This window comes from Coenobita brevimanus, chromosome 30, assembly GCF_032717465.1.
Source record: "Coenobita brevimanus isolate Jiangsu-jjx chromosome 30, ASM3271746v2, whole genome shotgun sequence".
In the NCBI taxonomy this organism is placed as follows: Eukaryota; Metazoa; Arthropoda; class Malacostraca; order Decapoda; family Coenobitidae; genus Coenobita; species Coenobita brevimanus.
Genome location: NC_136983.1, coordinates 21,110,028 through 21,182,116, shown reverse-complemented (window position 1 = coordinate 21,182,116; position 72,089 = coordinate 21,110,028).

Below are 72,089 nucleotides of genomic sequence, written 5' to 3'. Positions count from 1 at the left end.
TGCTGGAGGACTTCAAGAGGTGTATTTATAAAGATGTAAGCCTATATCTTGATGAGAAAAGAATAGATAATTTGTCTGATGCTGCAGTTTTAGCTGATGAGTATGTTCTCACTCACAGGAGATATTCTAGAGAAAAAGGGAAAGCTGAGAGTAAGTACGTTGCCTCTACTCAGAGTACAGGTAACAGGAAAGAGAATAAAGATGATGTTTCTCAGGAAGTAAATACCAGCTTCACCTCTAGATTTCAGAAAAGTAAATGTACTTATTGTAGTAAGCCCTGTCATACTACGGAGAAATGTTTCAGGAGACAGCGTGATGTGAACAAAAAGGAGTCTTTAAATATTCAGTCAATTGGTCTAGTGTCCACTCTTGAGAGTTCCCAGAATTCTTTAACTGAGTTAACTGAACCTGCTTTGAGGGGTAACTTAATTTCTCATGATGGAGCTCCTCTTTTGAGCAGTAACGTGGGTGACACTCTCAAGAGTTCATGTGCTAATTTCCTGTCTGATGGTTTTGTCAGTCCTCTGGACAATAATGACAGGAAATCAGTTAAAATATATCGTGATACAGGTGCTTGCCAATCCCTTATGCTGACCAGTGTTCTAGGCTCTAATGTTAATTCCTCTGATGAAACTGTAATCTTACAAGGTATAGGGAATAATTACTTCTCTGTCCCTCTGTGCAGAGTGAATTTAGAGTCTGGTTTTGTTAATGGTTCCGTTATGGTTGGGTTGGTTGAGACACTCCCAATGTCAGGTGTAACTTTCTTACTTGGAAATGATATTGGTGGAAGTCAAGTGTGTCCAGCTCCTCAGTTGTCTAGTGAGCCAGTGGCTGCGTCCCAGGATTGTGGTGTCCCTGATGTGTTCCCTGCATGTGCAGTCACTAGGGCTAAGTCTAAAGTTACTGGTGATTTAGAGGATAATGATGATGATGATGTTATCCTAGCTGACACTTTTCTTGCTAATTTGGACCACTCACCAGATGATGAAGTACCCCGTAGTGTTGATAATTTGTCTCGTCAAGAGTTGGTTGAGTTGCAGGTTGCTGACCCTGAGTTGAAAGGTCTAGCTAACTCTGCTTACAGTGAAGAAGAGTCAGCCGGTGCTTCTACTTGTTATTATGTAAAGTCAGGAGTACTTATGAGGAAGTGGAGACCCCCAACAGCATCAGCCGACTGTGAATGGGAGGTTGTACATCAAGTTGTCATCCCTCGTGTTTGTAGGCAGGATATCATTAGAGTGGCTCATGATTCCAGTTTGGCAGGACACCTTGGAGTGAGGAAGACTCTGGCACGCATTTTGAAACACTTCTACTGGCCAGGTATCTTCAGGGATGTTTCCTGGTATTGTAAGTCTTGTCACACCTGTCAAGTTGTGAGGAAGTGTAATCAGACCAAAAAGGTTGCACCTCTAGTTCCCATTCCTCCTTTTGAGGCGTCTTTCACCCGTGTGTTGGTGGATATTGTGGGCCCTCTTCCTAAGACTTCTTCAGGATTTTCTTATGTGTTGACCATGATTGATATGGCTACTCGTTATCCTGAAGCCATTCCACTTAGAAATATCTCAGCAAAGAACGTGGTTAAGGAAATGCTAGGGTTCTTCACAAAGTTTGGTCTGCCCAAGGAGGTACAGTCAGACCGGGGAAGTAATTTCATGTCAAACGTTTTCAAGCAGTCTCTGAAAGAGTTGGGCATCACCTAGATCACGTCTTCAGCTTACCATCCCCAGACCCAAGGAGCGTTGGACAGATATCATCAAACACTCAAATCGATGCTCAAGAAATACTGTTTGGAACATCAGAAAGACTGGGATAAAGGTCTTCCATTCCTTGTATTTGCTGCAAGAGAATCTCCAAATAAATCACTGGGCTTCTCACCTTTTGAACTACTGTTTGATCATGAAGTAAGAGGACCCCTTAAGTTACTCAAGGAATGCTGGCTGACGGAGGAAGATGACGTCAACCTGCTGGAGTATGTGATGAAGTTCAAAGAACGGCTGTCCACTGCTTTACAGCTGGCGAGAGAGAATTTAGGAGCTGCTCAGGAGATGAAGACTTGGTATGATAAGAAGTCCAGGTTACGCCACTTTCAGCCAGGAGATCAAGTTTTGATTCTGCTACCAGTTCATGGGCAACCTCTTCAAGCCAAGTTTAGTGGCCCTTATTTCGTGGAGAAGAAACTCAGTGATGTCAACTATGTCATCGCCACACCAGATCGTAGAAAGAGCAAGCAACTATGTCACATCAACATGCTAAAGTTATATCACAGGCGGGACGAAAATAATCCAGTCTGCACTGTAGCTGTTCCACCCGAGTCTGCAAGTGAAGCTCTCACATGCAGTATGAGCCTGAGTGATAGTTTGGGGAAGAATCCTGATATCATGAATGATCTCCAGACTAAGCTTTCTCATCTGCCTCCCAAGGAAAGGCAGGAGTTTTCGGCATTACTGCAGGAGTACCCGCAAGTGTTCCGTGCCACTCCAGGAAGAACCACTGTGTTGATGCATGATGTCGATGTTGGAGACGCAAAGCCAATTAAACTGCCTCCTTACCGTGTGAACCCAGTGAAAGTTCCTCTCATCGAGAAGGAGCTTGGCTACCTGTTGGACCACATGATGATTGAGCCCTGTCAGAGCGAGTGGAGTTCTCCTGTCACTCTGGTCCCTAAGCCAGGTGGGTCACAGCGGCTTTGCATCGACTACAGACGTGTTAATCAGATCACCAAAACAGACACTTACCCTCTCCCTCGTGTGGAAGATTGCATAGACAAGATCGGAAAGGCTAGGTACATAAGTAAGTTTGATTTGTTAAAGGGCTACTGGCAAGTACCTATGACTGAACGTGCTAGGGAGATCTCATGTTTTGTAACATTAGGAAAGACTTTTGCATGTTCTGAAATGCCATATACAGATTGTTTTAGAGTAATAAGAAATTTCCTTTGTATATTTCTTTTTTCTTTGTGGGGAGGTGTTACATAGCCTATGATTTCATCATCCTTTGTGTAATTTTAATGCACAGTTGCTGCATGTTTGATCACGAGCGTGTTCTGCCTCATTTCCCCCCTTCTACCGTTACAGTAAAGTCGTTCTCTCTGTTATTCAGTGCGGGATTGTCAACTCTTTGTCCCCATGGCTTCATTTGCGCGTCCTTCTTACAAGTTGTATCAAGCTCTGCTGGCCCCTATATAATGAGCTCAGTCTCTGCATCATTGCCACTTAGATCTGCTCCTCATTTTGTTCACATCTCTGTCCTCCCCTGTACAGATATTATTATTGTGAGTGCTCAAGAAATCTCCAAACATCTAGCAGCTGTGTGTAATTTGAGTATAACTGTTTTATTTTTTCTTGTACTGTGTAGCATAAGGTTAATTCTTAGGCCTAGTGAGGTTTTTGATTAATGTTGGGTTTTATGTCAGTCATTTTTGATAATAGTTTGTATCTGTAATAATTTATCTTGCATTAACTGAGCATTACCTGGTGTATTTTCATTTTATCAGGGCTGACTTAGATAAATTTACTCTTGCTAATTTCGTGTTAATAGAGGCTATTGCAGTTAACTATATATTAAACCTGTTTATTTGCCATTACATTATCCTTATGAGTTCTGAATGTTTTGTTGTTAGTTTGAGCATTAAACTTTAACTTGTAATTTTACCTAACTCTTTTGTTTTGAACCTGGAACTTTACGGGACAGTAGTGACTCTTAGCATTCTCACTTAAAGTGTACGTTATCTTTCTCTGTTCCGTAACAATATATATATATATATATATATATATATATATATATATATATATATATATATATATATATATATATATATATATATATATATATATATATCATCTACAATGCACAGAGATTATGTTAGCTAAACAGAATGTGAAATCAGATATTTTGGGTCCCATAAAAATGATAACTGGTTCAGATTACTGTGTAAAATTCCTACAGAGGACTTCCAAGAAGAATAAAGTACAGTTGTTCAAGAGTTGTCCAGGAGATAACCTTATTATAGGTCAATTGCCTTTTCCAAAGCAAGCCAAAGAAGAGGCCAACCTGGTAGACTTAGTCTTTGTTACCCCCACACAGTCATTGATGGTAGCTAGATTAGGTGCAGAATTAGAACCTACTCAGATGAATGACTTGGATGAAATTATTGAACCTGTACACAGATTATGGGACTTTGAGAGTGTAGGAACACACTCTGAAGAACCAACTCCTGAAGATAAAATGACTTTGGATTTGCATAACCAGTCTGTGGAATTTAGAGATGGACAGTATTGAGTAGGGTTATCTTTGAAATTAAACCATTCGGAGTTATCAACAAATAACCAAGCAGCTAAGGCTCAGTTAAATTCCCCTCTAAGAAAGTTGAGAGACAAACCAGAACATCTAACCATATATTATACCATTATAAAAGACCAATTGATGAATAAATTTATAGAAGAGGTAGAATTCCCTGTTAACCCTAAGGAAGGACATTATTTACCACATTATGCTGTAAGCAAGGATTCAGTGACAACACCCATAAGGATAGTTTTCAACTGCAGTAATAAAACGTCCAAAGAATTAGCTAGCTTGAACGATTGCCTATACTCTGGACCTACACTAACTGAGAAGTTAGGAAATGTATTACTAAGATTAGAGTGAACCCTTATGCTTATACAGCAGACATTAGTAAGGCTTTTCTGAGAATAGGATTGAGAGAGGAGGATAGGAAATTTACACATTCCTCTGGCCTCAAGACCCTCAAAATGAAGATAATCCATTGAAAACTTACTGTTTCCGATCGGTCCTCGTTGGCTCTTGTGCTAGTACTTTCCTACTTTGCAACACTTTGAAGCATCATTTTGGAAATGCCAAATGCCCAGAAAGAGGGCAGGCTTTTTACGTGGATAATTTGCAAGGTGTTGCTGATACAGAGACGGAAGAATTGAAGGATTATGAAGAAGCCAATAACGAATGTGAGAAGGCAAATTTGCCGTTACAGAGCTGGAGTACAAATTCACCCCTTTTGAGGAATAAAATACAAGAGGACTATCCAAAAATTGATATTCCTAAAACTCAAAATGTTTTGGGTCTTAACTGGGATACAAAGGCTGATGAAATAAGTTTAAAGCCGATTAAGTTCTATGATGTCACTCTCATCAAGAGGTCCTTGTTAAGTCAGGTCTTCATGTTATTTGACCCATTAGGATTGGTCAGTCCTATAGTTATTAGGGGCAAATGTTTAGTGCAGGCCGCTTGGCGAGACACTGAACAGGGTGAGACATATGTGGAACAATGGGAACAAATTAGAAAGGAATTTGAAAAAACATCAAGCATATGTATTCCCAGGAAAATAAACAGTAATGAGAAGTCACATTTACATATATTTTGTGATGCTTCTCAAAGGACATATGGAGCAGTAGTTTATTGTGCAAAAGGAGAAGATAGTAAGATCATTATATCCAAAGCCAGAGTTGTGTCAATTAAAGGAAGAACCCTACCTCAAATGGAATTGGCTTGCATAGAAGTAGGAACTAAATTGGCCAGATACATAACCACTACTCTTGATACTCAGTTTGAGGATATTTATATATGGACTGACAGTGAGATTTGTCTTTACTGAATAGAAAAGGAAGACAGTAAAATTCCTTTCGTCTGCAGTAGAGTGAAGACTATTAAAGAACTGTCTTCCAAATTTAAATTTATGCATGTATCCTCCAAGCAAAACCCGTAGATCTGCACTCTAGAAGTTCGACAGTAAAGAGACTGATCAAAGATAATTTGTGATTTAAGGGTCCTAAATGGTTACTCACTAAAGATTGGCCTGAGCAGAAACAGAATAATATTGCTGAAGTTTATATAGTAAACTTGGATCCTGTAGTACCTGAGCCAGATGTAACTGACATTAGTAGATTTTCATCAACAAGACAACTTCCTAAAACTACTGAATTAGTTGTTAAATTTTTAAATATGAGAGTGGGATTTGAGGAATTTGATCCCATGGAATATTGGCTGAAAAAGCTTCAAAGAAAATATTACGGGGAGATTTTTGACCTTTTATTCCAAGGCACTAGCAGCAATAATCAGCTGATAAGAGACTTAGGATTATTCTTAGGCGAAAAGGGTCTAATTTTTTTTTTTTTTTTAATGCGGGGAAGAAGGAACCAAAGGCCATGAGCCCGCAGTAACAGTTCCCTCCAAGAGAAAAACAAAATACAATATAGAGCCAAATTCAAGATCCGATCATTTTGAGATGCCTGGACACACTGCGTTTGAAAGACTGGAGATCATAGGCAGCAGGAAATACAGACAGAGGGAGACAGTTCCAGAGCTGACCTGTTGCATAAATGAAAGACTGGGAGTAACGGTTAACTTTTGCATTAGAGAGTTGGACAGAAAAAGGATGAGAGTTTGCTGCCAGACGGGTGCTACCCGCCCGTCGTAGAAGTGGAGGAATGCAAGCAGACAGTTCAGAGGAGCAGTGACCATTAAAGTAGCGATAGAAAAGAGATAAAGATGCAACAGTGCGGCGAAGAGACAGAGGTTGAAGGGAGTCAGTAAGAGGAGGAGAGTTAATGAGACGAAAAGCCTTTGACTCCACCCTATTGAGAAGAGCTGTATGTGGGGAGCCTCCCCACACATGAGAGTTGTACTCCACACAAGGGCGGATAAAACCCCTGCATAGAGTCAGCAATTGCGCAGGGGTAAAGAAAGAGCGGAGTCGGCTTAGCACATCCAATCTCTTGGAAGCAGATTTTACAAGAGATGTAATATGATCTTTCCAAGATAAGTCCCGTGTAAATGAAACCCCAGGTATGTCCAAGGATGATGCAAGATTAAGCTGAATATTATTAAACATTAGTGGGTATACGTGTGGAAGATTTTGTCGGGTTGATAGGTATAAGAACTGAGTCTTAGATGCATTAAAAACAACAAGATTATTTTTACCCCAGTCAGAGATACGAGCCAAGTCAGACATTAGGTGTGCCATAGCCTCATCCCTTGTTTGTTGAAGTAACTGTTGAGATGGGCGTTGCGGGAACCGAATGGAAAGGTGAAGGGTGGAGTCATCAGCGTATGAGTGGATAGGGTTAGATGCACAGCTTAGAAGATCATTGATGAATAAAAGGAAGAGAGTTGGTGATAGGACAGAGCCCTGAGGAACACCACTGTTGATAGATCTAGGAGAAGAACGATGGCCGTCTACAACAGCGGCTATAGAATGACCAGAAAGGAAGCTAGCGATGAAGGCACAGATAGAAGGACAAAAACTGTAGGAGGGCAGTTTGGAAATTAAAGATTTATGCCAGACTCGATCGAAAGCCTTTGAGATGTCAAGTGCAATGGCAAAGCTTTCGCCAAAGTCCCGAAAGGAGGTTGACCAGGAGTCTGAAAGGTAGGTGAGAAGATCGCCAGTGGAGCGTCCCTGACGGAACCCATACTGACGATTGGAAAGAAGGTTGTGATAGGAAAGATGCCTTAAAATTTTTCTATTAAGAATTGACTCGAAAACTTTTGAAATACAGGACGTTAAAGCAATTAGACGATAGTTGGAGGGTTGGGAGTGGTCACCCTTCTTTGGGACTCGCTGAATGAGAGCAAACTTCCAGCAAGAAGGAACGGTACAAGTTGACAGACAAAGGCGAAAGAGTTTGCCTAGGCAGGGTGTAAGCACAGAAGCACAGTTCTTGAGAACAACAGGAGGGACCCCATCAGGCCCATATGCCTTGTTAGTACTGAGGCCAGTGATGGCAGAAAATACATCAACTGAAGAAATTTTAATGTCAGCCATGAGGAAGTCAGAGGGGGGAAGTGATGGAGGAACAGCACCGGAATCGTCTAAGGTAGAATTGGAGGAAAAAATCTGTGCGAAGAGATCTGCTTTGTCAGTAGAAGAAATAGCTACAGAACCATCAGAGTAGAAAAGAGGAGGGAAGGATGATGAGGTAAAGTTGTTAGAAAGATTTTTGGCAAGATGCCAGAAGGAGCGGGAAGAATTCGAGTCGGAGAGTTGAGAGCATTTAGTATGGATGAAATTATTTTTAGTAGAGCGAAGAACAGACTTAGCACGATTCCGGGCAGAAACGTAAAGATGATGTGATTCAGGGGTGGGTTGGCTCCGGTACCTTTTGTAGGCCTTCTCCTTGTTGCGGACAGCATTAGAACAAGCGTGATTACACCAAGGCTTTCTTGCATTAGTCAAAGGATATGAGAAAGGAATGTATGCTTCCATGCCCGAGAGAATAACCTCCATAATGCGCAAGGCACACTCAGATGGCTCACGGCCATGGAAGCAATAATCATTCCAGGGAAAATCAAAGAAGTACTGCCTGAGGGCCTCCCAGTCTGTGGCTCCAAAATGCCACAGACGACGTTTCCCTGGAGGGTCCACAGGTTGTACCGGAGTGATAGGACAGGTTAAGGTAATGAGGTTGTGATCGGAGGAGCCCAACAGAGAGAAAAGATTAACAGAGTAAGCAGAAGGATTAGTTGTGAGGAAGAGGTCAAGTATGTTGGAGCTCTCTCCAAGGCGGTCAGGGATACGGGTAGGGTGCTGTACAAACTGCTCTAGGTCATTAAGGATAGAAAAGATGTAGGCTTGTTCACCAGGTGGATCCGTGAAAGGAGAGGAGAGCCAAAGGTGGTGGTGAACATTGAAATCTCCAAGAATGGAGATTTCAGAGAAAGGAGAAATGGATAGAATGTGTTCCATCGTAGAAGTAAGATAGTCGAAGAATTTTTGATAGTAGAATGAGGGGATAAGTAAACAGCACAGATATATTTAGTCAGAGAATGACAGGAAAGCCGAAGCCAGAGTGTGGAGAATTCAGAAGAATCAAGTTCAGGAACACGAGAGCAAGATAAGTCGTTGCGTATGTATACACAACAGCCACCTTTGGCTTTGAAATGAGTATAGAGAAGGTAGGAGGATACAGAAAAGGGTTTGCTGTCAGTTGCCTCAGACAGCTGAGTCTCCGTTAGAAAAAGGTGAGGTTTAGAGAAGGAGAGGTGGTGCTCAACAGAGCGAAAGTTAGAGGAAAGGCCGCGAGTGTTGCAGAAATGAAGAAGAAGAGAGTCAGACCGTGGTTCCAGGCACCTTGAGTCGTCACCGGGAGATGGGCAGATGGTAGGGGCATTTATGGTCCCCCCCCCCCCTGGGGACTCCGAGGCTTGATAAGACGACGCCATTTTTGGTAAATTTTGAATAGGAAGTGTAGTGTGTACTGTGCATGTAGTTTGGTGAAGATAGTTAGAGAAATTTGTACTGGAGAGCATGCTGGCCTACTCTCTGTGTAACTGAGACACTGAAAAAGTTCAGCAAAGGGGGATGGTCAGGAACTAGTCCTGAGGGGTGATGAAACGGGAGCTCCAGCACTCCCTGTCATCAGATGCCGTGGCAGAATAGTAAAGGCTGATTTGCCTCTCCAAACTAGACATGTTATGTTGTTACCCAGGAATTATTATTTTGTACAGTTAACTTTTTTTTTTTTTTTAATGTGAGGAAGAAGGAACCAAAGGCAATGAGCCCACAAAACTGTTCCTTCCAAGAGAAAAACAAAATACAAGAGAGAGCCAAATTCAAGATTCATTCATTTCGAGATGCCAGGACACACTGCGTTTGAAAGACTGGAGATCATAGGAAGCAGGAAATACAGACAGAGGGAGACAGTTCCAGAGTTGCCCTGTTGCATAAATGAAGGACTGGGAGTAACGATTAACTTTTGCATTAGAGAGTTGGACAGAAAAGGGGTGAGAGTTTGCTGCTAGACGGGTGCCACGTGCCCGTCATAAAAGTGGAGGAATGCATGCAGACAGTTCAGAGGAACAGTGACCATTGAAGTAGCGATAGAAAAGAGATAAAGATGCAACATTGCGGTGAAGTGACAGAGGTTGAAGGAAGTCAGTAAGTGGGGGAGAGTTAATGAGATGAAAAGCCTTTGACTCCACCCTATTGAGAAGAGCTGTATGTGGGGAGCCTCCCCACACATGAGAGTTGTACTCCACACAGGGGCGAATAAAACCCCTGTATAGAGTCAACAATTGTGCAGGGGCAAAGAAGGAACGGAGTCGGCTTAGCATACCCAATCGCTTGGAAGCAGATTTTACAAGACATGTAATATGATCTTTCCAAGACAAGTCCCGAGCAAATGAAACCCCAAGCATGTTCAACGATGATGCAGGATTAGGTTGCGTATTATTAAACATAAGTGGGTATACCTGTGGAAGATTTTGTCGGGTTGATAGGTGCAAAAACTGAGTCTTTGATGCATTAAAAGCAACCAGATTATTTTTACTCCAGTCAGAGATACGAGCCAAGTCAGACATTAGGTGTGCCATAGTCTCATCCCTTGCCAGTTAGTAATTCTGAGATGGACGTTGTGGGAATCGAATGGAAAGGTGAAGGGTGGAGTCATCAGCGTATGAGTGGATAGGGTTAGATGTACAGCTTAGAAGGTCATTGACGAATAAAAGGAAGAGAGTTGGTGATAGGACAGAGCCCTGAAGAACACCACAATTAATAGATCTAGGAGAAGGATAGTCGTCTACAACAGCTGCTATAGAACGACCAGAAAGGAAGCTAGAGATGAAGGCACAGATAGAAGGATAGAAACCGTAAGAGGGCAGTTTGGAAATTAAAGATTTATGCCAGACTCGATAGAAAACCTTTGAGATGTCAAGTGCAATGGCAAAGCTTTCGCCAATGTCCCGAAAGGAGGATGACCAGGAGTCTGAAAGGTAGGTGAGAAGATGGAGAACGCCTGTGGAGCGTCCCTGAAGGAACCCATACTGACGATTAGAAAGAAGGTTGTGATAGGAAAGATGATTTAAAATTTTTCTATTAAGAATAGACTCAAAAACTTTTGAGATACAGGATGTTAAAGCAATTGGACGATAGTTAGAGGGTTGGGAATGGTCACCCTTCTTTGGGACTGGCTGAATGAGAGCAAACTTCCAGTTAGAAGGAAAGGTACAAGTTGACAGACAAAGCCGAAAGAGTTTGCCTAGACCGGGTGTAAGCACAGAAGCACAGTTCTTGAGAACAACAGGAGGGACTGCATCAGGCCCATATGCTTTATTAGTGCTGAGGCCAGCAATGGCGGAAAATACATCAGCTGAAGAAATTTTAATGTTAGCCATGAGGAAGTCCGAGGGGGGCAGTGATGGAGGAATAGCACCGGAATCATCTAAGGTGGAATTGGAGGAGAAAGTCTGAGTGAAGAGATCTGCTTTATCAGTAAAAGAAATAGCTACAGAGCCATCAGAGTAGAAAAGAGGAGGGAAGGATGATGAGGTAAAGTTGTTAGAATGGTTTTTGGGAAGGTGCCATAAGGAGCGGGAAGAGTTCGAGTTAGAGAGTTGAGAGCATTTTGTACGGATGAAATTATTTTTAGCAGAGCGAAGAACAGACTTAGCACGATTCCGGGCAGAAACGTATGAAAGATGTGATTCAGGGGTGGGTTGGCTGCGGTACCTTTTATAAGCCCTCTCCTTGTTGTGGACAGCATTAGAACAAGCGTAAGCCCATAATCTGACTCTTCACGGAGGTGTGCCGCAGACTTTGGCCCGTATCCGAGAAAGGTATTAGATCCCTAAGGGTAGACAGGTCGTAAAGAAATATCTCAAGAGTTGCATTATATGTAGGAGGTATGAACACCATATGACTATCCAGGACCACCTGCTTTACCAAAGGATAGGGTTAATGTAAGCCGGCCTTTCAAAACAGCTGGAGTTGATTACACTGGGGCTATAACTGTTACAGGTGAGGGAACTCCCCACTCCCTATAAGGTGTATATTTGTTTATTTACTTGCACCTGCATAAGGGCAGCCCATCAAGAAATGGCAGAAGACTTAAGTTCAGAGACATTCTTGAACGTATTTAGAAGATTTGCAGGTAGAAGATTTATTTTGTCCTAGTAAATTAATGAGCGACAACATAACCAATTTTGTTGGAGCAGCACCTCTACTTTTAAATATAATGAATGACCCAAAGGATAAGTTGGTGCTGGGAATCCGAAATTGAACCTGGCAGTTCATAGCTCCAAGAGCACCATGGCAAAATGTATTTACCGAACAAATGATTGGTACTGTGAAGAACTGCCTTAGGAAAACCTTATACAGAACTAAGATCACCAGAAAGGAGCTGAGAACAGTGATAACTAAAATTGAAGCTAGAATTAATGATAGACCTTTAAACTATCTGGATGATACTAGTGTTTCGATTGAGGCATTGACACCGGCTCATATGTTGTATGGCAGGAAGCTCCATCCGGTGCCTTGTGTGGATATCTAGGAGGAAGTAGATGATCCTAAAATAGAAAATAATGAATTAGGGCAACATCTGCATGAGGGATATCAACGTCTAAAAAGGATATTGGACACCTGGAATAGACAATGGAGCAAAGAATATCTTTTGAGCCTAAGAGAAAGATTTTACGGGGCTCAGGCTGCCAGCAACAAGTCAGTTATAAATATAGGAGATGCGGTGTTAGTAAAAACAAAACAACCAAGATCCCAGCGGCCATTAGCTTAAGTGATCTCCACACATTCAGATTCGGAGGGGGTCCTGAGACTTGTAAAAATTAAGTGTAGGAGACATACCAATATAAAAACTATTGATAAACTGGTGCCCTTTGAGTTAATGACTACCCCCAGAGACAGTGGATGGTCGAGAGCAATAGGGTCAAGTACATGACCTAGAAGGGCCGCAGCACAGGGTTCTCAAGAACTATGAAGAGAGCTCCTGGCTAAGGGTCGCATAACATGATTCAGCATATCATTTTTTGCCCGGCCCCAAAACTGTGGGAAATATTTTCCGCCAGAGCAGTTGCGTTCTTTACTTTTAAAATAGTTGTCATTGTTAACCCGTGGATTGCGAGCCACAGTTCAGGCTGGGTAACGTTGTGTTGCAAGCCACAGCTCAGGCTGTGCTGGCCGTGCATCACCGGAAACAACTTCACCCCTAAGCAAACTTACGCATGACGTTACGCAAAGATGGAGAGAGAGAGAGAGAGAGAGAGAGAGAGATTTTTTCTTTCCACCAGATGATTCCCTGGATGTTTATCTTCAAGTTTATAATAAACAAAAACAAAAACAAAAATATTTCTCTTTCATTTTTTCACAACTCCCGTACGTAAACTTACGCATGGCCCTATGCAGAGAGAAAGAGAGAGAAAGGGATTATTTTTTCACCAGATGATGCCCTGGGTGTTTATCAAGTTTATAATAAACAAAAACTAAAAAAACAAAACTTTTTTCCTTCATTTTTGCACACCACGGGATGGGATGATAAAAAGGTAATTGCGCAACCCATGGGTTAAAAGCAGACGAAAACCCGGAGGGCGTTAATGACTGATTCAAGCAGTTTTATGACCCAGAGATTGCGTTCTGTTTAATAATTCTTACCATTAATAAATTAAATGATACTGCATTTAACCCTTGTGGACAACTACATTGTAAATACATGTAAATACTTAGGAATTTTCCATTGACCTACTGTAACTGCGCCTGCGTGATGGGATGACGTGCCCTCACGTGAAAAGCTGATGATTGTATAATACATATCTACATATATAAAGGGAATATTTGGCTTTAGCTTAATCAAAACTCAGATTAAGTTTAGATTCACCTTGTATATTTCATGAAGTATTTTAACTGTATTTAACCTATTGCAATTAATAAATAGTTGGGATTTCTTGTATCCTGTGAGGGAGAAGAAACTTGCCATTTCTCCACTCTGTTCTAAAAGCTCGTTCAAGCTGTACTCCGTAAAATACGCACCTAAGGACGATTGGAAGCCTCAGGCAAACTGACTGAGACATCAGGTCCATCGTCATCTGTTGTTCCGACTCTATGTAGCTAAGTAACCTTTATGATTTGGCCAAATCGGGGGAAACTAGCTAGGATATAAGGGGAATAATTACTGGTGAGTTAGAGTATTAATTATACCCTAATATCCTAAGAGACATGTAAATTTACTATTGGTTGTGTTTAGACTAACACTCGTCAGATATAGGAGTGTATAAAAAATTTCTGACAGAGTTTGTGATACATCGACATTCTTGAACTAGAATATGTGTTTGACTTTCCTTGTGCATCAGACATGACTTACTGTGTAAGTGTTACTCATGTCTGTACCTATATATTGATGTCTATAATTATTAAATATTGTCATAACTTATTAATGTCTACATACAGCTACCAATCTTTCCACCGATATACATTCTGTGGTTCAATGACCGACCGTTTTGTGTTTCCTTCACTAAGGTTCAAACCTTTTCGATTTGTGTTCTTCTTCTTTAGTTTTGATATAACATTCAGGTCTCATGTGGCCTGAATTTGCACAGCAAAAACATAGTCTATCTCTCAAATTGACCTATGATGTGATTTAACATATTTTGGTCTTTCTGTGGCATGGTGCCTACTAGGGCTATGCCCAGATTTCTGAGCATGCCTGTTGTTAGGTGTCTGAGACCTTGAGTTCTGCTGACAATCTGTTTGTCTTTTGTCTGGACAAAACTTTCTTTGGTCTTAACTTGGTCTAGATTTATTTTTCATTGCGGCAAACACTGCTACTTTCATATCTGTTTTATTGCTTTGTGATATTTCAGTAGCACCACCCTTATTACACTGTAATTCTAACTCATGCAAATAATCTAGTGAACACATTCCTCGACTATAAGATATCATCTTTGTGATTTTTAGAACTATCTCTTGCAATTTACACAGGGCAGGTTAATATCAAATTATATCAATTACATGTATTTGTGACATATTACCATCATCTCTGACCCATTCTGAAATTTCTATGCCATTTAACAGAGATCTTTTAATAGTGGACACTTCATCTGGTGTATCACCCAAATCTGAGTTGGAATTTGTTTCTTTTAGTAGGTCTACAGATTTATGTAATTCAGGGGCTATACCTACCAAAGAAAATATATATGTATATCTACCTCCAGAGAAGTTTCTCAAGAAATCTTTCCTGTACCCATCATATGTTCTAGCTTTTTTTTTATTATGTGCTCGACTCTGGGCATAGGCTTTACAACCTGCTACCAAGGCCCAGTAGTCCTCCTACACGTCATACACCTCTGCATGTGACCACTTCGGCGCTAACACCCACCATCCATATTGAATACATGCTAGAGTTGTCTCGTACAGGACTGGTGTATTGGTTTTAGCGGAGATATTTTTACATGTCGACGGGGGTCTTCTGGTAGATCGATAAAGTCTGCTTTACATGAAATTCAAATCCTTAAACAGTTCCCTGCCAGCGGGGATTTCAACCTGGGTCCGGTAGGATCGCAGGCCACCTCTCTATCAATTGAGCCACCGTCTCCCCGAAAAGTTTGTCTCTCTTAAGCAAGTTCCCAGCTAGGCAATGTTCCTGATTTATTCTAGAGGGAAAAAAAAAAAAAAAATCAGCCATTTTATTCCTTCTTATCTAAAAAGTTCCTCTTAATGAAATGTTGCTCACATTTGTCTAGCACTGTTTGTATATCTGTTCAGTCCTTATCTATGTATCTATCTTTTGCCAGACACCTTAATCCCGTACGGGGTGGCCAGAAACAAATCGCCTCCACGTTGCCCTGCTCCCAACTCACACCCCCCTTGTCTCATATACCTCTCCACTTCATCCCTCCATCTCATCCTCGGCCTCCCTCTCCCCCTCCCCCCCTCCACCTCATTCACAAACAGTCTCCTCGTCAGTCTCTCACCCTCCTTCCTCTCCTCATGGCCAAACCATCTCAGTGTGTTCCTCCTAACGCTTCCTATCACATCCACATCCACACCACAAAGCTCCTTAATATCCTCATTTGTTAGCTTGTCTCTCCATGTGATTCCACAGGCTCCTCTCAAATAACTCATTTCCACTGCTCTCACTCTTGACTTGTGTCCTTCCAACAACGTCCAAGCTTCACTTCCATACGTCAGAGTTGGTATCACAAGACTGTCATGTAATAACTTTTTCACTTCCATGCTCACTTCCCTGTTTCTTATCAGTGCTTTCAAGGAACCAGCAACCTTTCATCCTTGTTGTACCCTTTCAAGCACTTCACCCTCCAAACTTGCATCCTTACTCATCACACTCCCTTTTTTACTCACATTTTCCATTTCCTCTCTATCCAGCCCAACTGTACATTCACTGACTTCACCTCTCTCAAAGACCATTACTTTACCCTTCCCTATATTCACCTTTAGATTCCGTTCCTTATACACTCTCCCAAACTCATCCACCAAGCCTTGCAGCTCCCCTTCGTCTTCACTTGACAACACAGTATCATCTGCAAACAACAGTACAGGGAGTTTCCAAACACTATCCTCTCTCACAAGGGCCACTCCAACGTCCACTACCCTACCTTGTACCTCTTTTATTACCCCATCAATGTACAGATTGAACAACCATGGAGACATGACAATCCCTGTTTCAACCCAACCTTCAAAGAGAAAAATTCACTCAGTTCACCATCCACACACACTGCAGCCTTAGCACCATCATCAATACTCTTCACAGCATTTAACAACTTCCCATCTACTCCATATATTCTTAATACTTTCCACAATCCTTGTCTATATACCCTGTCATATGCTTTCTCCAAATCCATGAAGGCCGCATACAATTTCATTCTCTTCTCTAGAAACTTTTCCACTAAATATCTAAGAATGAATATCTGATCTACACAACCTCTTCCCTTCCAAAAGCCTCCCTGTTCTTCTCCAAGTAATTCTTCTGTTATTTCCCTAACTCTGTCAATAAGTATCCTGCCATACACTTTTCCTATTACACTAAGAAGACAAATGCCCCTATGATTACTACACACTTCTTTTTCCCCTTTTCCTTTATACAAGGGAATAATTATACCTGATTTCCAATCCTCCGGGACTCTACCTTCCTCCCAGGCCAATCAGCACATCTTTCACATCAATTCTACTACTATCTCTCCCCCATGCTTCAGCATTTCACCACACACTCCATCAGTTCCTGGGGCTTTCGCCAATTTGACTTTCTTCATTGCTTCCACAACTTCTATCCTATTGATCTCTTCCTGTCTTCTCACCTCCCTCCTTCTCCCAGTCATTCCTCATCCACTTATACTAGCATTACTTCCATGCTCTATGTTCAACAATTCCGTAAAGTGTTCTCTCCATCTGCTCACTTTTTCTCCCTTCTCCACTAGTAATCTACCATTTTTATCATTCACTACCCTACTAACTTCACTGATCATTGCCACCCTGTCTTACTCTCTTCATCTCTTTCCAGAACATATTCTTACAGTCCCTCCACTTTACACTCAAATTCCTTTCAAATTCCTCATCCACTCTCTTCTTACTCTCTCTTACTAATCTTTTCACCTCTCTCTTCCTTTCTACATATAACTCTCTCTTCCACCTCCCAACTTCTACGCCCCTATTTCTCATCTATTCATTGTATGCTTTGTTCTTTTGTGCCACAGCCTGTCTCACCTCTTCATTCCACCATGCTGTTCCTTGCACCCCCTTCCGTCTTCTCTTCACCTCACACACCACATCACATGCTGCACATATTTCTTCTGTGAATATCTTACACACACCTTCCACGTCCCCCATCTGCTCCAATTCATATTTGCCCAATCGTTCCTCCACTTCTCTTTTATATTCTGCCTTTTTCTCATCCTCTCGTAACCTTTCCACTCTCATTGCAACTACTCCTTCCTCCCGTCCTTCCCTTCTTCTATTTCTTCATCTTACTTGGATCTTGATTCTGACCACCACCAAGTAGTGGTCAGAAAGTCCACTCCCCCAAACTCTATAAGCTTTTGCATCCATTACACATCTTCGCATCCTTTCATCCACACACACATAATCAATCATTGCCTTCCTTTCATTCAGTTCACCACCCACCCTTCTCATCACTCGCCATGTATACCTGTGGATCATTTTGTGCCTGACGAGGGTATTGGCTATCACCAACCCCCTCCCGGCACAAATGTCCACTAACGGACTGCCATTCTCATCTATCTCAGGAGGCACACCCCACTCACCAACTATTCCATCCACCTTCACATTCCCTACTTTACCATTCATATCACCATTCAATAACACTCTCTCATTCCTCCCAAACTTTACCATGCACACTGTCCTTATCATTACCTGATAATTTTGTGAGACTTTTGTCCTCACGATAAACATACATGGGTTCCGAATTTATGTGTTGTTGTTGTAGGGAAGGTAATGCACTAGGACTTGCCTCATTTGTCTTGCTATTATCTATTTGTCCATCCATTTTTACTGGAATTTCCTTAGAGATGTAATATGAAGGTAATTCATGCGGGTTTTCTGACCTGTTTTCTCTCTTGTTTAGGTTGAGTGACCACTCGTCATTATTTACTTCTGAGTAATTTTCATCTGTATTTTGTTGTTCTCATTCAAGTTGTTTCTCCACTTTTGTAGGGTTGTTTCCTGGTTCTGGTGCTCTGTGGCTACTTGTATTTCTATTTATGTAGAGTTACTTGTTTCTCTGTGGTGGTTTTCTGCTTCTACTTGTGTAGAGCTCTTACTGTAGGTAATGCTAATGCAGCTTCTTTTGTCACTGGGCATGGCAGTTTTTTAAACATAATGATATTACTCACCAAATAGCATTTCATTTTATAGTTCTCATTATTGTTTACTAAATTAAAATATACAGTATAAAACATGTACTATAGTATATATTACTGAAAAGTGTATATTATTTTTCATTGCAATTGTGTACGGGGAAATACTGAGGTATGAAACTTATATAATAGTGAATTATGAACGATTATATATAATTGTTAGTTATTGTTAGTACATTATGTTGATATCACTTTACTATTGATAAATGAATTAATGTTGGTATATTATTTTGAGTATATATGTATAAGTTAGGTATATTTATAAATTATGAAGTGCTATAAATAACGCAACCCTGAAATGAATAAGTATTTAACACACTAAAGGTAATTGTGGTATGAATGTTTGTAGTCGATGGTGGTAGTTGTTGATGATGGTGGTGGTGGAGGTGCCAGGTCAGGGGTGGTTAAGCTTCCGTCAGCTGCTTGTGTCAACACTGCACTCCTACTGGGTCCGTGGTAGCAATTCATTTCAATTCAGTCGGCTTTATTTCATATCTCTCGATACATAAAAAAAAAAAAAAAAGACAACTAAAACATTTCATCGTCATAAAGGCAGCAGCAGCAGCAGCTGCAGCACCGTATAAGCAGGAACAGTAGCAGCAGTTATACTGTATATACAAAAGACTGTACTTATGCACACTACATAGGTGATGTACTTTACGAATATATATATATATATATATATATATATGAAAAAAAAAATCGCATTAAAAGTCATGATAAAGACCTGAGGACATCATAGTGCACATACACATTATTATCCTATTAGAAAATTAATAACATCAGTCAATTATATAAAAATGTCCAAGGTACATAATAAAAGTTGTCATTAATACAATTAAAAAGAAGTCCTAAGTGAAATATAAAAGCCAGCAGCCAAAAACAATAAAAAGATACAAATAAAATATAAAAGCCTGCAGCCATAAAAAATAAAAAGGTCCAAATAAAATATAAAAGATAGCAGCCATAAAAAATAAAAAGGTCCAAATAAAATATAAAAGCCAGCTGTGGTAGTAGTTGTGGTTGCTGTGGTAGTTGTGGCAGATATAGTTGTGTAGGGTGAAGGTTACGTGATGTTGTAATTCCTGCATCAAAATACCATTCACTTGCGGGTCAACACAGCTCCTTACTTCCTTCTTCTTCTTTCTTGCTTCTTTCTTCTTCCTCTGATTAACTTGTCGAGCTTGTTACTTGTAGAAGGTGTAGTTGATTGAAGAGTTGTAAATCGCAGAGTTGTAAATTATAGAGTTGTAAAAAAAAAATCGTTGATCTGAATTGTAGAGTTGCGTCGTTGATAGTTGTTGTAGATATTTGTTGTTATTCTTCTTTACTGATGTAATCTTTCTTTACCGCTGTCACCAGTGTCAGTAGGTAATAGGCAGGTGCCACCAGTGCCAGTAATGTAAGGATTCGTTGCCACAGTGCCAGGTATCATAGGGTATCGTGGTTTGCAGCTTCAGCCAAACATAGATAATAGTCGTAGCCCAGGAGTTGAAGTACAGTAGATTGGCGAGGCTCCTGCAGTATGTGGACTGCTACTTATGCAAAAAGTCGTAAGGTGTCGGATAGCATGGAGATTGTACATTTGTAGGTCCCCCCTCTATCTCTCTTGTATCATAAGTGAAGGAGAGGTAGAGATACTTTGGGGTTAGGAGGTTTTATTGTGGCACAATTATATTGTTCATGGACAAAGTGACGTGACCCACTAATTCCCAGAGTGACAGCAGATCACTTACTGGCTCCTTCCTCCTACCGTACCCAACCTCCTACTCCTTCTCTTTCTCTACTCAGCCTCCTTCTGACACCTATCTCCTTCTATCCCTTTATGCCTCCCTCTGACCCTTACACCTGATTTTCTGAGTATATATTACTGCCTGGTTTCAGGCTGGCTGACGTGTGTGTGTGTGTGTGTGTGTGTGTGTGTGTGTGTGTGTGTGTGTATTGCGTCTAGCAGGCTTCCGTCAAGGGAGCTAACTGGTTTCCGTGAGTTACACCAAGTTTTTGATATACATCCTGGGATTTTTGATAGTCTGGGCCAGAGGATGTGTGTGTCTTCTCCTCCTGATGCACTGGATATATCTACCTACCTAATACATATTGTGCTAGTGATATATATTGTGTTGTGATTATATGAATAACTATTACATATCAATGCCTATATGGAAACTTCCTGTTTTGTTTGCAAATGATACTGCATTGTTAGGTGAAGTCAAAAGGGAACTGCAAAGCTTGGTGAATGAGTTATGGACAGTGTGTAAGAGAGAAAATCTAAAGGTGAAAGTAGGGAAGAGGAAAGTTGTGGTCTTTGAGAGAAATGCAGTCACTGAATGCTAACTGAGGTTGGATGATGAGGATATGGAAAATGTGAGTGCACTTAAGTACTTGGGTGGTGTGATGAGTAAGGATGGAAGTTTAACCTGCGCCGTCCCGAGGACGTACTTCCACGTCCTCACGTTTTGTCACAGCTAATCCCGAGGACGTACTTCAACGTCCTGCAATTGCAAGGTTCATAATTTCCACAATTTTCAATTTTCGCGAGTCATTTTTGGTACGTATACACGGGACACCTTCCTCAACAAGATGCCAGACAGAGACAATGCCTTACCCAGCATGACCTCCTCCCCCCCCTGCAGGCCCTTTTCTCAGCAATTCACCTGTTATCAGTGACCTGGCCAGTATAGCCATGTCATGCCACGGTACGAAATTCAGGGCCAAACTTTACATAGCATTAGAGGAAGAAACAGTTAGAAATGATGATCAGGTAATGTGGCAAAAAAAGGTCAGGTATTAGTGAGTGAAACAATGCTTATAATGCCTATATTACTGCTTGAAAAGCAATATACTCTTGTACTACATATAAATTCGTAACAGTAAATAAATACCGTTTATGAGTGGTGTGAAATAGTTATTCTCCCATAGAACTCGTTTGCTTTGGTGCCAGCCTGATAGAAAACCCAGTAAGGTAAGGAGGCTCTCCTACCTGTAATGAGTATTTTAAACCTCAGGTGAGCGATTTCTCTATGAATTTTCGATGTTTCTCACCAAAAGCGAAAGTTTTAGCAAAAAAAAAAAGGGTCAAAAAATGGTCGGGATTGGGGGGTACCAGTGGTCAAAAAGTGGTCGGGACGGGGCGGGTTAAAGTGCTTGAAAGGGTACAATAGATAAGAAAACTTGCTGGTTCTTTAAAAAGCATTGATAAGAAAAAGGAGAACTAGCATGGGACTGAAAAAGTCGTTGCATGATTGAATATCTATTCCAACTCTAACGTATGGAAGCAAAGCTCGGACCTTTTACTTATATTTTTAATGTGTCTGACTCTGGGCAAAGGCTTCAGGGTCTATCGCAAGACCCAGTAGTCCTCCTACACACCTCCACATGTCACCACTTCGGCACTAACACCAACAGTCCAAACTGAATACATGCTAGGGCTCTATCATACAGGAGTGGTGTACTGGTATTAGCGGAGGTATTTTTACGACATGTCGGCGGGTCTTCTGGTAAATCAGTAAAGTCTACTTTTATGAAATTCTTATTCTTAAACTGTTCCCTGACCCAGCCAGTATTCGATCCTGGGCCAATTAGGACTGCTGCCCGCCTCTCTACCGATTCAGTCACCGTCTGCCACTCCCTTGTTGGAAGGACACAAGTCAAGAATGAGAGAGTTATTTGATAGGAACACATGGAGTTACATAGAGGAACTGACTGGCAAATGAGGAAGTGAAGGAGCACTGTGATGTAGATGTGGATGTAACAGAAACGTTAGAAAAAATATGTTGAGGTGGTTTGGCCATGTGGAGAGGATGGAGAGTGAGAGACTAACGAGGAGAATGTATGTGCGTGAGGTGGAGAGGGGAAGAGGGAGGGGGAGACCGAGGATGAGATTGGGGGATGAAGTGGAGAGGTATTTGAGAGAGGGTAGTGTGAGCTGGAGGGACGGTTTCGAGGTGGCGGGGAACAGGGTGACATGGACGCAATTTGTTTGTAGCCACTCCTTACAGGATTAAAGCATCTGGCTATAGACAGATTGATTATTATTATTATTATTATTATTATCATTATTATTATTATTGTTGTTGTTGTTGTTGTCTCAGCCCACCTGTGGTGGAGGAAGCATTAAGTGACTGGTCTGTTCATGTGTGCATGGGTCCGTGTGTCCTAGCATTATTGTGTGCCCAATATCTCCTGAACCCATCATCGGATGTTTGCCAAACTTTAGTCAGGAATGCAGTATGAGGAGATTATGAACTGACTAGATTAGCTAGGTCGAGGGGACGCAGATCAAGGTCGTAGGTCCACTTTTTATCCTTGTGGGTGTGATATTCCCAGAACCCCTTGATGGATTTCCACCAAACTTTTATCAGTGATACAGTGTGAAGGGACAATGAACTGATCAGAGAAACATGATCAAGGGGTCAATAGGTCAAGGTAATATGGGTGTGAGCACAATATCTCCTGAACCCCTTGATGGATTTAGACCATTTTTTTTTTTCCAGTGATACAGTATGAAAAGACGATGAATTGATTACGTCAGCACGGTAAAAGGAACAAGAGCAAAGGAAAGTGCGTCAGCTTAGTTTTACTTTAGTCTCACTTCAACCTACAGTGAAGCAGTCATGGAGGTTTGTTGACGAGGTTTGTGTCGACAGCAAGGGCCCAAATTCTCAGGGTTTCATTGTTATCAGTCTTCTTCTTTTTCTTCTTCTTACTACTACTACTACTACTACTACTGCCACTACTACTACTACTACTACTACTACTACTACTAATTTATTATTATTATTATTATTATTATTATTATGCCTCCATCCACCTATGATGCAGGAAGCATTACAGTACGTGAAGGGTATGCTAATGCATGCATGCACGTAGGGGTCCATGTGTCTGTAACACGCTTGTGGGTGTGATATCTCCTGAACCCCTTGACTGATTTCCACCAAAGTTTTTTCACTGATAGAGTATGAAGGGACGATGAACTGATAAGATCAGCAAGGTCCAAGTGTCAAAGGTCAAGATAGTGGATGTGGGCACGTTATCTCCTGCACCCATCAATTTATTTCAACTAAACTTTAGTCAGTGATACAGTGTGGAGAGATGATGGACTAATTAGGTCAGCAGGGTCAATGGGTCAAAGTTCTTGGTCACATAGGTGTGAGTATAATATCTCGTGCACCCCTCAATGGATTGCGACCAAACCTTTCTCAGTGATACAGTTTATAGGGATGATAAACTGATTAGGTCAGCAAAATCAGGGTGTAAAAGGTCAAGGGCATATGGGTGTGGGTGCAACATCTACTGAACCCCCAGACAGCTTTTGAACGAACTTTTGTTTGTGATAGAGTATGAAAGGACAATGATCTGATTAGATCAGCAAGGTCAAGGATCAAGGTCATGTGGGTTTGGGCGCAATAGGCTATCTCCTTAACTCTGAGACAAATATCGACACACACACACACACACACACACACACACACACACACACACGCACACACACGCAGGCGATTACATTATTGTCTTGCCAGGAGGAGAATATAAAAGCCTGCATTACCGGTACCTTGCCTAATCACCACGTCTTACTCAAAGCACAAGGCACACAAGCACACAACACAATACCCAGCATCTGGAAGCATGACATTATCATAACTATCCCTAACCCAACAAGGACCCCACGTTACCTTCCTCACACCGCCCCATCACACTCCTCTGCACCCCCTCTAAAGTCACTGAACGACTGGTACTATAACTAGTTGCACCTGACACCCACCTAGCCCCATCACAACATGTGGCATGAATTCAGCTAGGCCACCATACAGAACAATCCTAGTCACACTACACATTAGTAAAGCTTTTGATGCCAGCCCCAGCCACAACCTCACAAACAAAACACTCAACACAAACATGCACAATAACACAAAAGAATGGCTGGCAGATGTGCACATGTAACATTTGCCGTCCAGTCTTCGCACATCAAAAACTTCACAAACGGCATCCCCCAAGGATATGTTTTGTCCTCTACACTCTTTAACCTATACATGCACGACGTACCCACACCCCACACACCACAGATGCACATAGCTTCATGTGCAAATGACATAACACATGTACACACCAAAACACAAACACAGTTGCACACATCCTCCAACCTTACCTCAACACACAACACGAATGGTTCACCACAAACAGGCTCAAAATAGCCCCAGCCAAATCTACAGTGACCCTTCTCACAAACTGGACAGCAGAACAGTCACATTCCACACCTTACCATAAACAACACTCCCCTACCACACACATACTGTACACACACACCTAATATCCTTGGTGTAACATACAATACATCAATGTCATTTAAACAACACATCACAAACATTAAAAATAAAATAACACCAAGACTCAATGCCTTGCGGTCACTTGCCCATATAACATTTGGATACAACAAAGAAACCACCTCCACAGTATACAAACAATACATACGTTCAGTGATGAATTATGCAAACCCTGCTTGGGCTCCTAACCTCACTAATACATACTATAACACTTTACAGACCATACAGAACAAGGCCCTAAAAATAATCACAGGCAGCACAGCTACTACACCAACAGACCACCTACATCAAGAAACCAAAGTCCTCAAAGTCAAGGATCACCTAGACATGAAAGGCACCCAAATTCTCGCTGCATCCTCCACAAACCCACAACATCCACTACACTACATGGCAGTACCTCCACACACACCTAGGAACATCAAAAAAATACCCAGCACATGATATCATACACAAATACTGTCATCCCTCCCCCCTCGCCCACCTCAGACCAGCTTCCAGAAGCATATCCATACTTAAATCACTCGGCGCTCCATTCAGCCACTTAAAGACAACACACTGCTGTATGCACGGCCTCCTGATATCAACCTTCTGAATCCTATCTCCCTCGTGAGGATAGGGTCCATCTGGCCAGACTGAGATGCGGGCATCATCCAGCCCTCTTAAGTTACCAGAAGAGGCTGGATGACTCCGTTGCTGATGCCTGTCCATAATGTAACAAAGCACCCTATACTATGAAGCACATTATGGAAGACTGCATTGCACAATCATCTATGCCAACAACACAACATGCACTCTTTGAGAGCTCTGTGGGAAAGCTCGGTCTCGGCCATGGCCTTCCTTAGGGACTCGGGGCTGTTCGCCCAGACTGCCTAGGGAACAAAACAACTACTACTCCTACTCAAAGCACACATACTTTGATCGGCAATGGGAAAATTTCCACCTAAACTTTGATCTCACCACTTGTCCTATCTCGAAGGTAAGTGATATATGGTATGTTTTCTGCCCCTTCAGCTCACCATCAAGGAGTGCAGTAGCCACTCCGTAGGTAGGAATGGCACTGGTTCAAAATGGCGTCCTGTACATAGAGTATAGGAGCATTCCCGCGAAAACAGTTGCAAAGCCTTGTTCTAAGCTTATAAACTAAAAGGCCATCGCTATTCAAGTGCATAACTACTTGTAAAGTGTTGCTAACCTTCGTAGGAATTGCAAAACCAAACCGCAAAAATATAGATTTTGTTCTTTCTTCCTTTCATTCTTTCTTCGTCATCAGTCATATCTCCAACACAAAAAGGCGTACATGAGCTTACTATACACCAAAATGCTGCTGGTCAAGTGTAAATGTTTCTTTTCATGTTTAGCAAAGAATTCGGGCTACTGTTCGCTAGTTACGGCCCGAAAACCGCATCGCAGTCACCTGTAACTACACCATTTTGAGCAATATTGGTTAGCTACGGCTCTCCTACTATTAAAGAACATACATAAACATTTCTTTTCACTGGAAGGCTCCCTTGTTTTCGTCTCTCAGTATGCTATGCATGTAACAATCCAAATCTAACACTTGCTTTATGCATTATTATACTTCCACAAAAAGATCATAAACTAGAAAACCAAAATTTTCTTCTAAAATGATTGGTTTGAAGATGATTTGAAGTAGGAATGATAAAAGTGCACAGATAAGAGATGGAAAATGCACAGAAAAAAGAGAGCATTCAGGACAGGAGGAAATTTGGAGACCTATAACCATTACTACATCCCACCAGCTTCAAGTTTGTGGCTAAAGTGTGAAGTGTAGTAATGGGTATAGGTCTCCAAGTGTCCTCCCAACCTTAATGTTCTCTTGTTTCTGTGTGTGTGTGTGTGTGTGTGTGTGTGTGTGTGTGTGTGTGTGTGTGTGTGTGTGTGTGTGTGTGTGTGTGTGTGTGTGTGTGTGTGTGTGTTTCATCTCTTATCTATGCACTTTTGCCATTCCCACTTCATGACAATCATTTTAGAAGAAAATTTTTGTATTCTAGTAGTATAATGCATCAAGGGGGAAAGCGATGGACATGCTCTAAGTGTGAATTAACGCTGTGGAATTGTAGGCCAACTTTTGTCCACTGCTGCTCCCACTTTCGGCTGATTCTTTCAAGATTGGTAATGCGGCATAAGGGCATATCTTTCAGCCAATCCCTTCAGCAAGACTACGTAACCCCCTCTATCCGATGACGCATTTGTATTGTTCAGTCTGTGGTTTATTCGGTTTAAGGAAGACCCCTTATAGAGAACAGGTTGTGAACGGTATATCTAATCCCTCCAGTTCTAAAAGTCAACGATAAGCTTTACCAAGCTTGATTAATAAGAATTTATCTTCTTTGCTAACTTCCAGACAATGGTATTCTATTTACGACGAGTTTTCTAATACTGGAGGGGGTGAATAGAGACTACGTCTAACTTCTATAGTTCGAAGTGCATACTCTAGGCTGAATGACGTCTAGATAAAGTAAGAATAAATTTGAATATTATTATTGGGAGTGAATGTATTAATATATTTGAAAAAGAATGTGCTTTAGATATTTTCGTGGCATCAGTTTAGGTGAAACGAACACGTGCATAACATGTTAAGACTGAAATTCCTGTTAAACCTTTCAACAGAATTTAGTCAGGTCCGTGTTGAACTGTCCCCTCCCCCCCCCCCAAGCGAAAGTGATAATTGTGTGGATAAAATTTGTTCCCATCCCTTATAGAGGAAGTTGCAGCCAGGGCTTCTTCTGCTGATAAAGAAGACCTCTTTGCCCTGACTTTCTCCTCCAATTCCACCTTAGATGATTCCGGTGCTGTTCCTCCATCACTTTCCCCCTCTGACTTCCTCATGACTGACATCAAAATTTCTTCAACTGATGTATTTTCTGCCATCACTGGCCTCATTACTAACAAGGCATGTGGGCCTGGTGGGGTCACTCCTGTTGTCTTCAAGTACATTGCTTCTGTGCTTACTCCCTGCCTAGGTAAATTCTTTCCCCTTCGTCTACCAACTTGTACGTTTCTTTCTTGCTGGAAGTTTGCTCTCATTCAGCCAGTTCCAGAGAAGGGTGACCATTCCCAACCCTCTGACTATCGCTCAGTTGCTTTAACATGCAGTGTCGCAAAAGTTTTCGAGTCTATTCTTAACAGAAAAATTTTAAAGCAATTTTCCTATTTCAACCTTCTTTCTGATCATCAGTATGAGTTCCGCCAGGGACGCTCCACTGGCGGTCGTCTCACCTACCTTTCAGACTCCTGGTCATCCTCCTTTCGGGACTTTGGCGAAAGCTTTGCCATTGCAGTTGACATCTCAAAGCTTTCGATCGAATCTGGCATGAATCTTTAATTTCCAAACTGCTCCCCTACGGTTTCTATCCTTCTATCTTTGCCTTCATCTATAGCTTCCTCTCCGGTCGTTCTATAGCTGCTGTTGTAGAAAGCCATAAACTGTGGTGTTCCTCAGGGGTCTGTCCTATCACCAGAACTCTTCTTTTTATTCATCAATGACATTCTAAGCTATACATCTAACCCTATCCACTCATACTCTGATGATTCCACCCTTCACCTTTCCATTCGGTTCGTGCAACGTCCATTTCAGCAGTTACTTCAGCAAACAAGGAATGAGGCTATGGCACACCTAATGTCAGACTTGGCTCGTATCTCTGACTGGGGTAAAAATAATTATGTTTTTAATGCATCAAAGACTCACTTCTTACACCTATCAACCCGACACAGTCTTCCACAGGAATGCCCACTAATGTTTAATAATATCCGGCTCAATCCTGCATCATCCTTAAACACACATGGGGTTTCGTTCTCTCGGGACTTATCTTGAAAGGATTATGTTTCATCTCCTGCAAAATCTACCTCCAGGAGATTAGATGTGCAAAGCCGACTTCATACCTTCTTTACTCCTGCACAGTTGTTGACTATATACACGGGTTTTATTCGCCCCTGTGTAGAATACAACTCTTATGTGTGAGAAGGCTCCCCTCGTACAACTCTTCTCAATAGGGTGGAGTCAAAGGCTTTTCGTCTCATTAACTCTCCTCCTCGTATTGGCTCCTTTCAACCTCTGTCTCTTCGCCGCACTGCTGCACCTTTATCTTTTTTCTATCGCTGTTTCAATGGTCACTGCCCCTCTAAACTGTCTGCTTGCATCCCTCCACCTTTACGACGGGCGCGTAGCACCCGTCAAGCAACAAACTCTCATCCCTTTTCTGTCGAACTCTCTAACGCATGAGTTAACCGTTACTCATAGTCCTTCATTTATCCAACAGGTCAACTCTTGAACTGTCTCCCTTTGTATTTCCTATTTCCTATGATCTCCAGTCTTTCAGACGCAGTGTGTCCAGGCATATCGAAGTGAACGGATCCTGAATTTGGCTCTCTTTTGTTTTTTTTTTTTCCTTGGAAGGAAAGATTTGCGGGCTCCTAGCCTTTGGTTCCTTCTTCCTTGCATTAAAAAAAAAAAAGACGAAGACCAGCCGTTATTATTTTTAAGCTTTTGTAAACGTAGATGTAAACTGTTGATTTAATCTAGGAGAGCGTCGAACTACTGCTTTAACACTGGGCAACAGGTTTTCATTTGGTGTGCAGCTCTGACTATGATTTCCATTCCATTCTAAAGTAGAGATAGAGAGTGAACTGAAATGGAGAGTTACGACTCTAAACTAAAACTTGCAATGTGTAGCAGCAGCATTTTGATAAACTATCTAACTCTATTACGGAAATAGTTTAGTTACCATACGGCATTCGATGTTTGCATCCTAACCATAAGGGTCTTGTTACTGTAATATAGAACGGTGTGGGCAAGCTCTAATTTTTTGACAATAATTTCTAATGCATGTGATACTGATAGAACATTCAGTATTGTTTCTGACAACACTCTGTAGTACAGGGTGCAGAATGATGACATCTGACTATTATAGGTGTTCCATAAAATGCTGTCAAAAGTACCGAGTTTGCATCTTGACTCACTTACTATAAAGTGGTCCAAACAACCACTTTAAGAAAGTGACCCTTCTCTTGCTGACTTGACTTACATGTACACAGTATATAATTATGATGTGTTATCAACCGTTTTATTAGACGATATATATAGTTTTGCCGTTATCACCAGAATTTTATCTGCTCAGAGTCAGGAGAGACTTGAAACTGGAGAGGCCTCATGAAGCCGGCATTAATACACACTGCCTTTTAGACACACATTGTCCATATACACTCCTTTTTTGCACACATTGACTTTTGTGCACATACTGATTTTTCTGCACACGCTGACCTTTTTACACACACACACACACACACACACACAAACCTCCCTTTGCACACCCCAACCTTACACCCCATGTTCTGAGCGGGTCTTAGTTCCTATCGATTACCAGAGCAGTGAGCGTGGTTAACGGCACCTTGATACCTGGCTCAACGTTGCCTGTGTAGCGCTGACTCACCTACCCCATCTAATTACACAATTTAGATTCGCTGACATCGCCGTTCTTGTCACGTAGAACCTATTTTCCAACGTTCACTATGTGTAAACCTATGGTGGAATTTTGTAGACAATAAGGCAGGCTTAACAAAAAGGACAGGAACCGCACTACGAAACTTTTACAGAAAAATCCTAAGAATTTATATTGACTGGGACGAAGTCTAAGAAATTGTTTCATAAACCCTACCTAGGAACCGCTCAGCAGTTCCTACTTAGGAATTGGTCAGGTGCCAGCTTTGTGAAATATACTCATGCCAAAAACATAAAAAAGTGGTGAACACTGTGAGCGATTATTTTATGAAAGTATTTCTTGTCTATTTTTGCAATATATACAGGGATAATGCAGATAGATTAATTTGTTAATGAACATAAACATGCTTACCGAAACAGATTACAAGAGAAGCTTATGTTCTATTAGTAAAATGGTTGTGTGGTTCTCTATTCCCTTTCATTTTCTTATATCTCGTGCCTCAGATCTTTGTCTCTTTTTTTCTTATTTCCTCTCATGTCCCCTTTCCTCCTTCATTTTCTCTATCCCGTCCAGCACAGTTTTGCCCTTGTTATTGTTCCTTCATTACCGGTACTCTGTCATTTTTGGTTTCTGTTTTCTGTCGGTATATTCTCTTTCTTCTAATTTTCTGTATCTTCTCCCAAAATCCATAGCCTCCCCTTTTCTTCAGTCCTATTTTGTGCTTTTTTTTTTTTCTGTCTCATCACTCACTATATGTCTCGTCCATCTTTCATATTCTCTTTTTCCTATTTCATTTTCACGTTATCTTAGCTTCCTTTTCTCATCTCTCTGACTGTCTGTCTGTCTGTCTGTCTGTCTGTCTGTCTCTCTCTCTCTCTCTCTCTCTCTCTCTCTCTCTCTCTCTCTCTCTCTCTCTCTCTCTCTCTCTCTCTCCATCCTTCGTTTTTACTTGACCTCTCTTTTGGTAGATTTATTTGCTGTCGTTGGATTATTCCCAACTCCAGTCAATAATATGACAGGAGCTGCCTAGTATGAATAGTACTGATATTGATACTTTAGTATTCTCTACTCTCTCACCTTCGACTATCCAGTCATTCTCAGACTAAATATATCTGTGATGTGTACTTATTCCCCAATACTTCCGGTTATGAAAAATTCTTTGACTGCCTTACTTCTAAGATGGAATACGTCCTGTCACATTCTTCTTTCTCCGGAATCTTCATTCTAGGTGATTTCAATGTTCCTCACCACCTCTGGCTCTCCTATCCATTCACTGATCCAATTGTTGAACAACTTTTTATAATTTCTATCCTTAATGAGCTGGAACAGCTTTAACACCATCCAACCCATATCCCTGAGGACCTTGGAAAGAGATCCAACATGCTTGCCTCTTTCTTATGACTAATCCTTCCTCTTACTCAGTAAACCTTTTTCTTTCTGTTGGGCTCCTCTTATCGCAACCTTCTCACCTTAACCTGTCCTATAGCTCCAGTAAGGCATGTGGACCCTCCCAAGATGAGGTGCTGTGGCACTTTGGAACTGCTGATTGGGAAACCCTCAGCTAGTGTTCCTCTGATTTTCCGTGGAATAATTGTTGCATCCATGGCTGAGAGCCATCTGAATGTGCCTCGCACATTACAGTGGTTACTTTCTTGAGCATAGAAGCATACATTCCTGTCTTTTGTCATGTGACTAATGCAAAAATATGTGTTTAATCATGCTTGTTCTAATGCTTTCCACAACAATGAGCAGAAACACCCTTGAATCTCAACTCATGGATATCTCTACCCGGATACCATGCTAAGTCTGTTCTTCCCACTGTTAATGATTGCATTCTTACTGAATGATTTGAACTTTCTGATGAAAGTTCTCCCTGCTCCTTCTGGCACCTTGCCAAAAACCTCTCTAACAATACTATATACTCTTTTCTTCTTCCTTCCCGTTTTCATCTCCAATGGCTCTGTATTGTTTCTTCTACTGAAAAAGCAGAACCCTTTGCTCAGACTTTCCCCACCAGTTCCATCCTAGATGATTCCGGTGATACTCCTCCATCACCTCGGCCCTCTGGCATCTTCATGACTGACACTGAAATTGATTCATATACTTTCAGCCCTTACTGGCTTCAGTACTAACAAGGCATATGGGCCTGATGGATTCCCCCCTGTTGTCCTCAAGAACTGTGCTTCTATGCCCACACCCTGCCTAGGTAAACTCTTTCGGCTTTGTCTGTCAATTTGTACCATTTCTTCTTGCTGGAAGTTTGCTCTCATTTAGCCTGTCCCAAAGAAGGGTGGCCACTCCCAGCCCTCTGTTGCTCAATTGCTTTAACATCCTGCATTTCTTATATTTTTGAACACACTCTTAAGAATAATCATTTAAAGCACCTTTCTGATCATAGTCTACTTCCAATAACCGGTATGGGTTCCGCCATAGATGCACCAATGGCGATCTTCTAACCTTCCTCTCAGACTCCTCTTCATCCTCCTTTCAGGACGCAGACGAAAGCTTTGCCATTGCACGTGACATTTCAAGGGCTTTCATCGAATCTGTCATAAATCCTTAATTTCCAAGCTGCATTCTTAGGGTTTCTATCCTCCTATCTGTGACTTCATCTCTAGCTCCCTTTCTGGTCGTCCTATAGCTGCTGTTGTAGATGGCCACCGTTCTTGTCTTACAGCCATCAGTAGCGGTATTCCTCAGGGTTATGATCTCTTACCAGCTCTCTTCCTTCTATTCATCAGTGACTTTAGCTCATACGCTGATGACTCCACCCTTCATTTTTTCATTCACGTCTTGCAGTGTCCGTCTCAGTAGTTATTTTAACAAACATGGGATACGGTTATGGCACACCGAATGTCTGACTTGGCTCATATCTCTGACTGGGATGAAAATAATCTTGTTTTTAATGCATCAAAAACTCAGTTCAAACATCTTTTGACCCGCCAATATGTTCCACAAGAGTATCGATTAACTTTTGACAGTATCCAACTCAGTCCAACATTGTCTTTGAACATACGTGGAGCTTCATTCTCTCGGGACTTGTCTTCGAAAGATCATATTACCTCTCTTGTAAAATCTACTTCCGAGAGATTAGGTGTGCTAGGTCGACTCCGTACCTTCTTTGACCCCCCTCCCCCGCCCTAGTTGTTGATTTTGTAGAGGGGTTCTATTCGCCACTCTGACGAGTACAACTCTTATTTGCGGGGAGGCTCCCTTCATACAGCTCTTCTCAACAGGGTGGAGTCAAAGGCTCTTCGCCTTACTTAATCTCCTCCTCCTAGTGGCTCCTTTTATCCATGTCTCATCGACGCAACGTTGGATCTCTGTCTCTTATCTATCGCTGCTTTAGTGGTCACTGCTTCTCTGTACGTTTGCTTGCATCCCTCCACCACTACGTAGGAGGCATAGCAGAGTCTGGCAGAAAACTCTCATCTTTTTTCTGTCCAGCTCTCCAGTGCAAGAGTTACTGTTATTCCTAGTCCTTAATGTATGCAACAGGTCAACTCTGGAATTGTCTTCCTCTGTCTGTATTTCTTACCCCAAGTCTTTTAAAACCAATGAGTCTCGGCATCGTTACATGAAAGGATCTTAAATCTGGTTCGTTGTTATTTTGCTTTTATTTTTTCTTGGAGAGAACAATCTTGTGGGCTTGTCGCGTTTGGTTCGTCTTTCTTGCATAAAAATCTAGTTTTCTGTAGTTACCTTCCTTTATGTTCTTATATGGACGTATATATGCTAGTATATAGAAATACATGGACAGTAGTGTTAATTTTTTTTTTCATAGAAGGTGTAATTACTTTCTTTCTCACTTAATTTTTTTAACCTCTCTCTTTAATTTGACGAAAAATTCTTCGTTTTTGCCTAGGAACTATTAGTGTGTCAGCCATTTTCACTTCTGGGACTTTTTCTATGGCGCTGCTGTAAATCATCTTGGTCAGATCAAAGATATTTGTGTCCTGGGAACATTCCTTGGACGGAGGAAGTTTATAAATAAATCCTTAGGACTTCGATAATTCCCATGACGTAAGATCACTACCCAGCAATTAGACCAGAGGCCGAGGAAACCATTCACTACGTTTGGCTCATGGTAGCCATAAAACCAAGTGATGGTCTCGTGATCCAATGAATTTAAGTTCTGCGAACACGTGTTGCTTATAAGGAATATCTCCGTGGCATGGCTGGGGTTCATTGCTCACAAAATGCCATTCAGAGGACAGCAATTCTTCAATTTTCTTACACGCTGGAACCAAGCAGTCTAGCCCCGCACTACAACGCTATTGATCGGGCAAAACAAAACTTGATGACAAGTAGATAAATGGCAAGAACCTGGAGTTTAGGCTGGGACATCTCAGTCAGGTGCTTAGAATATCCCCGACAGTGGTGATCATGCATAGGTTTGATCCTCAATGAGTAGACTGGAGTTTTATAAATCATGTATAGTTTTCAAGGAATGTAGGCTAGTCATCTACATTGAAATTTACTGGAGTAAGGTAGCCTAGCCTCGGACTCCCATCCCTCGATGGGGATGTGGAATGGGCTATTGTTGTTTTACCTTATACTCTGAGATTTAAAATCCTTTAAGAGTATATTTTAATGATTTGTAAAATCAGTACTTTTACCTACTTCAAGTATACGATGTAGTGGTTTATTTATAGGTTATGCATTATTTCAGCATAAAAATAATAAGACATGATGTTTGGTAACTTATCTGAAATGTTTAACTATTTTGTGGAGTACCTCCTATTTTCTTTATTTCCTACACCCTAATATAAAGTTTTTAGTCTATTTATTAGTCGTCTTACTGCTGCGTCTTTAGTTCAATCCACCAAACTCCAGACTGGTTATGCAGCTGAGTAAGTCACGGAAGCCTAAGAAAATATCACCGTCATTAACCCTCCCAGTGGCGTCTTCTAACAGGTTTGTTCAGACTAAAGCTAGACGGTCTAACTCAGCTGAGAGGAAGGCATAAGGTTCTGAGTGTTAGGGCTGCTAACTTCCAACGGCTTAATAATATCTAGACGTTGGAAAACTAAATAAAAGACGTAGACGTCAACGGATTTACGTTTTTGAATGAGGAACCAGTCATCAGATTAACAGTGGGCACGTAAGCAAGGTGTCCCAGTAACTGATGAAATGGCAAGAGGTTTTATTCCTAATAATAAAAACAGATTAATTTATGTACTGTTGTTATAAACATTTCACTTGCAGCAACGGCGTATTTGGAGGATATCCGTTAATCTGATAATGTATATTTTATTTCATTTATGTTTGTTAACTCCTCACTACTCTCTTTCACTCATAAGGGTCGACTTTTTGTACTGCAAGGATTAGATACGGCTTTCATTAACCCCTTCACAATTCGTGTGTATGTGGTAAGTTGTGGCGACCATCATCCAGTGCTTAATGTAGAGCTACTTGCTCCGTACTTAGGAGACTCCACAAGTGACAAACTGGTTTCTTGTAACCCTGGAAACCATTGACAACGCTGGGTGGTAACCTTATAGACAAATAACGGGGTAATGATGAGCCTGCCATGGTGTCCGTGTTGATTGGGGAAAAACGAATATGTTGCGTCCACCCAGGAAGGAAACTTCCAAACTTTTCCCCGAGCCTCGCTGTGGTGAGGAACTGTCAACCGCATTGCAAGCAATGGCTCCAGCTGGTGCCATTGCTTACGTGCTTGAATCATGCACATTTGAGTAAAACTGTCCGACATCAGCTGGAAACAATACTGGAGCTGTTGCTATTAATAAATATGCATGTATATTTGAAAATAGTCAACAAATCAGTGCAAAACACTGCAGTTTGGTAAATATAATTATACACCACATTCACTGCTAAGGGAACGCTGACAAGGAGCCTACTAATGGTGACGCTATGCACCCTGTGTGGAGCTAAACAGCTGTGACGTCTACAGAGGAGCCAAACCACCATTATATTTCCTGCATCTCGGGGTGGGGGAGGGACTTGGTCCTACTCCTCCGAGGAAAGAGACAGTAGCTGATAGGGGTGGGCGTAGTCGATTATTTATAATCGATTACTTCGATTACTCGCCAGAAAAATATTGTATTCGATTATTTTTCCAGTAATCGATCATTTTATTGAGTACTTTTGGTGGATTTTTGTCATACTTCTAGCCATTAACATGCCAGGTTATGGTTTATTAAACATCTTATGTTTGGCAATGCACTTGCAGACCTTCGCGACTCGAAAAATTGGAGGCATTTTTGTACAGCAAGTTGTAAATGAATCCCTCGTCTCAGTGGCATAGATAGACGATTTAGCTGCCAACTCCTAGGTATGTATTTTATTTGTGAGAACATTGATATTGATCACTGGTATTTCATTTTGTAAGCATGATATTTGGCGGAAATACCAATAAAGTGACGACTTCCAAATAACCTATCTTCGTTTTGGGGATTGGACATCAGAAACTTTAAGATGACCCATATGATTTTCCTTAACATTAAGCTTATTATTCATGTTACATTACAGTTTTGTAAGATTTCTTTTTGAAGCGGATTTTATAGACATGCATAAGAACAGTACACAAGACGAGATTGTCTCCCGCGGAACGCGCAGCTGACTCGTAAACAAAACAATGACAGCCAACTGATCCCCGGGAATGAAGACTTCTTGGTATGTCGCTTGCTTTCTATATTTATAGTTTTGGAAATAATACAAATTATAGAGCAGTCTCCAAAAGTCCACACACATACACACACACACACACACACACACACACACATACACACACAAACTACCAGGTACCAGGAAACTATCTGCAGTGAGCACTTTGTAACTGACTGCACTCAAACCATCAAATTATAATGATTATACTGTACTTTTATATTGATAGTAATCGAAATAGTAATCGATTACTAATCGATTACTTTCATAAAAGTAATCAGTAATCATGATTACCATTTTTTGCTGGTATCGCCCACCCCTAGTAGCTGAACTATACTCGGTTCCACGTAGTCTGGCGCACTGATTTTGCCAGCCGAGGACAGGTGGATCTGGTAACACTGCGCGACGTACTCGGGCGGCAATTGGTGGATTTCCTTTGTGTCTGAATGTGCTCCAAAGTGACTTTGTATTTCAACCAAGGCCCTCATTGATTTGTAAGATACCGGATTATACAGATACAAATTAAACCAATGATATCTTTAATGATAAATATGTGCCTTTTAAATTACTAGAGATAAACCTGAACGACAATGATAACAAAAAGTAAGTAAAGTCGCGACTGGACACATGCGGACAAGTCAGCAACTGTGGCGGGAATTCAGACGTTCATAGCAGGGTGGTCCCGAGGTCCTGTGAAGGCTCGAATGTTTTACCCACCACTACTACACAGTGTTACAGTCTACAGTCTTCATCATGCCCTTCATTACCTCATCTACTAATATACAACCTTACCCTAGATATGCTTAGCTTAGCTTCTAATAATTACACACACACTCACCTCACTGGGGTCAATACATGCTATTCTCAATATATATAGTGTACATACACATTTTCATTACCTTCATAGGTAACAGTAGCTTTAAAGATCTGCATTTGTTTGTATTCATAGTCAGATTCAGTAGAATTATTTCTTACGTGAATAAGTTTGGTGTTTGATTTTCCCTAACATTTTCGTATCATAAGAGACAGACATACAGACGGACACCCTATCTCTAGTCACAGTGCATCCTCAAGCATGTATCTCTGCCCCCTCGACAAAGAGCTGGGAAAGTAATAGATTACATCATTATACAGGGTAGAATGAACCGAATTTTTGTCAATGGTGGAAGAAAGAAAAGTAAGATAAAAGCAAACTCCATGAGAAAATAATAGTTGAAATATGCTGCTGTAATAAAACTGCGTGAAGTATAAACGAAATCGAACATAATGAAATGAATTTAAATCAGTCGCTGACTTGTCCGCATGCGTCCAGTCGCGACTTTACTTACTTTCTGTTATCATTGTCGTTCAGGTTTATCTCTAGTAATTTAAAAGGAACATATTTATCATTAAAGATATCATTGGTTTAATTTGTATCTGTATAATCCGGTATCTTACAAATCAATGAGGGCCTTGGTTGAAATACAAAGTCACTTTGGAGCACATTCAAACACAAAGGAAATCCACCAATTGCCGCCCGAGTACGTCGCGCAGTGTTACCAGATCCACCTGTCCTCGGCTGGCAAAATCAGTGCGTCAGACTACGTGGAACGGAGTACAGGTTTGAATTTATTTAGGGTTTCTTCCAAAATGTACAAAAAAAATACTGAAATGCCAAGACACTTATCAACAGAGTTTACCATATTTGTTCTAACTAATCTGACTTTGATGATGAAATTAAGTACTGGAATAATTATTTAGAAAAAAAAAAACATCTTCAAGTACTTTTTTTTTTTAACAACTACGAAAATTTTTCAACGGTGTTTTTGGACCATCCTCTCTTGTATATTCTGACCCTAAAAACACTACACTGTCACTCTTCCTTGTCTGTCACGTAAGTTCCTCGATTAGAAAGGAACTTAATTCTGTTTTAGAGAACTCGTACTTTCATATAGCTTTTTAGTTTGTTTTAGAGATCAGTTTCACGATCAGATGTGTGCTACCTAGCACAGAGACCTTGTGTTCTTAGATCCTGTGTTGTGTAATAGTTTAAATTTTCGAGTATTATGTTCAATACGTGGTTTCAACATTGAGACTACTAGAACACAGGGACTTCAAACCACAAGGGGAGGTCATATTGCGAAAATTACCCACCTGTCCACTCCCCACCTCCATCTGCGATGTTGGGATCACTGTCTCGCTGCTAATAACCCACTCATTACTGAAGATTTATACACTGTGACTAATGCCGTAACAGAGCTGACGTCCCCATGTTGGAGCACTTTAGAGTGTATCATGATTAAGAAACCAGAGCTAAATAAATCCACTGCTGTACACCTACTGTATATACACAATAGTTTGAAAAGTTTGTACTAACCGAAGGTTATATATATATATATATATATATATATATATATATATATATATATATATATATATATATATATATATATATATATATATATATATATATATATATATATATATATATATATATATATATATATATATGTATATATATATATATATATATATATATATATATATATATATATATATATATATATATATATATATATTTAGTGTTACTTCCGAAGAGTTCCTTTGATACATCGGGAAAGACGTGTAGACTGGCCAGGATGCTAATCAAAGGCAGCTGATCACTTTTGGGTTTTATTCCTTCTAGACACAGCTGAATCTTACTTCATCTCACCTCTGCACTCACTACTACTCGTTTACACTGCGTTCACTGACTCACTGACTCTCACTTTCTGACTGACTACTACGTCCTTTACTGCTTAGCTCTCACTGTCTAACTCTGTCAATGTCAGTCCACCACTGACTGACTCACTAACTGTTCACTGTCTCTCTGCTCACTGATTCTCCGTTACTGACTCTCTGATTCACACGCATTGTCTGACTGGTTCTCACTCACTAACTACCCTGCCACACACCGACTAATGGGCTGTTACTCCCTGGCTCATTCGAGTGAACTGGAACAATGCCTATACAGTATATATATATATATATATATATATATATATATATATATGGTAGTAGGTGGGGACACTCACCATCCACTCACTTGATGTACCACATACATTGAGAGAGAGAGAGAGAGAGAGAGAGAGAGAGAGAGAGAGAGAGAGAATGAAAGTAATGTAAGTATAAGTGGCTGGGAATTGCTGCGAGAAGGAGGAATGTGAGAAGAGAGGAAGGAATCAGTAGGATGGAAGTTGTGGAAGCAATGAAGAAAGTTAAAATGGAGAAAGACCCAGGAACTGAAGGAGTGTGTGGTGAAATGCTGAAGCATCCGGAGAGATAGTAGCAAAATGGATGTGGAAGATGTGCAGATTGGCATGGGAGGAAGGTGGAGTCCCGGAGGATTGGACGTCAGGTATAATTACTCCCCTGTACAGGGGAACACGGGAAAAAGTGTGTGGTTATCATAGAGGCGCTTGTTTTCTTAGTTTAATAGGAAAAGGAAATGGCAGGATACTTATTAACAGAGTCAGGAAAATAACAGGGAGGTTTTAGGAAAGGAAGAGTTTGTGTAGATCAGATATTCATTCTTTGACTTTTAGTGGGAAAGTATCTACAGAAGTGAAAGAAGTTGCATGCTGCCTTCATGGATCTGGAGAAAGCATATGACAGGGTGGACAAACAAGGACTGTAGAAAGTATTAAGAATACATGGAGTAGAATGGAAGATGTTGAAGGCCGTAAAGAGTATGTATGAGGTTCCTAAGGTTCCAGTGCGTGTGGATATCGGACTGAGTGAATTTTTCTATTTGAAGGTTGGATTGAAACAAGGATGTGTCATGTCTCCATAGTTGTTCAGTCTGTATATGGATGGGGTTATAAAAGAGGTACAAGGTAGGGCAGTGGATGTTGGAGCGGCCCTAGGGAGAGAGGACAGTGTTTGGAAACTCCCTGTACTATTGTTTGCAGATGATACTGTGTTAAGTGAAGACGAAGGGGAGCTGCAGGGGTTGGTGGATGCGTCTGGGAAAGAGTGTAAGAAACGGAATCTAAAGGTTAATGTAGGGAAGAGTAAAGTTATGGTCTTCGAGAGAAGTGAAGTTAGTGAATGTACAGTTAGGTTGGATGGGGAGAAAATTGAAAATATGAGTGCATTTAAGTACTTCGGTGGTGTGAGGAGTAAGGGTGGAAATTCAGAGGGTGGGTTGCTTGAAAGGGTACAACAGGGAAGAAAGGTTGCTGGTTCCTTGAAAGCAGTGATAAGAAACAGGGAAGTGAGCATGAAAATGAAAAAGCAACTACATGACAGTACTGTGATACCAACTCTAACGTATGAAAGTGAAGCTTGGACCTTGCTGGAGGGACAGATGTCAAGAGTGAGAGCAGTGGAAATGAGTTATTTGAGAGGAGCATGTGGAGTCACATGGAGAGACAGACTGACAAATGAGGAAGTGAAGGAGCGTTGTGGTGTAGATGTGGATGTGATAGAAAATGTTAGGAGAAAGACAATTAATTGGTTTGGCCATGTGGAGGAGATGGAGAATGAGAGACTGACGAGCAGAGTCTATGTGAGTGAGGTGGAGGAGGTGAGAGGGAGGGGAAGGCCAAGGATGAGATGGAGGGATGAAGTTGAGAGGTATATGAGAGAGAGGGGGTGGGGGTTAGCTGGGAGCAGGACAATGAAATGGGGGGAGGAGGTGGACAGGGCGACATGGAGGCGATATGTTTGCGTAAACCCCTTACGGGATTAAGGCGTCTGGCAGTATATATATATATATATATATATATATATATATATATATATATATATATATATATATATATATATATATATATATATATATATATATATATATATATATATATATATATATATATATATATATATATATATATATCCACTCACTCGATGTAGCGCAAGTTTGGGTGTCTGCCCTTTCCCCTCTTCCTTCCTTCCTTTACTGTCTTTCGTCCCTTCTTTCTCTTCTTCTTCCTTTTGCCTATAAGTGACTTTACACTCCCTCTTCTGTTATTCTTCTCTTCATTCCTTCCCTTTCCTTCTGCCTACGGGTGACTCTACACTGAGTGACAAGCCAAGAGGTTTCCTGTACACCAGGAAGTCATGCACTACGCCGAGTGGTAACCATATAACTAAAGTATGGCGTCTGGTGGTTTAGTGGGTAATTAAGGCACTCCAGTGGGATTGAGCTTGTGTAGGTTTTAATCAAACAGATGGATGTGGTTTATTACTCAATCAATACCACTCAGCGATGTCATGACCAACTTTCCTAGCCCCGGGCTCCTATATTCCTCACTGGGCAACATAAGATTTGATGATGGATGGATGGATGGATGAATATAATATATATATATATATATATATATATATATATATATATATATATATATATATATATATATATATATATATATATATGGAGCCACTGTGGTACAGTGCTGGAGTGTGTGTTTTCGTACATGGAAAAAAGAGGGTTCGCTCCCTGCTAGGGTAATAAGCTTTTGGAGCATTCGTCCAGCCACGTGCTGCTTTGGCGGACATAAGGAATGTGTGGTTGAGCCAGTGTCGCATACTATAAAGTATGCTTGAACCGAGTTAGCTTGTTCGGGCTCATTACACTTGGTTCACAGACTACACACACATCCAAAGCCACTCCAACACTACAATCACACTTACAAGCCCTTCCCACCTTACATACAATCTCTACCAGACAGCCTAAGCCACTTGGTAGAGATACATAGCCTGTATCGTTCCCACTGTGGTCTGGATAGGCCGGTCCTTCAGTGGACACTCAAACGGCTGATGATTTTATATATATATATATATATATATATATATATAAACACCTTCATACACTCGCACATTATATATATATATAAATATAAAAAAGCCGCGTAGTTTGTTTGTTAGTTCATTTGTTTGTCTTTCAGTCACGCCCAAATGAAGGGCCAAAGATCCCCAAACCCATATATATTCTGAATCAGGATGACCTAAGGATGGTTTTAGAGGAGTCTAAATCCAGCGACGGGTCATCTGAGGTCACTGGTAGAGTGTTCAAGTAACTCTGCAGCCCAGTTTTTTGCACGGAGACTTACATGACATCCAGTTTGGACATAGGCTATGTAAGGTTTGTCTTCGAGGTCATTAAAGGTCATTGGTCGGTCATTTGAGGTCACAGGTAATAAACACTCCAATCACTGGATCAAGCAGCCCAATTTTTGGTATGGAGTCTCACATGACCCCCAGTTCAGACATAGGCTATGTGAGGTTGACCTTCGAGGTCATTTGAGGTCACCAGTTGGAGGTATTTTGAGGTCACCAGTAACAGTATACAAGTGCATAAAAATACTGTGTATTAGTCTGCAAAAGCTAAAATGGAAGGTTCCTTGACCTCTTATAATCCTCCTTCAAACGCATAAGAGGTACATGGTCTCTCTGGAGTAGAAAGAAAGTTTGAACCAGAACAAATAGGACTAGGGTGTTCGTGTTTTTGGCCCAGCAATGCCGGGAACCCCTGCTAGTATACGAGTTTAGTATATATATATATATATATATATATATATATATATATATATATATATATATATATATATATATATATATATATATATATATATATATATATATATATAATTTATTTATGTTTTATTTACCTTTTCCTTTTATCTCATTATTTATTTAAAATTACCTAATCTTCTAGATATTATATAGGCATTATATAGGCATTAATATAGATCTCATAACCAAAATGTACAGAAAGTAGTGTCTGCTGGAGACATACACAGTTTCTCACTAGGAATGTTAATTCACATAATGTATATCCACAACTTTGTTGTCCCAGACCATTAAGAATCCTTAACCATATGATGTATCTCAAACTTCCTCATAGTCCAGACGACCAAGAATTTCATGACGCATTCAAACACGCGGAGTAACCAACCCTACTCAGTTAGTCCACGTGGATGGAAATCTACTGGACATTACAACAGACCCACACATCCTCTTCAAGCTGCATATAATGTCAGAGAGATTCCCTTTAGAGCAGAGAAAGTGGAAAGAAGGGCTAGAGAGAAAGTCCGACACAGGGGTCACGCTCCACTACACTGTAACTCACTTTTATAACTGTGTGCAATAAACTTTGTAACCCAAGAGTGCTGTAACTCACCTCGTTGACATTACGTCTCACTACTTTATTCTGGCTGAGCTTAACGATCCATAATCGACTGTCCTATCTCCCTACTAGTACCTAAGACCACGCTATCAAGATTGGTGGCAAGCGGTAATAACAAACCAACTACGGTAAACTACGCTACTCGACACTGGTGAACAGCAGTAAACTACGACAAACTAGGCCTTACGAGATTATACTACAATATCTACCTCACTACGTTCACTGAAGTTGGTGGTGAGCTGTAAATGAAGCCGATTAAAATCTCATTGAAAGCAATCTTATATGGGGAGTAGACTGTAGCACCAGTTGAGCAAGGCAGTACTCCCAAAGTGGATGGAAAGCTGATGACAGGGAGAGCTGGAGCTCCCGTTTCATCAGCCCTCGCGACTAGGTCCCGACCATCCCCCTTTGCTGAATTTTTTCAGTGTCTCAGTAACACAGAGAGTAGGCCAGCATGCTCTCCAATACAAGTTTCTCTGACTATCTACACCAAACTACATGCACAGTACACACCACACTTCCTTTTCCAAAATCTGGAAAAAAAAAAAAAATGGAGTCGAATAACATACCCTTCGAGTCCCCAGGAGGGGGACCATAAATGCCCCCATCTTCTGCCCCCTCTCCCAGTGACGACTCAAGATGCCTGGAACCACTGTCTGACTCTCTTCTTCATCATTTCTGCAACATTCGTGGCCTTTCCTCTAACTTTTGCTCTGTTGAGCACCACCTCTCCTCTAAACCTCACCTTTTTCTAACTGAGACTCAGCTCTCTGAGGCAACTGACAGCAGATCCTTTTCTGCGTCATCCTACTTTCTCTATACTCATTTCAAAGCCAAAGGTGGCTGTTGTGTTTATATATGCAACGACTTATCTTGCTCTCGTGTCCCTGAACTCGATTTTTCTTAATTCTCTACACTCTGGCTTCGGCTTTCCTGTCATTCTCTGACAAAATATATCTGTGCTGTTTATTTATCTCCTAACTCTATTCACAATCAAAAATTCTTTGACTATCTTACTTCGATGATGAAACACTTTCTATCCATTTCTACTTTCTCTGAAATCTCCATTCTTGGAGATTTCAATGTTCACCACCACCTTTGGCTTTCCTCTCCTTTCACTGATCCACCTGGTGAACAAGCCTACACCTTTTCTATCCTTAATGACCTTGGGCAGCTTGTACAGCACCCTACCTGTATCCCTGACCACCTTGGAGAGAGCTCCAACATACTTGACCTCTTCCTTAAAACTAATCCTTCTGCTTACACTGTTAATCTTTTCTCTCCGTTGGTCTCCTCCGATCACAACCTTATCACCTTAACCTGTCCTATCGCTCCAGTACGGCCTGTGGACCCTCCAGGGAAACGTCGTCTGTGGCACTTTGGAGCTGCAGATTGGGAGGCCCTCAGACAGTACTTCTTTGATTTTCCCTGGAATGATTATTGGTTCCATGGCCGGGAGCCATCTGGGTGTGCCTTGCGCATTACGGAGGTTATTCTCTCGGGCATGGAAGCATACTTTCCTTTCTCATATCCTTTGACTAATGCACGAAAGCCTTGGTTTAATCACGCTTGTTCTAATGCTGTCCGCAACAAGGTGAGGACCTATAAAAAGTATCGGAGCCAACCCACCCTTAAATCACATCTTTTATACGTTTCTGCCAGGAATCGTGCTAAGACTATTCTTCGCTCTGCTAAAAATAATTTCATCAGTACTAAATGCTCTAAACTCTCTAACTCAAATTCTTCCCGCTCCTTTTGGAACTTTGCCAAAAACCTTTCTAACAACTTTACCTCATCATCCTTCCCTCCTCTTTTCTACTCTAATGGCTCTGTAGCTATTTCTTCTACTGATAAAGCAGATCTCTTCACACAGACTTACTCCTCCAATTCCACCTTAGACGATTCGGGTTCTGTTCCTCCAACACTTCCCCCCTCTGACTTCCTCATGGCTGACATTAAAATTTCTTCAGCAGTTGTATTTTCTGCTATCACAGGCCTCAATACTAATAAGGAATATGGGCCTGATGAAGTCCCTCCTGTTGTTCTCAAGAACTGTGCTTCTGTGCTTACACCCTGTCTAGGCAAACTCGTTCGCCTTTGTCTATCAACTTGTACCTTTCCTTCTTGATATAAGTTTGCTCTCATTCAGCCAGTCCCAAAGAAGAGTGATCATTCCCAACCCTCTAACTATCGTCCAATTGCTTTAACATCCTGTATCTCAAAAGTTTTCGAGTCTCCTGGTCATCCTCCTTTCGGGATTTTGGCGAAAGCTTTGCCATTGCACTTGACATCTCAATGGCTTTCGATCGAGTCTGGATAAATCTTTAATTTCCAAACTGTCCTCTTACGGTTTCTATCCTCCTGTCTGTGCCTTCATCTCTAGCTTCCTGTCTGGTCGTTCTATAGCCACTGTTCTAGACGGCCATCGTTCTTCTCCTAGATCTATTAACAGTGGTGTTCCTTAGGGCTCTGTCCTATCATCAACCCTCTTCCTTTTATTCATTAATGACCTTCTAAGCTGTACATCTAACCCTATCGACTCATACGCTGATGACTCCACCCTTCACCTTTCCATTCGATTCCCGCAACGTCCATCTCAGGAGTTACTTCAACAAATAAGGGATGAGGCTATGGCACACCAAATGTCTGACTTGGCTCGTATCTCTGACTGGGGTAAAAATAATCTTGTTGTTTTTAATGCATCTAAGACTCAGTTTTTTCACCTATCAACCCGACAAAATCTTCAACATGTATACCTACTAATGTTTGACAATATTCAGCTTAATCCTGCATCATCCTATGCCTGGGGTTTCATTTACTCGGGACTTATCTTGGAAAGATATTACATCTCTTGTAAAATCTGCTTCCAAGTGATTGGGTGTGCTAAGCCGACTCCATTCCTTCTTTACCCCTGCACAATTGTTGACTCTATACAGGGGTTTTATCCGCCCTTGCGTAGAGTACAACTCTCATGTGTGGGGAGTCTCCCCACATATAGCTCTTCTCAATAGGGTGGAGTCAAAGGCTTTTCGTCTCATTAACTCTCCTCCTCTTACTGACTCCCTTCAACCTCTGTCTCTTCGCCGCACTGTTGCATCTTTATCTCTTTTCTATCGCTACTTCAATGGTCACTGCTCCTCTGAACTGTCTGCTTGCATTCCTCCACCTCTACGACGTGCGCGTAGCACCCGTCTGGCAGCAAACTCTCATCCCTTTTCTGTCCAACTCACTAATGCAAGGGTTAACCATTACTCCCAATCCTTCATTTATGCAACAGGCCAACTCTGGAACTGTTTCCTTCTGTCTGTATTTCCTGCTTCCTATGATCTTCAGTCTTTCAAACGCAGTGAGTCCAGGCATCTCGAAATGAATGGATCTTGAATTTGGCTCTCTATTGTATTTTGTTTTTCTCCTGGAAGGAACAGTTTTGCGGGCTCGTTGCCTTTGGTTCCTTCTTCCTCACTAAAAAAAAAAATAAAAAATAAAAATCTGCAACTCCTCTACAACCAACAATCAGCAAATTAAACAAACAAATAAGACTCGCTTCTAACCACCTCATCCACAACTCCAGGATCTACGAGAATCAGTAGCAGTGATAAATTACGTCTATCAACAACTCTTCAAGCCTGCAAGTTAATTTCAATAAGCAAGGAAAATTAAACACTACAAGTTAAGAAGAACAAACAACAACAAGGAAGTGAGAAAGTAGGAAGTGCATCAGTGTGTTGACCCAACATGGTGATGTAACATCAGCACATTTTCTCCCTCCTTGAACCTCCATCACCCTCCACTACGACCCTCACCTTCTCCACCACGACCCCCACCATCTTCTTGCTCACCACCACTACCACAGTGAGGCAGCAGGTCAGCACTGTCATCATTTGCCTGTCAATCAGTCCGACTGCCTGACAACACCATCCTGCCATCCTACACCTGCCTGCTTGCCAGCCTGTCTGCCTACCCCAGCAACGACACCGAGTGCTGACGCTGTCATACCAGGACCTGACCTACCTCAACGAAACCCTACCAAGTGACCTGTGTGACATTTGACCTCCACCACCACGAAGAGGAGAGCGAGTGTCTTGACCCCAGATGTAATCAACAATCAACAAACACCACGACTGTATCTCCACTGCTGTTCTAGTGAGTTGATTTATTCTAAGCAAGATTGTATTAGTTAACACTTCACCACTTACATAACTATCCACAAAATGCTATCACTAAGTTAACGAACCAAGCAATTATTTACACACACACACACACACACACACACACACACACACACACACACACACACACACACACACACACACACACACACACACACACACACACACACACACACACATATATATATATATATATATATATATATATATATATATATATATTCATCATAAACATTGCAACCTACACAGTGAGAGACAATTACACAATTTACATTTACATTATGTGTCTTATAAGTTTAATTTTATAAGCAATCAAGAAAAAAGTAAAATATGATTCAGTGTGTAATCCCATTATGCTAAATAAAGTTCCACAATTAGTGCCCGAAGGATCAACATTAACAGTGACAAATACCCTGACACAAACACCAGAAAACGATCAACAAAATATAAATTCCGAACACCATCAGAAACACAAGAACAAGCGGAAAACCAAACTCAGAAAACAAAACACACACTAGATAAAGAACAGCAAACAGATGCAATTTATGTTAAAGTAAATGGCTATGACACTTGGTCAGAAATTTCAGATGTAGATAACGAACTTTATACAAATTTACTTCCAGTGGACTATAACTTAGACCATAGAGTATTAAGGTCAGGGAAAACATATAAATTGCCTGTAAATGACGATTGCAAGAAAAACACGGTAAAGATGCCTAATGTAGATGAAGCGAGTACTAGTGCAGTACCTTCTCCACAAAATCCCAGTAATACTCCATTTCCAGTATATGTTTGTCAAGAAGACAATGAACTACCAATATTCTCTGGTATGGAAAAAGACAAGATCGACATAAACACATTTACTGAACAATGTCAACAATATTTCATGAGGAGACACATTACAGATGAGAAATGAAAAATAGAGATTTTTTCAGCTAGAATAAACCAAGAACGATGCCCAGCTGGCAATTTGCTCAGGTCAGACAAGCTGTTGAGAGTTTCAACATTTGAGCAATTAAAGACAGAATTCCTCAGGAAAATCTCTGGAGGCAAGAATTTTCTTGGTGGTATAATCCCAGAATTACGCAAAATTGTAGACCTACTTAAGCAAACACACTCAGGCTCAGATCTAGGGGAAATTACAGCAGATATTCCCATCATTAAGAAAACCCTGTTATCTAGCCTAGAATACTTAGACTGGATCACAGATGATGGTAATAAGTCACCAGCGCATGTCGTTGACATCATTGGCTACATATTAGCCCTATACCAATTTCCTGACAGGATATTAAAAATTTCGAAAACCATCCCATATAATCCAGGGATGAGTTTACTTGGAATTAAACTGCAGTAAAGCTGGCGTGACTGACACATCGCAGGCAAACAGGACAGGGATCAAAGTGCCAGAAATCATAGAACGGATAAATAAGTCAAGTCCTGGCACTGGACAGGACAGTCAGGCAGGCACGGGTATTATATTATTGGCCAACGCTATGCAAAGACATACATAATCACATAGACAGATGCGAGTCATGTGCGAAAATAAAGGTTACACGTTATTACCTGCACCTGTAGGACAATATCCTGTACCTAGACAACCGTGGGACGCTGTCGCGGTTGATTAACTTAAATACCCTTAACTACCAATCACAGTCAGTATCTTTTTGTTGCAACTGATCACTTCTCATGATATGAGTTCTGGGTTCCAATTTAGGATAAAACAGAAGAAACAGTCGCACGGGTATTCGTTGATAGTGTGATCTGTAGGTTTACCACACCAAAGGTGCTAATAAGCAACAATGGTGGTGAATTTAACTCAGAAACTTTGCAAGAAATATGTAAACAATACAATACAAAGGAAGTTAATATTTTGGACTACCATCCAGCTTCCAATGGATTGGTGGAAAGGCAGAATTTAAAAAAAAAAATTAGATGTACTACGGCACATTCTCAATGAAAATTACGCAAACTGGGATGACTGGATCCCCAGAGTTGAAGCATCACTTAACCGTGCAATTAACAAATCAATAGGAGATTCACCTGATTTCATCATTTACAGGTCAGACAAACGTCTCCCTTACGAGACGTTGAAGGGCGAACAAATTCCAGTTTATAATTATGACGATTATTCTAAACTTCGCATACGTGAATTTCAAGAACTACACACAAAGATAAATAAATGGTTAACGATGTCCAAGGAAGAAATGACAGAATAATTTAATATGAAGGCAAAAGAATCAAACATCAGCATAGGTGATATTGTTTATAGCCTCATTCACACTAAAAATAACAAACTATAACCGAAATTTGAAGGCCCATACAGGGTAATCAAGAGAAGAGACAATAAGGTAGTGATTAAGTCACTATCGAGTGACGAAGAAAAAGAAACATATATGAACACTTAAAAAAGGTCTCAAGAAATTTAGCTGACAACTATAAAACCAGACACGACCGGAAACCCTAGTACACACGGTGAAAATAAGCCTGAAGTAATTAACACATATCGGAATAAATTGCGATCACATACCAAACAGGCAGACATAGGTGCAACCAACACAGTTCTCACCACAACAAGGCATTTACATGACTTAGGAATCGATTTAAACTCCTTTTATAGGTAACAGGATTAAACATGTCAATATATCTGTATTACGTATCATCACTATCATCATCCTTACCATAACTTGCTAACAACAGTGGATTAGATATCTAATACAGCTGTTCTCTCGGTAGGTAATGAGGCGAAAAATTCCATGGATCATGTTCCTGTTGATATCAAGATGATCACTTCACTTACATCCTCAACATATAGTACGACAAGGGTGCCTGATCGCCCCAACAGCCTCAACAGCAATAGTACAGGACATAATAAGTACAAAAGTTAGTTTGGACGTACTGCAAGACATACCAATAATGTTACAGAAAATATCAGGACCACTTAGAACTCTGGAAGCGGTATTAAAACACCTTCTTCACAAAATCACCCCACACAGGAAGTAGCTGAATTAATTAAATTAACTGACTGGAAGCTAGAACAGACTAAGCACGTAATGATCACCATAATCCAGGACATCCCATCAGCTGGGAGTAACACCTTTGAGACTGGAAACGACATCACAAATACACGTAAGAGACGCGGTTTGTGCGACCATGGTGGAACAATTTTAGGCAACATTTTTGGACTAACCACAGACAATGATCTAGAAGAAATTAATAACAAATTTAACAAAATAGCACAAATTCTCTTATACCAACATAAGTTAGCTGATACTCAGAACACCTTATTGCTGACGATTGTAAAGAACCTAAGGAAGGCAGAAGCATCAACTCTAGGAATTGTGGAGAAAGTAAATCCACTAGAAGGTAACAATACACACTTCCAACACCTCTCTGTGATCATAGAACACTCTGACGTAATAATACTAGTTAGACAATACTAGAGCTCAGTATCAGGCCTTCATGAAAGGAATTGCTAATGCTGGTAACGGAAGGATCACCATTAATTTACTACCCATTCACGACCTCCGGCAAATAATGAGTCAAGGCATACTGTACATAAGCGTAGTTTGAAATCTTTGTTTGAGAAAAGAAATCTGATGTTATGTTATCCATATTTGGAAGCAACACTGACAACAACACCAATAGTAGGTCATGTACAGTCAGGGAAAGTTCCGCATTACCCACCTCCCGAAGCACCGGTGTGAGACGGGTGAATGTGAAGCAGCAGCCAGACCTCATGTGTCCCGTAACTCTGAGTGTGATGGAGGGGGGAGACGGGGGATTGAGGGCAGAGGAGGGTTTAGAGATAGATTGGGGATCACGTGTAGGCAATGTATGACTTAGACAGTGTGTTGAAGTTATTTGAGTAACGATATATGACAATATGATGCTAGCATTTTATGAAAAAATTACGTAAATGTCTGTAGAGCTCGTGTCGTCAGGAAAGTTATGGAAGTTTGCTGAGTTCGGACAGAGGTTTCATTCCTTCTCGACTTTAACATGTGACGTTTCCCCAGGAGATTTTCATAATGACATATATTTAGTTGTAAACAAAACCACTATTATCTATCTATCTATCTATCTATCTATCTACATGTAAATTAGTATTTATTTATAATGTCCCACTGTAAACAACAGCCTGCAAGATTTTCATTGTTATTCTGGTAATTATTCATCTCGAACTTAGAGTCATGTGTAGTGTGTAATATTAATAACAATAAAAAGATTTTAATATGAGCGATTAAAGGTTCTTCGTTTTCCTATAGACAGCATGACAGTGGAAGTCCTAATTATAAGATCAGTCTCTGTAACTATCATTCCTGTCGAACATTACAAAACGAAGCCAAAGAAGCATGCTTTTGACAGTAAACATGTACTGATACTGTGGCATGAGCAACTCTCCAAACTCTCCCAGCCCCAGCCACCCTCCCTCCCACTCACAGTTACCAGACAAGTGGGGTTTGCCTGCTGCTTCGTGACTATTCGTCGACCACCAATGTCGCGAACAGTGGGTAATGCGGAAGTTTCCCTGACTCTACCATTCGTACCAGATGATTTTTTCTCAGTCTATCAAATATACCCTTTTCCTTCTAAGAAAGATGACCCATTAGTCACCACCGACATCAAAACAGAAGTCATCATGGTCTCCAGGAAACAAGACGCCGTCACTTTCACTAGTAAAACAACACTTGAACACAAATGTCGCACATCACTACATGCATTTCACATTTGTCCTGCGTACATCTTCACGTTTCAGCCAGCTGAGACAGTCCCTTGTGAAATGGCCATCATAAAAGATCATGACATCCTTCATCATTGCAACTTCACATTTGCTCCAGATATATCCACCCATCATCAACGCATTGGACATTCACAGTTCTTCTACTTCACTCATAATACATCAGTTTTTGTGACTTGCCCAGACACACCTCCAGCTCATACATCAGCATCTGGTTTTTACATCTCACAAGATTACTGTGTAATCCTGACAATACATTATCCACTTTGCCCACTAAAAACCATTATGCCATTCTCAACCACACACACAAATACTTCCAGCCATTACCTAGGATGAACTCAGATGTATGTACACACATTGAGTTGACTTCACCCAAATATGAAACCATGCAGCTAATAAATCAGACAATACAACCTTGGGAAGAATACAGTAGGCTTATGCTCAACCCATATTATGTGTACAGCCAGTCCAGTCATCTTTATAATATTCTCCATTATATATACTGTATTAATTTTGGCCATACAGAGAATGCAATCAAACATTGCTAACCTGGAATCAGTGTTTAAGAACTGTTCTGTACAAGTGAGACAGAACTGAGTTAATATTTTCAATATTGTATATTTTATATCAAATAACATAATATGGGTTACACATAATATAGGCTTACTTAAATTATACTATTATATCACACACACGCACACACACACACACACAGATAGATAGATATATACACTGCATGTCCTTCTCATATATATTGTATAGTTGACTACGGTAATCTTGCCATTGTATTATTTTAATATTACTATTATATTGTACATGAAAAATTTTATAACTTCAGTGACTACATTATCCCAATTATGTAACTTTACGATAATATGTATTTCACTTGATTACGAGTACCTTACAAGTTGATTGTAATATGTATATGGTATGCATTAATATGTTATGACAATATTTACTGTTGTTGGTACGACAGTGGGCGTGACCGAGCGATATGTAGACATTATATAGGCATTAGTATAGATCTCATAAACACAAGGTACAGGAAGTAGAGTCTGCTGGAGACATACACAGTTTCTCACCAGGAATATCAATTCACATAATGTATATCCACAACCTTGTTGTCCCAGACCATTAAGAATCCTTAACCATATGATGTATCTCAAACTTCCTCATAGTCCAGACGACCAAGAATTTCATGACGCATTCAAACACGTGGTGTAACCAACCCTACTCAGTGAGTCCACGTGGATGGAAATCTACTAGACATTACAACAGACCCACACATCCTCTCCGAGCTGCATATAATGTCAGAGAGATTCTCTTCAGAGCAAAGAAAGGGGAAAGAAGGGCTAGAGAGAAGGTCCCACACAGGGTCATGCCCCACTATACTGTAACTCACTATTATAACTGTGTGCAATAAACTTCGTAACCCAAGAGACCTGTAACTCACCTCGTTGACATTACTTCTCACTACTTTATTCTGGCTGAGCTTAACGATCCATAATCGACTGCCCTATCTCCCTACAAGTACCTAAGACCAGGCAATCGAGAATTTAAAAAACCCAAAACTAATAAACCTAACAGACAAATCGCTAACCTACAGTGTACTAAAGCCTAAAGATACAAATAGCTAAACCTACTCAAATGGTAAAAATATGCCGATCAAGAGAACACCATCAACTATAGATATGTAGTACCTTACTATCTTACATTCCTGCTCTCATCACTTGCTGACTGTCAGTCGAGGCAGAAAATATTATAGGGGACATCAATATATGAAAGAGGAATCAGGAACTATTCCATATATGTCAGCTGTCAACCCTGATTAACCCGCCCCATCCCGACGTTTTCTGGGCAGTGGTACGCCCCAGTCCCGACATTTTTGGACCTTTTTTTTGGGGGGGGGCTCAAACATCCGCTTTTGGTGAGAAACATCGAAAATTCATAGAGAAATCGCTCACCTGAGGTTTAAAATACTCGATTCAGGAACGAGTACCTCCTTACCTGACTGGGTATTCTAACAGGCTGGCACCAAAGAAAACGAGTTCTATGGGAGGGTAACTATTTTATCCACTCATAAACAGTATTTATTTATTTACTTGATACGAATTTATATGTAGTACAAGAGTATATTGGTTTTCAAACAGTAATATAGGCATTATAAGGATTGTTTCACTCACTAACTCATCACCATTCATGACCTTTTTTTCCCACATTACCTGATCATTATTTCTGACTGTTTCTTCCTCTAATGCTATGTAAACTTTGTCCTCCACATTGTCATCGATTGGGGAATCACTCTGGCCCTGAATGTCGTTATTGGCCAGGTCACTGGTAACAGGTGAATTGCCGAGACAATGGCGTGCAGGGGGGGGGAGAGGTTATGTGGTGTAAGGCATTGTCCCTGCTTGGCATCTTGTAGAGGAATAGAGGAAGGTGTCCCGTGTATACATGCCAAAAATCACTCGCGAAATCACTCGCGAAAATTGAAAATTGTGCAAATTAGGGACCTTGCAATGTTGCCGCATTAATTTACGTCTCCGGGATATGAGTGCACATCATGTGAGGACGTGAATTCACGTCTCCGGGACGCGGCGGGTTAAGATAACTTATACAAAATGATGGAATGCATTTACATATGTACAGAAAGTGAAATACCTCACCCAACAGAACACCATCAACTGAAAATGCCCAATACCTTTCTATATTTCACTCTTCCTTCATCAACTGGTGACTGTCAGGTGAGGAACGTGGTTTAATGTAAGGGATATCAATATTGGAAACAAATCAGTCTGAAGTAGGAACTATTTCAAATATGTCAACTGTCAACTCTAATTCAATAATATAATATGTACATAATTACATTCGATAAAAACCATAACCACATACTGAAAAAGTCATATCACTCTGATCAATCCAGTCACCCTCAAGAAAGCCATCAATTTATCAGTCATTACAATATTCCCATCACTCAGGATGGTAGAAAGGGTGAAGGGGACGTTTTCTGCACTGCAGTAATTTATAAGTGAAGCTAGTTCACGAATAAAACGCAAACAGTGCAGGATGATATGACTGATAGGTAACACTGCATCATACATGTCGCAGTCTGGTGGAAAATATCTTTCAATAAATGGTTTCATGTGAGCTAAAACGGTGCAGTCTGGCCATAATCAGGCCAACACTTTCTTCTAGATGACTGGTATGGTTGGCAGTATCCCAGTTGCCCAGGAATGGCTTGCAAGTAGGAATATTTGCTCTGGTCCACTGGCCTTGCCAGAGAAAATTAATTGATTTCTTTCCAAGAGAGAGACTCGACTGTAGATCATAAGGAACGTCCCAAGACTCCTCGAGTTCCACAGCCGATTTTGCAAGTAAATCAGCCTATTCACTGCCGTAGCTATGACAATGACCAGGCACCCAGATCAGCATGAAGTTGTCACACAAATGCAGTTTATTAACCTGCCGCATGCCAGTGCCATTTTAAAACAGTCTGACATAATTCCGTGGCCAGTGCCAGTTCCTTTATAAATCAGTTTAAAATAAAAAAATTCACTGTGACAACATTTTTCAAGATTTCTGGGTAAAAATTGGCAGGCATGTATGGTAACTGTTCCTCTACCATTCCCCAGGCTCTCAAGGCCATACACTCACTCACTCCCCCCCTCACGCTCGCTCTGCCTCACTCTGCCTGTGTGCCTCACCCAGTGTTGTAACCTACATAATGAAGGCATGTTGTAAATATTTTCACGTACGTGTAAGTTGTAAATATTTTCTTGTAAGTGTAGGGACTATATAATGAAGTCAAGTTGTAAATACCTTCTTGTAAGACCCAGGACTGTACATAATGAAGTCAGGTTGTACCTATCTTCAAGTAAGTGTCAGATAATGCATTCACAGTGAGAAAGACACAGAAATTGTGATAGATGTTGAAGTAATAAGTAATCAGAAGAGTGCACTGAACATTGCTATACCTTCCCAGCATAAATACCTGAGTATACATTACATAGAAAACGGCTTTCTCTCACCTACGTGGTGAGCATAAGAGAGCGGCTATACCCGTATACAAGTATGCAGGACTCAATAAAACCCATTTCCGAGCTTTGATGAGCATTTTAATGGTGAAATTCATTGTTTTCACATCAAAAGCTATAATATTAACCCGAAAAAAATGTCAAAAAATGGCCGGCACGGAGGCGACACATAGAGTTAAAAATAGCTGGCATGCAGAGAGTTAACAATGCTGCCCTGGTGCTCATTAGAATCTCTTGTGCAAGAAGCAATTGCCTGAGGGACCAAGTTTGAATGTGAAAATATGACAAATGAATCAGGCCTAGAATTTACAGCATAGTCTATGGCTTTGTCAATCGCAAAAAGTTTGGAGGAAAACACAGATATATGAGTCAATAACCGATACCTGAGGATACATTCAATCAACGATACACAAGCACCCACACATTCACTCGACTTCCATCGGTGTACAATTGGTGGGATCTCATGTGACGAGCAATGATGTTACAAAACAAGTGATGGACCTCCACCTCCAGTGTCTTGGTCTTTGGTGCTGGGAGCCACGAGACATCAACAGTAAAGCCAGGCAGCTCCCAAGGTGCCTTACTTTTTTACACAACCTAGTTACAATCACTGAGGTCCTTACCAAGTTCCTGAGTCACTAAGTGGAGGCTAACAGCAAGTGGTCAATGAACCCCCCACATAAGGTGGTGGTATTGACCATGGGGATACAGGGCCACACTGCTGATATTACTTTTTCTGAAGATCTGTAACCCATACAATAATGCCAGGTGATCACAGCGAATACAGAGGTTAGGTACATTCGCCTCCAATTTAATTCAAGCTACACATGTACATCTGACGGCTCCAAGTCACATTTGCAAACATTTATTCTACAACACATCCAGCCTCCTCAATGTGGCACTGGATGCCGATCCATACACCTGTGCGCCATAGTCTAGCTACAATCTGATAAGGGACTTATGCACCATTAATAGAGATTTTCTGTTGGCACCTCAAGTAGTACCCGCTAGGTACTTGAGGACATTTAACAGTTTACCACAACAAGAAATCAAATTATTAGCATGAATTTTAAAGCTCAAATGACGATCAAAATGTAGGCCCCAAAACTTTGCAGAATTTTGAAAAGGTTATCGAAAGTCAGTCGCAAATTAGTTACAATGTGAGTGGTGACAACTACAGTGGCACACTTAGGGATGGAAAACTTAAATCTCCACTGCAAGACCCATTGGTGGACGGAATCAAAGCCTGCTTGAATCCGCCCAGCCAAAAATTGTGCATCAGGGAAGAGTGCAATAATACACAATCATCAACACAGAGTGAGTATTTAATATTCCTTGGAATGGGAGCTGATGACAGAATATGATTGACTATAATACTGAACAAATTAGGACTAAGGACACTTCTCTGTGACACCCTGTTTTCCTTGATAGATATATCCAATGTTACATTACGTAGCAATTTGACAGAAAAAGTTCTGTCCCTTAATCCATGCCATGCTAACAACGTAGATGTATGTCCCCTTCAAAAACGCCGGTGATGTAGATCTACGTCCTGCAGCACTAAGAAGTCATTGCAAGCAACCAAAGTAAAATGGAAGGTAATATCATATCTAGCTAACTTCAGACATTTCTCCACCATGCTTACAACGCTGATTTAGGAGCATGGGAGGCGAGTGAGCCTTCACAGGCTCACAGATGCTCTGCTCTGTCTGTACCCTTGTAGATTTCAGAGGTAGAGTGGCACCAATCTGACTCATTTCAACTAACTTTCTGGCTTTGGTGATTACTTTTATTAGTGCCAGAGATCTGATATTGATGAATTAAGCCAATTTAACCAGAAAAAAAAAAAATCCAAAATCGGCTGGAGTAGAGGGGAGTCTTTTTTTTTTCCCAGTGCATTATGGGTTAAAGCGCAAATTAAAATAGGCAAATTACCATTTAAACCATAAACACAGAGCTTCATTAGTATACCGTGTTGCCATGTCATGTCATAGGCTTTATGGATTTCCAAAAACATCCTTATCATGAATTCTTTATTGGCAAATGCCTCTGCAATATAGTACTCCAAACTGATTAAATGATCTAGTGAACTTCTGTATTTACAGAAGCCACACTGCTGATCATTTAACAAATTCTTCGGCTCTAAAACAAAAAGAAACCTATCATTAACTATTCGTTCCATGAGCTTACACAGACAAGAAGGCAACACAATAGAAAGAAATGAAGCAGGATTCATAAGAAGACCAGCCTCTTTGGGTATCAGTATGACGTGTGCAAAGTTCCATGAGTTTGGGAGTGGTCGAAATGCCCAAATATCATTGTGCGATGCAAGCAGCTTAATCAGGTTGTCCTGATTAAGATGGTGCATCATACCTTTCATCATAGTATCTGGTCTAGGACTGGTGTCTTTACAGGATTTAAGGTTAAGGAGCAGTTCATCTATCATTAACTCTTGGTTGTATGGGAAGTCTACATCTTCTGTGGCAAAGTCCAATAGTTGTAGCTCAGTCGTGCATTTATTATGTTGAAAACGCTGATTATAATTGGCTGAGCTACTTACATGAGAGAAACTCTTAGCTAGGATGTTACCTACGTCCATGGGATCATCATAGATGGTATTGTTCACCTGCAAACTGGTCAGAGGGATGTTGGGGCGTTTATTATTCTCTAATTTAATAGTGGGCTAGCCTTTACTTAATGGAGTAGAACGATTCATTGTCGATAAAAAAGACCACCAGGAGTCACGTTTAGTCTTTCTAATTATTCTCCTAATCTCAGCCCGTGCCTGTTTGTATGCAATAAAATTTTCCTCAATAGGGTGACTATCAATAATCCTGTATCTCCTGTTGCGTTTCCTTAATGCTTGTTGGCAATCCGACCTCCATCAATACGCTCATGCTTCGCATGAACTGTATAAGTTTTGGGAATAGCAGCCTCAGTCACGTGTAATATGGAAGTGGTTAAAATTTTGGCTTTTACGTCAATGGTTCCCCCAGATAATAGTCGGTGATCCTTGGGAAGGATCTGCAGTCTGCTTTCTTATAGTTAAATTTAGTGGTGGAGGGTTTGAAGCAATGTCGTGTGTATTGAAGAAACACAGACGGGTAAATGATCATTTCCTAAGTTGTCATAAGAGTCCCATGAGAAATCTTTATGTATACCTGGGAAGGCCAAAAATAAGTCTATGGCCAATAAGTTACCAATACGAACATCTACACGAGTCGTGCGACCATTGTTCAGATGAGAGAGGTTGGACGGTAGTATTAGATCGGCTACTTGCTCCCCACGACTATCGATCCTCAAGCTACCCCATTGATAGTGCTGGGCGTTAAAGTCACTCAACACTAACTTATTCCCAGGAAGATGTTCAAATAGTGAATTAAAAGCATCACTTTCAATGGGGCCTTATGGTGGACAGTAGAGGAAGCAAATAGATAGATACGTGTTATTAAATTTTACTCAGCATGCGACAGCTTCCAAGGCCGAATTCAGAACCACTTCCATTTGTGAATATGATTTGTGTAAGTATATGGCAACTCCTTGATCATCATATCTTCTATACGAGTGGTAGTGTTTGAACTGTGGAGGATCAGGGTGGTCCACCAAGTGCATCGCCTGTGAACAAATAATGTCTGGCCTGTGTATTGATAGCACCAGTGCTATGTTGTTTAATTTATTCCCAGGAGTCCTTCAATTCCATTGTAACACAGTGAATGCTAGTTTAAGATTTACGAGGGTGGCTAGTTTACTTAGTTTTTTTTATGTTGCCCACCAACAGGCGAGCAACTACCAAGGGAACTTATCTTGGCACTAGCTGATGGATACCTCAATTTTATCATCAATACTGTGACTCCCAGACTCCCCCGAGGAATAGTTTACTCTTCCCTCCCTCGTTGGACCAGAAGGAGGAAGAACATAAGGACGTGACTGTTTCATGAGGGTGGTTATCTTACTCTTACTAGATTTGTTGGATTTCGGTTTACACTTGACTGACTGAGAGGCATCAGCAGACTGAGAGTAAGAAGTTGCAACACGGATATCAGTTAGAAAGCTGGAGTGGACAGGAGGCTGAGATGGAGAGGTAAAGTGCATGGCATGAGGAACAGGGGCAGGGTCAGTCTGTGTTTCAACAGAGCACATCACGGGACGGGACATCTCTGCTGAAGCACAGAACCTATTTGGCGTGGGAGTTGCATGCAACTCCTTCACCTTTTTCCTAGCTTCATAGTAGATGTCCTCAGTCGTCTTCACTGCACAGACCTCTTTCTCCTCCTTCAACTTGGGAGAATCCCTAAAGCAGCGTTTCTGAACCTTTTCAAACCTCAGCACCCCCTGCAGTAAGGCCACAAAGTCCAGCATCCCCTTACATCTGGTTACTGGGACTACAGTTGCTACACTGCTACAGATACTACACTACTACAAGGATAAAGTGAAGTACTCCTTGACATACCATTTTATTCATTCTTCAAAAATTAAATATCAATGATGCCAATACTAAGCAAAACCAGTATATGTTCCATTTTCCAGCGCCCCCTAAAATTGACTTCATCACCCCCCGGGGTGCTAGCACCCCAGGTTAAGAAACGTTGCCCTAGAGGAAGTGCAGTCTGTGCCTTTGCAGTAAATGCATCATACCATCTCCGATATGCAGCCTTCAGCATCACGTCCCTGTGTTGCACATTTGCCACACACTGGTTGTGAAGCCTGACAGGTCTAAGTGGGTTAGGGATATGTGGTCTTTCGTTAAGAATTTCGTAACCAACTGTGACCCACAAAGGGAGTGCATCTTTGCCGAAAGTCAGTACAATTGTTGCAGTCTTCTTCCTTTCGCCCTCCATGAATCTCGTGATGAACCTTGAATCAGTGACATCTTGCATAGCAGGTTCACATATGATATCGTCTTCCTCCATGACCGTGAGATCGCTAAAAGTGAATACTCCCCTACAAGAATTCATGGAGTGAGGGTTCCTTGGCTCAATATCATAGCAGTGAAACCTGCTTAGCTTTCACAGGTCTTTTACTTGAGCAGGATTATTGTAACTGTTTTAACAAGAAGGTTTCCTCTTTCACCTGTTAAACTTCACCTGCACAGCCATCAATTACCCTCTTGATGAGAAATGGATTGCGACTAGCCTGAGCAGTAGAACCTATAACATGTAGCTGTACATATGTAGCATTATGTACGGGGATGGGTAACGGTGAACAAGTCTGGGGGCTGTCAGTTCATGTAACAGTCCGGAATCTGTAAGGACCACCTCCCCTCCTAAAAGGGGGGGGAGATGGCAGGGGCGTCCGCCATATTTACCACTTCCTCCTAATGGGGGAAATGGGAAAAATTAGAACAAATGAGCAAGTGACAATATACCAGAGGCAAAACATTTAAGTCTGAGATTACCCTCTCAACCCACTCTCGGGAGGCTGCGTCTGTGTTAATTCACACCCCAGAGAAATAAGTGGGGGGGAACCATGGAGGTATAATAGGGAGGAGGCGGCATGTCGGTCTTCCTCTATCCACGCAAGTGAAGCTGGTGGGCGGGGCTTATTGGCCCGGGGGTGGGGAGAGTGACTCAAGACATTGCGGTTTAGCAAGGCGACTTATTACATTTAATTGCTTTTTGTTTTTCCTCACACACACAAAATTGGAGAAATATTATTTGATATGCAAGGCATATCTAAAGACATTCCTTGTCAATGATGTAGATCCCAGAAAAACCCACCAGGCACAACACTATACTTAGAAAATGTTAAGTTCTTGATTTGTTCGCTCCACAGATAATCATTAATATTCCTTATAAGAAATTCTAACGACGTGTTTTTTGACATCATATTACACTGTAGTGACTATAGATAAATAAGAATAAGTCATGTAAGCCAATAATAATCACAAATGGTAGTATTATTTAATAAATCAGGTTTTCATCAGCGATGGAGAGGGATTGCCTCGAAACATTGGAATTTCTTGCCAATTGTCTTTTCAAAAAATCAGGTACTCCCTCAGCACAGTCTTCCAGTACACCTAAACTGTTCTTGAGTAGATTATTTTTTCTTAAGTCATCTAACATTCTGTAACTGTGCATTTTTCCTTAAGAGCCTTCGTTTTGACTGAAGTAAAGTTTTAATTTTATTCTTGGAAGTTACAAGGTTTTCTTCATTTTCAGCTTTCTTTTCGATATAAACTTTTCAGAACCCACAGACGACACCATAGGAGAGCTTAAGGCTTCATCTATAGGCCTATCAATAGGAAAGGAACAATCACGAGTGCCTTCTGAAGTACCAGTACTGGGACAAACACTAACAATTCTGCCGCAATTAACAGAATCCAGTTTAACAGACTGTGCTGCTGGTACCTCCCGTTAGTCTGGGCTTTTCCTGGGCAATTTAGTTTGCATTTGTAAATATGATGGAAAACCAGCAAACATACTTGGTATCACACCTTCCCTTAACGTAGTTCGGTGTAGTCCTGTCAAAATCCTTTCTTAAAATGTTGAGAACAAAGAACTGTTGACTTAGAAGGATTAAAGTCCTTCCTACGTGTTGCCACTATCCACTTCCAGCGAAAAATTTCACGTTTTGTGAACCTATAAGATAGAATACAAGCAAATAAGTTTTTTGTCAAGAGAGTACCAAATATGGGATCAGTTCAGATTTCGTTGCTCCAAGTCAAATCCAATTCCAGAAGAAAATTAAGTTATCAAATTCTAATTCATTTGCAAGAGAAAATTTATTGCTTCCAGTTCAATTAAATTCACCGTAGTTTAAATTTCAAATTACTTAGGCTACATACATTTATCTATTCCACCTCAATGAAATGCACCCAAAGTTGTAATCCTTCTTACCCGCGGCATATCACTGAAAAAAGATAGCCAAGACAGAAACCCTTGTTAATTTTTTGTCTAAATTAAACCAGTGACATATAAAATAACTTATAATATGAAAAAGTTGGTCGTCATTAGTCATTACATACCTTTTATAACAAGTGAATATCTATCCATCTATCCACTGCCAGTCGCCTTAATCCCGTATGGGGTGGCCACAAACAAATCGCCTCCACGTCTCCCTGTCCCCAGTCATTTCACTACCCTGCTTCCAACTCACACCTCCCTCTCTCATATACCTCTCCACTCCATCCCTTCATCTCAACCTGGGCCTCCCCTCCCTCTCCCCCCTCCACCTCACTCACATACAGTCTCCTCGTCAGTCTCTCACCCTCGATCCCCTCCAGATGGCCAAACAACCTCAGTGTGTTCCTCCTAACGCTTCCAATCACATCCACATCCACACCACAATGCTCCTTTATATCCTCATTTGTCAGCCTGTCTATCCATGTAACTCCACAGACTCCTCTTAAATAACTCATTTCCACTGCTCTCACTCTTGACTTGTGTACGAGTACTTCCGAAAACGTCAAAGCTTCACTTTCATACATTAGAGCTGGTATCACAATATTGTCATGTAGTAACATTTCACTTCCATCCTCACTCCCTGTTTCTTATCACTGCATTCAAGGAACCAGCAACCTTTCTTCCTTGTTGTACCCTTTCAAGCACTTCATTCCCCAAACTTCCATCCTTACTCATCATGCTCCCCAAGTACTGAAACGTACCCACATTTTCCATTTCCTCACCATCCAACCTCACTGTACATTCACTGACTTCACCACTCTCAACGATCATAACTTTACTCTTCCCTACATTCACTTTTAGAGTCCGTTTCTTACACACTTTCCCAAACTCATCCACCAAGCCTTGCAGCTCCCCTTCATCCTCAATTAACAACACAGTATCATCTGCAAACAACAGTACAGGGAGTTTCCAAACATTACCCTCTCTCACTAGGGCCACTCCAACATTCACTGCCCTACCTTGTATCTCTTTCATTACCCCATCCATGTTCAGATTGAAGAACCATGGAGACATGACACATCCTTGTTTCATCCCAACTAAATAAAAAAATTCACTCAGTTCACCATTCACACATATGCAGCCTTAGCATCATCATATATACTCTTCACATCATTTCACAACTTTCCATCTACTCCATATATTCTTAATTTCCACTGTCCTTGTCTATCCACCCTGTCATATGCTTTCTGCAAATCCATGAAGGCCTCATACTACTTCTTTCCCTTCTCTAGAATCTTTTTCACTAAAGATCTAAGAATGAATATCTGATCTATACAACCTCTTCCCTTCCTAAAGCCTCCCTGTTCTTCTCCAACTAACTCCTCAGTTATTTCCCAAACTCCTTCAATAAGTATCCTACCATACACTTTTCATATTACACTAAGAAGACAAATGCCCCTATGATTACCACACACTTCTTTGTCCCCTTTCCCTTTATCTATCTATTTATCTATTGCCTCAATCCCGTTTGGGGTGTCCACAAACAAATCGCCTCCAAGTCGCCCTGTCCCCCTCCATTTCACTGCCCTGCTCCCAACTCACACCCCCCTCTCTCATATACCTCTCCACCCCATCCCTCCATTTCATCCTCGGCCTCCCCCTCCCTCTTCCCCCCTCCACCTCACTCACATACACTCTCTTCGTCAGTCTTTCACCCTCCAGACTCTCCACATGGCCAAACCCTTTGTACAAGGGAATAATTATACCTGACTTCCAATCCTCCGGGACTCTACCTTCCTCCCAGGCCAATCTGGACATCTTTCTCATCCATTCTGCTACTATTTCTCCCCCATGCTTCAGCAATTCACCACACACTCCATCAATTCCTGGGACTTTCCCCAATGTGACTTTTCTACTTATACTTGCATTACTTCCGTTCTCTATGTTCAACAATTCCTTAAAATGTTCTCTCCATCTGCTCACTTTTTCTCCCTTTTCCACTAGTAATCTATCATTTTTATCTTTCACTCCCCTGCTAACTTCACTGCCACCCTGTCTTACTCTCTTCACCTCATTCCAGAACATTTTCTTACAGTCCCTCCACTTTACACTCAAATTCCTTCCAAATTCCTCATCCACTCTCTTCTTACTCTCTCTTACTAATCTCTTCACCTCTTTCTTTAACTCTCTCTTCCACCTCACAACTTCTTCCACGCCCCTATTTCTCATCCATTCATTGTATGCTTTCTTCTTTTGTGCCACAGCCTGTCTCACCTCTTCATTCCACCATGCTGTTCCTTGCACCCCTTTCAGTCTTCTCCTCACCCCACACACCACATCACATGCTGCACATATTTCTTTTGTGATTATCTTACACACACTTTCCACGTCCCCCATCTGCTCCAATTCATATTTACCCAATCGTTCCTCCACTTCTCTCTTATATTCTGCCCTTTTCTCATCCTCTTGTAACCTTTCCACTCTCCTTGCAACTACTCCTTCCTCCCGTCCTTCCCTTCTTCTATTTCTCCATCTTACTTGGATCTTGATTCTGGCCACCACCAAGTAGTGGTCAGAAAGTCCACTCCCCCAACCTCTATAAGTTCTTGCATCCATTACACATCTTCGCATCCTTTCATCCTCACACACATAATCAATCATTGCCTTCCTTTCATTCAGTTCACCACCCACTCGTCTTATCACTTGCCACGTATACCTGTGGCAAGTGAAGAGGGTATTGGCTATCACCAACCCCTTCCTGGCACAAATGTCCACTAACGCACTACAATTCTCATTTATCTCAGGAGGCACATCCCACTCACCAACTATTCCGTCCACCTTCACATTCCCTACTTTACCATTCATATCACCAATCAAAAACACTCTCAGTCCTTCCAAACTTTTCCACACACACTTCCACATTTGTCCAGAAGTGGATATGCTGAGGTTAAATAGCTTAGGCTAAAATTAGATCAGATTAGGTGAATAGGGTTAGGTAAGGTCAGGTTAGGATGAGCTGGGTTAAGCTGGTTTGGGGTAAGTAAAGTTAGATGGGTTAATTTAGTGTCTGGTTAAGATAAGCTAGGCCAGGCTGGGCTAGGTGGGTTAGGTTAAGTTACATTAAACTGGGTTAGGTGATTAGGTTAGGTTAGGCTAGGTTGCTTTGGTTATAAAGGCTAATTTGAGATAGACTATGTGGGTTAGGTTAGGTGTTTGCGACAGCGGTATATCCTAGGCCTAGCCTACTTACTGGCCGAACGGCCACAATGCAGAAGCACTTTGCCGGTATTCTTTATTTTCCCCCAAAAAATTTGGAATATTTGGCACCAGCATCGGTGTCTAAACTGAATGTAGATTATTGGAGCTTGCTAAAGTCTTAAAAAACATCAGTACTGACTCACTAGAATAAAAGAAAATGCGTGGTAAAGAACGCAACGTGACAGTTTTATGCCCATTTCTAAGAAACCATTTCCTTATTTAATCGAGTATTTTACCTATGGAATGTTACAGAGTCCCGTCGATCCCTTTAAGCACATCCAAAAGCAGAACAAGCATGCATGTTGAGTGGTTACACAAAAAATAATGAAGAGTTCCATTCTCAGCTGAAGTTTGTTTTGAGTCAAAGGGAGGCAGGGGGCTGCAGCGCGCAGGCTTCAAGTCACGTAACCTCATACCGACTTCTCCCTTATTATACCTCCATGGGGGGACCCCCAGAGGTGCGTAAGCAAAGGCAAGCTCAGTAAAACGGTACAGACACCTACTGTACCTAGCGATCAGGGAGGGTAGGAAAATGAGTACTAACTAGCTTAAGCATCACCAGAAGGGTGGGGGAGAAAAAAAAAATCCTTGTGTGGCAGCCCCAAAAAGCTAGAGGAGACAGCAAAGAAAAACACGACTGCACTCCCAGCAACCATGCATCAAAGTCCTGAACTCGAACTCGGGATGGTCACTTTAAAATCCCCCTCCCTAGCAGTTCCACCTACCAGTAATGTCCAGTACACTCCAGGGCCGAGGGGAGAAGTCACATTTTTTGCACAACAATACACAATAAGAGTAATGTAAGAAAATGTTCTGGAAAGAAGTTAAGAGAGTCATACAGGGTGGCAATGAAGTTAGTATGGGAGTGAAAGACAAAAATGGTAGATTACTAGTTGAGAAAGGAAAAAAGTGAGCAGATGGAGAGAACACTTCAATGAATTGTTGAACATAGAGAATGAAAGTAATGTGAGTATAAGTGGATGGGGAATGGCTGGGAAAAGGAGGGAGGTGAGAAGACAAGAAGAAATCAGTAGGATGGAAGTTGTGGAAGCAGTGAAGAAAGTCAAAGTAGGCAAAGCCCCAGGAATTGATGGAGTGTGTGGTGAAATGCTGATGCATGCGGGAGAGATAGTAGAGGAATGGATGTGGAAGATGTGCAGATTGGCCTGGGAGGAAGGAAGAGTCTTGGAGGATTGGAAGTCAGGTATAATTATTCCCTTGTACAAAGGAAAAGGGGAAAAAGAAGTGTGTGGTAATCATAGGGGCATTTGTCTTCTTAGTGTAATAGGAAATGTATACGGTAGGATACTTTTTGACAGAGTTAGGGAAATAACAGAGGAGTTAGTTGGAGAAGAACAGGGACGCTTTAGGAAGAGAAGAGGTTGTGTAGATCAGATATACATTCTTAGATCTTTAGTGGAAAAGTTTCTACAGAAGGGAAAGAAGTTGTATGCGGCCTTCATGAATTTGGAAAAAGTATATGACAGGGTGGATAGACAGGGATTGTGGAAAGTACTAAGAATATATGGAATAAATGGGAAGTTGTTGAATGCCGTGAAGAGTATGTGTGAGGGTGCTAAGGCTGCAGTGCGTCTGGATAGCGAACTGAGTGAGTTTTTCTCCATGGTTGTTCAATCTGTATATGGATGGGGTTTTAAAAGAGATACAAGGTAGGGCAGTGGATGTTGGAGTGGCCCTAAGGAGAGAGGGCAGTGGATGTTGGAGTGGCCCTAAGGAGAGAGGGCGGTGTTTGGAAACTCCCTGTACTGTTGTTTGCAGATGATACTGTGTTGTTAAGTGAGGACGAAGGGGAGTTGCAAGGCTTTGTGGATGAGTTTGGAAGTGTGTGTAAGAAACGGGCTCTAAAGGTGAATGTAGGGAAGAGTAAAGTTATGGTCTTTGAGAGAGATGAAGTCAGTGAATGTACAGTGAGGTTGTGATACCATCTCTAACACATGGAAGTGAAACTTGGACGTTGTTGGATGGACACAAGTCTAGAGTGAGAGCAGTGGAATTGAATTACTTGCGAGGAGCCTGTGGAGTCACATGGAGAGACAGACTGACAAATGAGGATGTGAAGGAGCGTTGTGGTGTGGATGTGATAGGAAGCATTAAGAGAAACAACTGAGGTGGTTTGGCCATGTGGAGAGGATGGAGAGTGAGAAGCTGACGAGGAGAGTGTATGTGAGTGAGGTGAAGGGGGAGAGAGGGAGAGGAAGGCCAAGGATGAGATGGAAGGATGGAGTGGAGAGGTATATCAGAGAGAGGGGTGTGAATTGGGAGCAGGGATGTGAAATGGCGGGGGACAGGGTGACGTTGAGGCGATTTGTTTGTGGCCACCCCGTATAAGGGATTAAGGCGTCTGGCAATAGATAGATAGAGAGAATAACAGTAATGATAAGAACTAATTTTTAAGGTAAGGGAGAAAGTAAACAAAACAGATATGCCGAAATCTCCAGAATGTTCCTCACATCACCAGATACAAACATTAACTTAATCCTACGGCATAACATATAATATATAGAATTTTCCTCACATCTCCAGATATATACCACAAACATAATCCTACTGGAGTAACAGTAGAATATTCATTTTTTATTGGTTTTATTTAGAAACATTTGGATCATATTCATAATAGTGTGTGTGTTCTTACCTAATTGTATCTTTACAGGAATCAGTCAAGTTCGAACTGTCCCGTGTCTTAAACCATTTTCATCATAAACCTTCTTTAATTTATTGTTTTGGCACACACTGTTTCATTGGGTAGTGCATTTCAATGATCAATTGCCCTATTTGGGAAACTATATTTCCTTACGTCTTTACTGCCTCTCTTTTTGTGCAGTTTTTTTGCAGTGTCCTCTTGCTGATGCTTCCCCATAGGTTATATATTCATTTATGTCTACTTTCTCCTTCCCTAATATGCATTTATATACAGTAGCATAATCAAGTCTCGTCTTTTCCTTCGCTCCCTTAGTGTTGGCAAATTCAGTTTTTCTAGTCTTTCTTCGTAGCTTAAATCCCTTAAGCTTGATTCCCATCTTGCAGCGGCCCTTTGAACTTTTGCAAACTAATCTATGTGTTTTTTGAGATAAGGAGTGCAGACTACTGATGCATACTCCAGGGTTGGTCTGATGAATGATGTTATTATCCTTCTTAGCATGTCTTCATTTATGTTATGTGAATGCTATTCTCATATTTGCAAGCAGTGTATACATGTTCTGTACCTTCTCACTGATGTGGTCAACCTGAGATAGTCTGTTATTCATAATCACACCTAGGTCCTTTTCTCTTTCTGATATGCGTAGGGTTTTATTTCCTAACTTCTTATCCCAATCTGGTCTTTTCCCACTTTTACCAAACTTGATTACACGGCACTTGTCCACATTAAATTCCATTTGCCATGTATTACTCCAGTCATGAAGCTTATTTAATTCTTCTTGAAGCTCTTTACAAGAGTCTGTGTTAGTAATTCTCCTTTGTCTTTTTGCATCATCAGCAAACATATATAGATAGCTTTCATTTCCAATGTTACTATCTATGTCATTTATATACACTAAAAACATAATTGGTGCCAGCACTGAGCCCTGTGGAACTCCACTAGTCACTTCCCTCCATGATGAGTAATTTCTCTCTAGTACTGTTCTCACTTCTCTTTTTCTGAGAAAATCTTGCATCCAGCAGTACAGTGCCTCACATTCCTCCTTGATGGTACAGTTTCCATAAAAGTCTTTGGTGTGCTACTCTGTCAAATGCTTTCTTGAAATCTAGATAGATACTGTCCACCCATCATTCTCTTTTCTATAATGTTTCTGCAACTCTGTTGTAGTAGCTTAATAGATTAGTAACACATGATTTTCCCTTTCTGAAACCAAATTGCCTTTCTGTTATCATATTGTGTTCTTTTAGATGGTTTACCCAAACTTTTCTTATCAGCTTTTCCAATATCTTACAACACTGGTTAATGATACTGGTCGGTAGTTGAGTGGATTTTGTCTATTCCCTTTCTTGAATAAGGGAACAATGCTTGCTTTCTTCCAAATATCATGTAATTTACTTTGACCCAAGGATTCCTTGAATATTAAAGATAATGGTCTACTTAACTCCTTTGCACATTCATGTAGCACCCAACATCAAAGTTCGTCAGGACCATTTGTTTTTCTTTTGTCTAATTTACTTAACTCCTCCTGTATTTCTTTTTCTGATCTTTGTATATTGGGTAATATGTTTGGGCATGCATGTTCCATATCATCCCTCTCAAAATTATTTTCTTCTGTAAAAACTGAATGGAAATCCTTATTTAGTGCTTCACAAATATCTTTCTCTTGTATATAGATGATCCCTTCATTCGTAATGGATTGTATTTTATCTTTTACTTCGATTTTGCTTCGGATGTAGCTGTGAAATAGCTTCGGTCGATCACTACTTTTATTTATAATGTCTTCCCTAAACTGTTTCTGGGTTTCTCTCCTTATTCTTGTATATTCGTTTCTTGCCTGTTTACAGTTGTTATATGCCCTCTCACTATTGTGTCTTCTGTATCTGTTCCACAACAAGTCTCTTTTTTTCTTTCATTTTTTTACATTCTTTAATAAACCATTTCATTATTTTCATTTCTGCTTCTTTGTGCTGAGGGATGTAATTTTGGACACAGAATTTTCTATATGTAACATTTAAATCTTGTCCCCAAAGCTCTTTTTTTCAATCTTTTTCTAAGAAGTATTTCTTTAGGTCATGATAGTTGCCGTTTCTGTAGTTAAGGTTCTGTTTGTAACTATGTCATATGCAATCCTGAAGTTGCAGTTTAAAGCCTCGTACACACCAAGATACAAAGTCACGTAACATGGTCTTTGGACTGTCTCGCATCCGTC